Source organism: Amaranthus tricolor, chromosome 16 (genome assembly GCF_026212465.1).
Source record: "Amaranthus tricolor cultivar Red isolate AtriRed21 chromosome 16, ASM2621246v1, whole genome shotgun sequence".
Taxonomy (NCBI): Eukaryota; Viridiplantae; Streptophyta; class Magnoliopsida; order Caryophyllales; family Amaranthaceae; genus Amaranthus; species Amaranthus tricolor.
This window is the reverse complement of record NC_080062.1, coordinates 18,337,445-18,409,533: the sequence shown is the minus strand read 5'-3', so window position 1 is coordinate 18,409,533 and position 72,089 is coordinate 18,337,445. Positions and strand designations below refer to the sequence as shown.

At 34.9% G+C, this 72,089-nt stretch overlaps 2 protein-coding genes across 7 annotated transcripts in view; both read right to left on the bottom strand.

Annotated features, from left to right (window-relative positions):
* The window catches only part of LOC130802923 (auxin response factor 17-like), a 5,530-nt gene extending 2,955 nt beyond the window's left edge, over positions 1-2,575 (bottom strand). For all 3 annotated transcript variants that reach the window (XR_009039820.1, XR_009039819.1, XM_057667042.1), the window contains exon 1: positions 1,310-2,575. Coding sequence is in view for 1 of the 3 variants with exons in the window: in XM_057667042.1 (XP_057523025.1) it covers positions 1,310-2,356 (1,047 nt within the window). In the remaining 2 variants the exon portion in view is untranslated. The remainder of the gene's footprint in view (positions 1-1,309) is intronic.
* A 38,518-nt stretch (positions 2,576-41,093) lies between these two features.
* On the bottom strand, positions 41,094-51,105 carry LOC130802657 (beta-1,3-galactosyltransferase 7-like). 4 transcript variants are annotated; one of them, XM_057666665.1, is made up of 11 exons: positions 50,800-51,105; positions 50,523-50,631; positions 50,352-50,410; positions 50,063-50,265; positions 49,907-49,970; positions 42,676-42,748; positions 42,469-42,589; positions 42,272-42,359; positions 41,891-42,016; positions 41,683-41,792; positions 41,094-41,537 (listed from the first exon to the last, which is right to left on the bottom strand). In XM_057666665.1, exons 1-11 carry the CDS (start codon positions 50,892-50,894, stop codon positions 41,389-41,391), a joined length of 1,197 nt encoding a protein of 398 aa, XP_057522648.1. In that variant the 5' UTR covers positions 50,895-51,105; the 3' UTR covers positions 41,094-41,388. The 4 variants fall into 4 exon arrangements, with proteins under 4 accessions (XP_057522648.1, XP_057522649.1, XP_057522651.1 ...); XM_057666666.1 differs by having other exon boundaries at positions 50,535-50,631; XM_057666668.1 differs by lacking the exon at positions 50,352-50,410 and having other exon boundaries at positions 50,535-50,631.
* Positions 51,106-72,089: the final 20,984 nt, after the last annotated feature.

The window sequence follows — 72,089 nt, the reverse complement described above, 5'->3', positions numbered from 1 at the left end:
GAAACTTGCAAGAAAAAATGTGCCATAAATCTTGCTAACAAGCAACCAAGAGTAGATGACTAGTAAACAAAGTAAAATGGTAATTAATATGATTAATATCATGACAGAGTCTTCTAATTCATAAATTTGTCAACCAAATAAGCTCATCTATTAAGGGTATACATTAAAGGTGCAAACCATGAAACAAACAACCATCCATTTCTTCTTAAACTTCCATAAACATCAAAAATACAAGGGAATTTTTGGAGATAACGTAACATATTTCATCTTAATGTAAATGTCACATTGATCATGCTCCTTAGAACCATAGCAAATCACTTTCTATTTAAAAGAGCACAGGCTGAAGTTTACTTCAATATAAAGTGCAAGTGCAATGGACGCTCTTGTGTAAACAGACGCATTGAGATTTGAGAAATTAGTATTCAAACTAAAAGTGGCGATCCTCAAGTAAAGCAAAAAAAAAAAAAAAAAGAAAAAAAATCGTTGTTAATCTTTATCTCATAACAATTAGACAAGAGTCTAGCTCACTTGTCAAAATACTCATGCCAACACTTCCGAGCCTTATATCCTAAATAAGATCACATTAATAAGAGAAACAATAACACCAAATCACGCATGCTAATGATTAATAAGCTCTAGACCATCAAGCTAAACCAAATAATTTATTCATGAAATGATGGCCAATAACCCTCAACGTCCACAAGATTCTTTACATTCAACGTTTCCTGAAAACAAATTGATGGCACCAAAATAATTTCCTACAAATATATCCAGGGTGATCCCTAGGGCAGAGACAATTTCAAAGCCAAACAGTTAAGTACCCGTGTACGAACACCAAACACTCAAATACCACGCAACTTAAACACTACAAAATAGTAGACCTTAACAGTATGCAAGTCTCTGAAACAACCAAACCAGCTTAGCAAGCGCTCTGAAATGCATTCTGAGCTCATAGCCAGTTGATCTTTAATTCCTCAACTGTTATAAAATTCTTTTACTGGAACAAATTGCACACAACATACACTATCATACGAAAACATAGCAGAAAACCCACATTTTCAAAATAAAATAATATTATAAATAGACCTCATTATCCGAACAAATAAATACCACCAAATCCTAAAAATAGCTCAAGTGATAACAAAATTCCCTTCAAACAACCTTCAATTTCTAGTACTACAAAAAATAGAACATAAACAAACCAACAATTCAACATAAACATATTAATCCACTAAAATACAACAATACCTTGTTAATCACAGATATATTGGGGAAGGACAAGATTTCAACATTAGTAAATGTAGCATACCTGAAGCATTCGCCACCAAGAATCCCGCCAAGGCCCATGATCAAACCCAGTCGCTACAGCAGATACTGTTCCATTATACCAAGATAACCTCGACCCATCCTCTGTCTCTTGAGCAATCTTTACTTTCATTCCCCCTCTCCAATAAACTCCTCTAGCAACCTCAACTCTTTCCGCCTCCACAACAAACTCAGGCAAACCCGGCCTCGGATAATAAGCAACCTCAAATACCATATCACTCTCTGCTCTCTCAATCGCCTCAACTACCGCCTCAGCTGACACCTTCCCTTTATTACTCCTCGATAATCCCCCTCCAATACTCAGCCTTGCTGGTTTCAGAACAATCCCCCAAGGTAACATTGCATCATTTATCAACCTGGACGCCCTACGAATTCCAACAAAGAGCTCTTTAGTTAAGTTTTTCCGCATGAAAACAACAGAGTCTCCTGCAATTAACTTCTTACAATTAACAAATTTACTCCAACCAGTAGTGAACAAATTTCTCTTTGGAGTCCCTCGATAAATGTGCCTAAATTCCCAACTTTCTCCATGAATATCAGTAACCCGAATCTTTTGAACCGGTGGATCAGCAGAAAAATCCAACGGTGGAAAAATCGATTCAGCACAAAACCTCGGGATCGAAAACCCCCCACCATTGTTGGCATCTGAAGGCGTCAAAACCTTGGCAAACGAAACGACATCGTTTCGCTTCTCCTCTCCTCTTTCTCCAAGAAATTCTAAAGCAAACCCAGAAGAGGTACTTTTCAAAGGTTCGAGAAGAAACTTAACAAACACTTCATCAGTATCAGGATCAGCAAGAAACGAGACGCGAACAACACGGCAAAGCACAGAACTCTTATACACAGAAGAAAGAGGAACAGGAGATGAAGCTTGTTCCATATGTCCTTGCGGAAAGTAATAAACCCTAGAATTGGGTTTTGGAACATGAATCAAACTTCCAGCACAAGCTTTCCATATTACAGCATCTACTTCTCTCTCCTGTTGTTGCTGTTGATAGTAGCACTGTCGTTGACGGTGATCCGACGCCATTGTGGGAATGCTTCAACAAAAAAATCGAGAAAATTAAGAGAGAAAAATACAAAACTGAAGGTTTTTTTCTAGGATTGTTTTGAAGGAGATAAAAAGATACACTCTATATCTTGAAAAACTAGAGGAGAAAAAAGACAAAGGGAAACAGACTAGGAGAGTAGGACTGTACTAGGAGTACATAAAAAAGGAGAGGGAAAATGGAGGAGTGAAAATAGGCAGGAAATGGAAAATGGGAGACTGAAAGACTAATTTGCCCTTGGAAAGCTCAAGTCTAGGGAGTTTGTTCGTTTTGAGTTGGATAGACGTGAGTTTTTAGCGCGTACATGCTCTCTGAAATGATGAATATGATAAAGCCCGTGTGTTATGGGACCCGTCAAATATTGATCATACAAACCCGACCAATTTGTTCTCTCCCCTCAATTTTTTTTTATTGTATTTTTTTTAAAATGAACCTGAAAAATTTTGAATAAATCAACTTAGTAGAGGTGTTCATTCGGTTGATCGGGTCGGTTTCGGACGGGTGTTATTCGGTTCGGTTGCATTTCAAATCGGTTATTTTTCGGCTGTGTGTTACAACGGGTCACACGCGGGTCGAGTCGGTTAGTCACGGTTCGGTTGGAGATCGGTTATTCAAGCTATCGGGTTAGCATCAGTTCGGTGTCGGTTGAAGTTCGTGTCGAGTGTCAATCGGTCTCGGGTTGTCATCGATTACTAATTGGTTCGGTTTTTTCGGGTACAGATCGGGTTCGAGCTTTATTTTTCGAGTAGTTATCGGTTACGGACAACTATCGATCGGGTCAATATCGAAATAAGTTAATAGTCGGGTTTTTAATTGATGTATACTCATTTTATGGCAAATCAATTTATTTCAATTAGTTTATATATATATATATATATATATATATATATATATATATATATATATATATATATATATATATATATATATATATATATATATATATATATATATATATATATATATGAGACTTTTATTTAATAATGCATCATGTTGCTACTTTTGATAATTGGTTGAATATTAAAACTCAATAATCGAAACTCGATTTGTTTGAATGAATAATAATAATCTAAACTATCTCGTAGGCTATTAGTTACGTACTTAGACTTATTAGCGTTATTGACTTATTGTCTTATTGAGTACTCTAAAGTATAAACTAATAGTCTCTTCAATTCAGAGTAATTATCTCGATTTCTTTTTAGGCTTGTAATTAACCTATTAGAAATTTAGAATATATTACTAGAGGAGAATTTATGCAAATTCCAAATGAGACATTTGTTTTTTAATTAGAGGGAGTATAAGCTATTAGAATATACATTACTCTATTACACTAATAATCGATTGTATTTCTAAGTTTGATAATTGAAACTTATTATATATAATAAAGTGAATTAGATTAATAGTAATCATAACCATTTTATATGATATTATGTATTTATACTTATTAGTGACCATGAATACTTTAAAATAATAAATCTATTACACTAATAATTGATCGTATATTTGTATGTAATTTAAAGCTTAATAATGTTTGGAACTATATCTATTGGAGTGAATAAAACTAATACAAACTATCTTATAGAGTTATACTTATAGAGTTATAGTTATAGACTTATAGACTATCATTGACATTTGACTGTTAACTCAATGTTATTACTTATTACTATTAGTTATTAGTTATTATTGATCTTAAATACTCTAAACTCTAAAGTAATTTATAGGCTATTATTAATAATCGATCGTAGATTCGTAATTCAAAGTTCACTTATCATAATTCGTTCTATTATAGATTATAGTAAATGAAACTAGTGTAGTACTCCACCTTTTTTGTTACTTTGAATTAAATAGCCTAAATTATGTAATTTGACCAAATTCAATAATAAAAATATTTAATATTTGATATAAAATATTTATATTACTCAAATAAATTATTTTAGATATAATCATATAATTGTCCAATTTGATGATAAAATGTTATTGGTTATATTGATAGCACACGGATAACGGGTTTAAGCCGTTGGATTTATAATGGTAATATCTTATCAGTGGTCAAGATTGTGCCACGTCGCCGGATAAAGAAGGGATTTGGTTCTTTTCCTCATCCTGAAAGTGAATCCTGAATTCCTGATACAATACTTCATTTCCCAAATCCCGCTCGACTAAACCCTAACCCAACTCTCTCTTCTTCATCCTCTCACTGAAACCGGCGGCCCTCTTTCAATCCCATCCGTTCTCCTCCAATCCGGCTGGTAGAACACGTTCATCTCCGGCAGTTTACACTTCACACTCTCACGGCCCAAATACCCAACAATCTTAAGGCAGTCGAAGAAACCCTAATTTCTTCACCTTCACCGTCATAGCCGCACACACTGATTGAGTTTTGCTTTGAGTAAATTTCTTTGAGTAAATTGATGAGGAGGCTGTGAACTTGATTAAATTTGGTGAAGGAAGGTAAGGGCTTATGATATTGTCTTTGAAAGTTATATTCATTGGGGTCATTTTTTACTTTCTTGGCATGCTTGAAGTCTGTATTTATGAAGATTTAGTTCAATTGTCTTCTGTATGCAATCTTATCTGCTTTGGAAGGAGCCCCATCATGTAATTGAAGTCTGTATTTATGAAAGTTTAATTTCTGTATGCAATTCTCTTCTGTATGCAATTTAATCTGTATTGAACTTGTGTTCTTTCTTTTATTTTCTCCATAGAAGTGCCTTTTTGTTTTGCAGTGTGAATTGTAGTTGTTATTCTTAATGGTAAGTACACACTTAGACATAGTTGATAGTTATGTATATCTTTATTCAGAATCATTTGTGTATAATGATGATGATGTCTGAGATTGGTTTTAGTTGGTTAGGTTCACATAAGGATATAAACACTCAAATAAAATCTTAGATAGTAATGGATACTTCTAATAAGGATAACTGTGAATCTGTGATATAAATTCATAGAAAGGGGATTTGATATTATACTCTTAAAATGTATCTGACGTATATCTTGTGGCTTATTTCTAAAACTGACCTAAGGACTTGAAATTTACCCAACCAAATATGTTGCTAATTATGAATAACATTGCAAGCTTCTTCCATGTACATGAACTTACTTTTTCCATATTATTACTTTTTAGGTTTTAGTCTGAATGTTTGATTATGCTTATGGGTTTTGAATTTCTTCTGGGTTTCATCTTGATGGGTTGAATTGCTTGTGAAAATATGCAAAACAATGGATGCTGAGGGAATGATCAATGTTTAGGATTGTACCTACGATTAGTTCGTATTTTCTTGGCTTTTTTGTGTTGCAATTCTTTAGATTCACCTACGATTGTACCTTTGTATATTACTTGTTTGATATATGGAGTATGAATGTAATTTGAGTGAGTACAACAACGCATTACAAAGGGCAGTTGCAATCATAATTTATTATGTGGCATGGGTATGAGTTAAGATTATTTGTAAACTTACAGTGTTAAACTTACTTTTTCCATATTATTATAGCTTGGTTGAACAAACATTGTTTGTTGTTGCTGCACAGACCTGCTGAGCTGCTGCTGACTCTTGCTCTTTCGAGGTTGCTCATTCAGCCCACATCTACTAATACTAGTTAATAGCTGCAATTTTTTGTTCATGTAATTTTTTCATGTAATTTTTTTTCGTTCTTTATGTAAATTGTTTTTGAATATTATTGACTAAATTTTTTCTTTGTCACTCATTTTTAATAGCTTATTTATATATTTAAATTTTTGGTGGATGTATAAGTGATGGATGTAAATTTTTGGGGTTAAAAACTTAATATTTATATATTTAAATTTGGTGGATGTATAAGTGATGAATGTAAATTTTTGGGGCTTAAAGCTTGAAGAATTGGTGGAATCTTATTGGTTTATAGTTGATTTGCTAAAATATTTATATATAAACTTGTTTACAATCTTTCAATATTAGAAATTAGTTTTCAAATATTAAAAAATCATAATTAGAAAACTAAAATTGGATTCGGATTTATAACAGTTCGATTAAGAATCGGTTCGGGTTGGTATCAGTTCGGGTTAAAAACAGTTCGATTAATAATCGATTTGGGTTTGTACCAGTTCGAGTTAAAAACAGTTCGATCTTAATCGGTTTTAGTCAGGTTGCATTCGGTTACGTGCATACTTCGGGTCGGATTTGAATCGGGTCGATCATTGTTCAGTTCGGGTAACATCGGTTAAGGTTTATATGTCGGTTATAAAATTCGGTTGCAGTTCGAGTTCGATTTTGGCCTTTTTGGTTATTAAACGGTTCGAGTGAAGTATCGGTTCGGGTAATTGCGGTTCGGTAAACCTAAAAAACTTACATTTTTTCGGGTCGGGTAATTATCGGTTCCGAGTCGGATTTTCGGGTCGGGTTTGTTTTGAACAGCTCTACAACTTAGTCAAAGTTTAAAAATCTTAGGGTTTCATTAGTGATACTTGTAGGCTGTATCTTATCTAACAATGGATCGGACGAATGTGTTGTCAACTATCTTAATAAAACTACAAAAAAAAAAAATCCAGAAAAATTATAGCTCAAAAGCAAAATCTATATCTATTTATATTAGAGAAAATTACTAAAAACTACCTATTCTATAGTGCCCACTACAAAAAACTACCTATTTTAATTTTTTATGCAAAAGACTACCTTAAATGACATAAACGTTTGCAAAAGACTACCTGATGACGGAATCAGTTAGTTGACCGTTAGTTGACCAACACGTGTCTCACGTGATTCACTTAAGCCATTGATTGTTCTGTTTAAAAACATGATTTTCCCTAATTATTTCTTCTTTCCCCTTAAAATCATAAGAACCCTAATTCTTCCCCCTTCCCTTTCAATCCCTAAGAACCCTAATTATTCCCCAAATTAAATTATCGCTTCTCACACCAAAAACTCGAAGTTCGACAGATGTGCTTGCAGATTTCCTTTTGCACAGAGAATTTCGTGGACTAAGGGAAATCCTGGAAGACGGTTCAACACTTGCAAATTTTTCGATCCTGACATGAATTGGAGGGGATGCAACAAGTTCAAGTGGATTGATGAACCTGAAATGGTTGATTGGCAAAGACAAGTGACGAACACACTTGTTGAGGAGAAGCAACATGTATCAACAGAAATCAAGATATTGACTTCAAGGGCTTTTTGCCTGGAACATGAGAAGGAACAAGCAATTTTAGAACTTAAAAAGATAAAGAAGAAATTGATGAACAAGAGAAAGCATGGAAAAGAGATATCAAGCTTTGTATTAGGGTTTGTATTTGGTTTTTTTGTTGGTTTTGATTGTACTAATGAAGGTTATGTAACCTTCAAACAATATACCAACATCAGTGTTATGTAATAGCGAGTAGGGATTGTAATTGTTGTTTGAAAGCTTTTGTAAACATGATTATGATAAATAAAGAGGCTGATTTTCTTCATTAGTTTGTTGCTAATTATCTAATATCAACAGATGTTCATTACATACAATGCATAAAGTAACTGTAGTACTTCAATAACCTAACATAAACAAACTAAAGTAGTCAAAAAAAAGTTGTTCCATAACCTAACCATAGTACTTCCAACATAAAAAGTTACAAATTCTTCATTACATACATCGCAACTACATTTTTCTACTTTGCTTTTGAGAACTTGAAGATGCTTGGGTTGAAATCACCCTTGGGGCTGCACCTTTTGCTCCTTTCTTGTTGCATCCATACGCCCAAGATTTCTTTCTACCTCCCTTTGATTGAAATGAGGTGGCAGTAGTGTTTGCAGGGGCAATAGAGCTTGCAGTTGCTGTTGGTGTTGAGCTTTGAGTTGCAGGAGGGGCTGTGCTTATTGTTGCAGGAGGGGCTGTTGTTGTAGTTGCTGTTGGCACCATTGGTGTGGTTGATGATGAGGACACTGAAACGTTCTTAGGCCTTCCTCCCTTTGATTTATCAATGGTGGAAGGGGGTTTGGGAGTTGCACTTTGTTTTGTTATGTCCTATTGTACCACAATTGCCACACCTCCTTTGCTTATACTCCCTCACCATAGAGCCTTTTTTTTTTCCCACCTTTAGCTTCATCAACCTCCAACCTCCTCTTCCTCTTATTAGGCCTACCAAGCATTTTTCTAAAGGGAGATAGTAATGGCTTAGGGTTTGTAGAGGTAGGCCACATTTTATGCCCTGGCATTCCATGGAACCTAGGTCCGTATGTCTTGGCATATGTCTTGACATGGTAAGCCTCATGGACAAACTCTGTATAGTCCAATTTTCTATGCACAATGCAAGCAATGGCATGCTTGCAAGGAATTCCAATTAGGGTCCACCTACCACAATGACAAGTCTTATTTGTCAAGTTCACAACATAAGACTCCTCTCCATCATCAACCTCAAACTCAAAAACATCAACATGGATAACCCTAACACCATGACATGACTTCTCATTGTTTTCTATTACTTTCACCACAGATGGCATAACAACCCCCTAAAACTTACTCAACCCCTCCCTCTTAACTGCACTCCTCTGCATTACATACCTCCTAATCCATTCATCAATGAAATTATTGGTTTTCCCCTTACTTCCCTAAGCACATTGTTGAACGACTCACAACAATTATTCAATAGCTGAACAAATTTGCTCCTATTTGGGAAGGCATGTCTAGACCAATGCTTTTGGGGAATTGTATTTAGGTATTTAAATGCATCTACAGAAATCTTTTTTATTGCATTCATTTCTTGATCAAAAGATGATTGTCAAAGAAAACTAATAGTTATCAAAAAGTATGTGAAATTCAGTGAATGCTTGTTAAAAGCTTTGGCTGCACTCCAAAAGTGTTGCCTAAATAATTCTCCCGCAAAATTTATTTTGAAATTTTTCCAAATATGTCTACAACAAAATCTGATCTCAGCATGTGGAACTACTGAATTGAAGGCCTCCAACAGTCCTTGCCAATTAAATCATAAAAGACAAATGATTAAATGCCAGCCCTTTTAGGAGTAATATAGCAAGATTAAACATAAGGATACAACTGTACCTTTTGCCTATCACTGATGAAAGTAATAGACTCTCCCCTTTCTTCAACCCAGCTAGTGGATGATGCAACAGAATTTAAGTCATCATTTAGTAGTTGCAAAAACCATGTCCATGTTTCCTCATTCTCTGTCTCAACAACAGCATAAGCAATAGGAAAGATGTTGTTGTTTCCATCTTTCCCAATAGTTGTCAACAAGATGCCAGGAAATTCACCCTTCAAATGAGCTCCATCAACTCCTAGAATTGGCATGCAAACTGCCATACAACCCTTTTTACATGCTTGTAGACACACATACATTCTATGGAAGAGTGAAGGTGGGTTCTTAATACCTATGCACTTTACTATGGTTATACTACATGAGCTGTAGTTCCTAATAGCCTCTGCATAATCCCACACTCTACCATACTCCTCATTTGCATCTCCAAATATTAACTTCCTTGCAATCCTCTTTGCCGTATAACACTTTGAATATTCAACCTCACAACCTAACTCCCTATTCACCCTTTTCTGAAAGGCCCTCACATCCCAACAAGGATTCTCCCTCCAATCCTCTAAGTACTTCTCAGCTAAGTACAATGTAGTAACCTTATTATTGTGATGTTGGTAACCACAACTGTGATCAGGAATATATGTCCTAATCTGAAAAGTCTCTTCCTCCTTTAACTTAATTGCATGAACCTTAAAGCTGCACTTCTTCTCTTCCCCACAAACACAGTTAACTATCCTAGCTCTTTCTTTCTTGCAATCACATCTATTTTAGCAATACACAATCACCCTAGTACTACCATTGTGCAAGTAATAATAGTTATATCCACTTTCAATGGCATGATACCTTAAAGCTTTTCTAAAAACAGAATTGGAAGGGAATTTTAAGCCAACAGACAGATTAATTTTACCTTTGAAGTCAACCTTAACATTGAAGGTTGGATATGATGTTTTCCCCTCCTCACAGTCCTTCAAAGTCTCTCCATCATCACTGCATACTTCATCATCACCTTCATTGTAGTTCCTTATTGATGTTTTCCCTATTGCGTTCCTTATTCACCTCCTTATCCACAGTCCGCCTAACTTCTTCATCACCTAACCCTACATCATCCAAACCAAAATCAACATTCTCTGCAAACAAATCAGTATCATCATCATCCTCTGACTCACTCCCAGAACCAGCTCTGTAGTCACTGTTTTGTGAAGTTTGTGCACTTGTTTTTTTGGGTATTTGGTGTTTATGGAAGGTGTTCAGAGCATCGAAGTAGGGTTTGGGTAGTTGTCTGCGTTTTCGATCTAGGGTTTGAGTGTAATGACACATTTACAACCTTGTCCTTCAGTGGTGGTCCCCTTTTCAAATTACCACTTGAACTCTCCACATCACCACCAATCTTGTCTCCCACTTCACCCTTATCTATGCCTAAGTCATCACCCAATATGCACACATCATCATCAATGTCCATGTCATCTGCCACATCTTCTTTAGGAATTTTTTTTTGAGCTTTTCTTACTGATTTCTTCACCTCTGTCATCACCTTCATGAACAACATAAAGATGGCACCAACTATTTGGTTCAGGGCTTTGAAGGAAATCTGGGATGCTCTTGTCATCCTTGATTTCTGCCCTACCTGCAAACATAGTGTAGTAATGCCTCTTATACCAAATTCTACCAACATCAGCATAGCCTAGCTCATTTCTAATCCAATAAGCCATTTCAAAATAACAAACCTCTTTTACATTTGGGTGCAAGCTAAGTGCTTAATGTCTATATTCAGTTTTGCAGTTTTTGGTAACAAAAAACCCACCAAAATATAACCGAATATTCACTGGCTTCATCATTTCGTATGTAGTATAATAATGTGCAAAATATCTACAGTTATAAAATTGCAGCACAACACATAAAGATATTAGATCACAGCACATATACAACAATCAACAAGCATCATTAAATTCAAGCAAATAAAATGCAATCAGAAACCCTAGAAAATAAATTCAATTTTTAAAAGATTTTGGAAAAGAGGAATTTACCCTTGCTTAGTTACCCACTTGAAATTAACCCTTTTTTCCTTTGATAATCTCCTTTTTTTCCCATAAAGAACAAATTGATTCAATGGAACAAGAAGGAATGCTTCAAAATCTCAAAAAAAAAGGATGAACAAGAGAAGAGAAAAGAGGATCGAGATTAGGGAGTAGATTAATGAAATAAACCCACGCATTCAACTACTGATTCAGAGCATATATGAGAGAAATTCGAATTTGGGGGTAGATTAATGAAATAAATAGCAATTACAGAACTTACCAGTTGATTGGATGGGATAATTAATGCTGCATTCAAGTTTTGATTGAGTGTTGATTAGTGAGAGCAATCATCAACTGAGAGTGGAGGGAAAGGAAAAGATGACGTCAATTAAACATTTCATAGCTTTAAATGAAGTCATATGCAATTCACGTGTAAAGTCAACCATAGAACTAACGGTTAATTTCGTTATCAGGTAGTCTTTTGCAAACCTATATGTCATTTAAGGTAGTTTTTTGCAAAAAAAATTAGAATAGGTAGTTTTTTGCAGAGGGTGCTATAGAATAGGTAGTTTTTAGTAATTTTTTATTTATATTATTATACTAAAGCAAAATGCGGATGATATAAGCAAATTTAAAAACTGATGAGTTGTCAACCTCTCAAGATATTTTTCCTTCCATTTATCAAAATTGATGTCATTATTTGCTAATAAAGTGTCTAAGTAGAAAATGTGACTGATTATTTTGTTAGCTTTCATTAAATTCTCTGAGTGAAATGCATGTGACATTTTATTGTTCACTACACAATAATAATTTGCTAGCTTTCATTTTGGAAACCAAAAATATTATTATGTCACTTTAATCTTATAGTGATTAATAAGATAATTAAGCTAATTACATGGATCCGTCTCAACCTTGAGATACTCTCATACTAGACAAGCTGTTTTTTTATTTTGTATTTGTATTATTATTTAAATTATTTTTAATATATAGTGTTATCATCATTTAAAATATATCATTTGAATTAATATTGTAATATGTGTTCAAAACAATTTATTAAAATAAGAATTTATTTTTAACATAGTTTTTTATGCTTACTTAGTAAATATTAAAATAATATTAAAATGACATTGTTTAACATTATACAAAACTTATAAATTTTTTTTAAATCAACGATAAAACAAATATTAGCTAGTATATGCCATTAATAATTTATTGAAAATCAACAACCAAAAATTTACAATTTATTTCCTTTGCTTTTTAAAATAATACGCCCTTCAATTCAATTTACTTGTTCCATTTATGTTGGGCACGCATATTAAGGATAATGGAGGAATCACTTAATACGTAGCAGTTGGGGTATTTTAAGAGATTAGATTAAATACTAATATTTCCTCCTTTTTTCTAATTAAAGTATCTATTTTCAATTCTCAAATTTGGAGGGAATATTGAAGACTTATTTTCATTTCATTAAAATTACAAAATTACATTCTCCAATTTTAAATAAACTACTACAATGATTCTTCATTAAAATTACAAACATTACATTATGTAAATTAGACATTCAAAAAATTAAATAAACTAATTCTTCAATTCTTTCTTGATTTCTTCAACATTTTTTGGATGACTATTGATAATGGAAATCCTTTTCGCCTCATGTACATACGGATATTAAATATTTCATTGACTTCAGATTTAAAAAGCAAAGAGAATATGCATTTAACATTTAAATTTGATTAATTAGCTACAAAGAAAACAACAATTCTATGTTAAAAGAAAGTCATCAAAATCTGAATACTTTACTCAATACAGAAGCAAAAAATTTCAGAATGAACCAAATTGAACCAAAATTTCATAATCAATAAAACAAAACATGAATAAAAATTTTACAACGAGCCAAAATTTCAGAATGAACTAAACTAAACATGAACAAAAATTTCTGAATGAATCAAAATTTCACAATGAACAAAACAAAACACGAACAAAAATTTCACAATGAACAAAACAAAACATAAGCAAAAAATCAGTTTGACGTATACTCAAAAGCAAAACAAAACAGAAGCAAAAAATTTCACATTGAACCAACAGTTGAACCAACAAAAGAAGCAACAAATGAACCAACAACTGAATCAACAACCGAAGCAAAGTATTAACAGTAAATTGATGGCTTAATTATAAAATCAATTGCATGTCTCTCAGAGAACAAATTGTTCTCATCATAGAGAACCTAGAAAACAAATCAGTTGCCCCCTAAATCCGAAAAAGAATATACCCTCCTAAACTTTAAGTTTGGTGGCCTTATGAACTCATAATCTTAGATTCGTGGCAAAAGATTCAATTTTAGGGTTTTTTAGTAGCTAAGAATAAAAAATTTGCCCTCACAAATAAAAAATCATAGGGCAAAAAAGAGGTCTCAAGATCATTATAGACCACAAAAATGCATAAAATCAAGCAACAAAAACCGAAATCATCATAAGTCAAGAGGAAAGATAGATCCAAATGAACAAACCCAAATCAGAGGTGAGAGATTGAAAATCGTACAAACCCAGATGAAGAAGATGAAGAATTAGATGAACAAACCCAGATCAGAGGAGAGAGTATGAAAATCATACAAAACCAAATGAGGAAGATGAAGATAACCAAGAAAGACATAAACTTGGTGAATACATTGTCGTGAAAACCCAGATCTACAAAGAAAGATCAAAACAACTTTAGAGAGGAAAACCAAATCTACAGAGAAGTAGATCTAAAATCGAACCAAAAAGAACCCAAGTGAGAAAAAAGAGAGAGGGGAAATAATGATAAGGATTAAAGAACCCACAAAGAGGATGAAGGAAAATCCACATGAAGATGAAGGGAACAAAGAAGGAAGATGATGATGTTCATCTTCAAGGATGAAGATGAAGAGAACACAAGGAACGAAATATTAGGGTTTATGGTAAGATCTAGGAGAAAGGGAGGGAGAGGGTTAGATTTAAAAGGGAGGGAAATATTAGTACGGTAATTAGGGTTAGTGAAGGTTAATTTGGTTAGATTAGTTAGGTTAATGAGGGTAGTTTCGTAATTACACATGGAAAATGAGGACAATTTAATAAAAAAAAAAAGAATGCCAAAAAAGGAAATGGGATAGTTAAGGTGAACTTACCCAATAAGGAAATGTGACAAGTAAATTGAATTGGAGTGAGTATAAAATAATAAAATGAAAAGGGATATTCTATATGGTAAGCACCAACTATGGCAAAAGGCGAGTGGTAACAATTCTTAAAATTTTTTCCAAAAAATAGCACTCAACTCATGGAAAATTAACTACAGTAACATTATTGAGTTAAAAACATTTAATTTCCGTTAAGTATGGAAATGACCGTTTTACCCTTGTTTCATTTCATTAAAAGTCAACACCTCATTCCTCTTCCATTCGACGTGTTCTTACTTCTCCATTACTGTTCTTCTTCCTCTTCTACCTTAAACCATGTGCTCAAATTCCATGCACTCAAGAATTTCTTCAAGACCTCCAATAATGGCGACAGACATGGACATCAAAGAGATTAATACTATTAGATGCAGGTGTAGCAATGGCCAACCAGGATAGAGTTTGAAAGATAGGGTTTCGGATTCGAGTGCTAACTCTTCTTTAGTTGGGTGAAGGAAGAAGATTTGACCAGATATGAAAGACAAAGGTTGATGTGTGAAGCATATGGAGGAGAAATGTCTACTCAAATCCAAACAGAGTTGATGGTGCAAAGGAAGCAAATAAGGGAATTACAAAAGATGATGAAAAATATGATTATTATTGGTCTTTTAATTCTTGTCATTTTCATTAAGAATTAGGTTATGAATGAATGTGTATTATTTTAGGGTTTATTGGGTTTTTTTTTATGCTATTTAGTTGATGAATGAATGTGTATTATGAACTTTAGGGTTTAATGGGTATTTTTTGCTATTTAGTATTGGAAGTAACAACAATTATAATGTACTTTCTTGAAATGGAATTACTATTATGAAATCAGTTTCTGTATATAGAAGTTCTTCATCTGCATTTTCATTGAAGTTCACATAATGTTTTCCATAGCTTACTAATTACTATATAGTAGTTCATACCAACTACATCTAAAATAGAAGTTCACATAATGTTTTCCAAAGCTTACTAACTACAACAACATCCAAAATATGATAATCATACTAACCTACTGCATTTGACAGTTGCTTACATCATACAAAACATGATTATCCAAAAACAAACTACTACTTCATACTAAACAAAAGAATGGTAGCATTCAAAGCAATATGATTATGCCCTTGTAACTGGTTGTGATGAGTATGCCCTTGAAACTGGTCTAGTCCTTCGCATAGGTTCAGTTCGCTGTGATGAAGTAGTGGTAGTGGATTTCTTCTTATTCTTTTCCTTATCTGTTAAGCCTCCCTTACATGTTTTGACTTTATACCCATACTCCTTGCACCTACTGCATTTTACAATTGCTGACCTCTTTCCCTTTCTTTCCTCATCAGCAGCCCTCTTCCTATTCTTAGTAGGTCTTCGAAGGTTTATACGAATTCATGATAAGCTGGGTCAAGGGAAATCGCATAACAATCAATCAAGACACTCTAGATGATGAGAGGAAGTTTGTGACCCTATAAGTCACACGAACAGCCTATGATCGCCCTATATCTCCTAAAGAGTGGCAGGACAAGATTCACATCGAATATCAATCAACCAATCATCAACAATCTCAAATCCTAACCCAACATATGAAGAACAAAACCAATCCTAGGGTTTCACCAAACCAAAACCCCTAAGAACACTACTCACACATGGTGATAATAACTACAGCAAAGGAAATGAACTAAGACATGATTGAAAGCATAAAGAACTAAAGAGAAACCAACAAAAAGAATTAATGAAAGCAATAAATGAAAACAATAACAATATTGAAGAACAAGCAAAGAAATAAATGTAAACCAAAACAATAACTACTCTACCAAGTGCAATGAAAGCAAGGTAAGCATTAAATGAAGATATTAAAAGACATAAAAGCAATAAAGAGGAATGAAAGTTATAAAAACCAAATGCTTGAATGAAAGACTTAAATTCAAAATAAAAGGCTTGAAATGTAAAAATCCAAAATACAAAGCTTGAAATGTAAATGAAAGTAATAAAGGAAAGCATAAAATCTACACTAGGGCATAAATGAAAGGAAAGCAAGTAAAGATTGATGTTCTAAGTTGAGATGGAGTCTCTTAAAGTAGGCATAGGGATATGTACAGAAATAAGGTTATATATAGCCCTAAACAATAAGAATTTTATCATGCAAATTCTAAAGGCCATTCGCCTAAATGGTCCTTGATTCGATAAAAAACAGTGAGCCTTGATCTTTGCTTTGAGTTCTTGAAAACATTTGCCCGAATTTGCTAACCATTCGCTCTAATGGATTGTGCTTCGCTCGAATTCATGTCATTCACCCTTTCTAGAGAGTAGTGAGGCAAAGGAATTGATGTTCAATGGTCAATTCGACCGAATCATTAGTGCAGTTGCTCGAGCTGACCTTCATTCGACCAAATGGTTCAGCATTCGACCATTTCAACGCTTAGTATTTGCTTTACCGATTCTTGAATGCATCTAATGGCTTTTGGACTTTGATAATAGTGTCTAAGCCTCGAACTCATGCAATTTGACTTTGAAATCTCTGAAAACACGTGAAATGACCTTTAAACACGTGGGAGACAAGAACAATGTAAAATCATGTGTAATGTGTATAAAATCAATGTAAAACCGGGATACTTGACTTTATAATGGTGTTGTAAACGTGCTCTAAAAGAGTACATCAACTTCTCCTAAGCCAAACCTTTGCTAGTCCCTAGCAAATGAACTAGCAGGGCAACGCGAAAACATAGTGTAAAACAAAGATAAAGCAATAGAATAAAGCAAGCTAAACGGAAAACAAAACAATGTAAGTTGTGCACGCGCAAGACTCTTCTCTAGTCATGGGTGTGCAAGGACAATGGGCTCAAGAGAATGTAATACCAATAATAACAACACTTTCCACTAACTCAGGATCACTAGGCAAGCTACAACACAGGCCATGCCACCCACTACCTAAAGAGGTCAAAAGTCTATTCTCCTATAGTTATTTCCTTAAAGATGTGGGAAATGTCTAATGACACTCATGTGTTTTATTTGGTATGTGTTTTGCTCATAATCATTTGACTAAAGATGAGTCGAAAATAAAATACCTAATAGGGGCAAGTCTTGGGAATACTATCTTATCTACTCTCCAGCACTTAACATACTAATCAGGCCAAGTCGAACAAGTTTGTGAAGGGTTGTAATGTAGGCTAGGGTTACGATGGGATACATTTGGGAATGTGGCACTAAAGTAGAGGATAACAAGCGATCCAAGACAATAAAACCAACAAATAGCACTTCCAACAATGATACCAACCCAAAAGCTTCAAATCAAGCATAAATTAACTCTACCATACAACACTAAAAATTTATTTATTGTATCATATTTTCTCCTTTTTGTGTTTTTCATGCTGATATCCTTTTTGTTTATTGATTTCCTCACTCAATGAATATATATGTCTCTTTGTTAAAACACAAGAGCAAGGTTTCCTCACTCAATGAATGTGTATATATAATAATCTCTTTGGAGTGCACAAGAGGAAATAGAGAGAAATAACTGAGCAACATATAAATATATAGAGTCATGTCAAACCAACTACCACTATGTCAACTAAAAGCCCACACCATAATGCAACACACACAAACATTATTATAATCGATTAACTATCCTCTAAGTCAAGAGAGGGAACATTTAGCTTATGTGAAGTTAAATAGTGTGGCTACAAAAGAAAACATAAGGCAAAAACTTGGCTTAACCTAAAGTCAATCAATGTCCATGGTAGGAAATATGGCTATGTAGCTTATAACAAACAAATGTGCTATCATCCTTGGTCTTTGGAAAAGCAGACTCTGCTTGAGGAGAACATACACAATACTTAGACTCCTTAACTAGCACTCAAAAGTATGGGACTTATAATAGAGTCCAAGAAGGCTTAATCCTAACGGGCTAGTCGAAATGTTCCTCAATAGGCACTAGTGGAAAAAAACGTATCTGTTGCTAATCATTTTCTGCGGTTTTTTATATACGCAGCAATAAATAGGAAAAAGAATTAGAATAAAAAATAAACAATCAAATGCTGCGGTTTTCAGCTTGCCCATAGCAGATAATCACTTGGACAATTTAAATGCTACGGTTTTTCGTATGCCCGCAGCATTTAACACTTTCAAAAACGCGCCTTATAACGTTAAAATGCAAAACCCTCTTTTGTTCTTTAAACATACGCTCTCATCCTCTTTAAAAAACCTAGCTCTTAAAAAACCGACGATAATTTCTTGCTCTTCAAACCCTTTTCTTCATCATCTTAGTTCTTTCTCTTCTTCATCATTCTTGCTCTTCTTGCTCTTCTTCATCATCTGCTGCTTTAAATGCACTCTCTACATTGTTGTTGTTCTTCTTAAACCCATGAAAAACCCACGAAATTTTGGCTTAGTTCTTGCTCTTCTTCAAGGTATAATTTTTCAAAGCTTAGTTCTTAAACCCGTTGTTGTTCAAGCTTCATTAATTGTTAGGGCTTAGTTTTTTAATACTAATTTTTTTTCATTGTATAGGTTATACACGTACAACCCAAAACCCACGAAAATTCAAGGTATAATTTTCATTTTGATTTTGTAAATTAGGTTTAAATTTATCATAATTTATGAATGTGTATATAGTTGTTGTTTTTAAATTTCAAATTTATCATACATTTCATGTTTTGTTATATTTTTAAGTAATTTCTTCATTTTATTTATGAATGTGTATGTAGTTGTGGTTTTTATGTTTTAAATTTAATAATATTTTTATAGTGTGTAAATTAGGTTTAATTAGGGTTGTTTATGGTTAAATTTATTATTATTAGGGTTAAAACAATATTCTTATTAGAATATACATATTTTTTGAATAATTTATAGATTATGATGGTTTATTATTAATATTGTAAATTAGGGTTAAATGAATGATTATTACTTAATTTTGTGGTTAATTGGAGTTCGTTAAGTATATATGTTAAAAGTTATTAATTTTGTTTTGAATTAATTAATTACACTAATTAGGATGACAAAAGATCGTTCTTGGATGTATGGAAGCATTGAATCGTCAGAATTTATTAATGGCGTATTAGAATTTTGTAGTATTGCAGTTGAACATCAAGTTAGGACGGGGGGAGTTTGTTTTTATTGCCCATGTGTCAGTTGTGGCAATGTATCAAAGGTAGATAGTGTTCGTATCCTTAGGAAGCATATACTTCGACGTGGGTTTAGGCCTCAATATCATGTTTGGGTTTGGCATGGTGAGGAAGGAGTGAATAAACAGAAAAGTGTTGTTGAGGATGTCAATAATGTGGCCGATGTCAATGAGGATGTAGTAGATCGTGTTGATGGTATGAGACAGATGAAGAGAATGTCGATGAGGATGTGGATCGTGTTGATGAGATGATGGAGGGGGTCGAGGATGAGTAAAACTAACTCGTGTTTTTGACTTATTGATAGAGGCTTCTCAAAGGCCTTTGTACCCTAGATGTACAAAGTTCACCAAACTAACAGCAGTGTTGACAATTTTCAACATTAAGTCAAAGTTCAATTGGAGTGACGCTAGTTTCACAATGTTATTAGAAACGTTAGGTGAGATGCTTCCTGAGGGAAATGAACTTCCAAAGTCGACATATTGTGCCAAAAAGCTCATGTGTCCTTTCGGCTTAGAGTATCAGAAGATTCATGGGTGTCCGAATAATTGTGTATTGTATCGGAATGAAAACGAGAACTTAGAAAAGTGTCGTAGGTGTAGGTTATCTCGCTACAAGCGTAAAGGGGCTCGGGATGCTAAAGAGCCCCCGGCTAAGGTATTGTAGTATCTTCTAATAATACCTAGATTCAAGCGCTTGTTTTCTATAAAGAATGATGCGTCAAATTTGAGGTAGCATGTAGATAGGGTGAAAAAAGGTCACTAGCTCACACATCTAGCTGATTCTCTGGAGTGGAAGAGTATTGATAGGTTGCATAATACTTTTGGGGATGAGGTTCGTAATTTAAGGCTCGGACTGTGTACGGGAACCCATTCGGAAATCTTAGTTCTCAACATACTACTTGGTCGGTACTGTTAGTGTCTATAATTTGCCACCTTGGTTGTGTATGAAGCGTAAGTACATTATGCTTTCGCTTCTTATCTCGAGTCGTAAATAACCTAGCAATGACATAGATGTATATCTTGCACCTCTCGTTGAGGATTTGAGAAAGATGTGGGATGAAGGCGTTTCCGTGTTTGATGCATATGTTAATGAGGAGTTCACCTTGAGTGCAATGCTTTTATGCACCATTAATGATTTTTCGGCATATGATAACTTATCGGGGTATAAGAACAAAGGGAAGAAAGCATGCCCAATATGTATCGATGACATGGAATCCACATGTATTCCTAAGTGCAAACACGTATTCATGCACCATCGAAAGTTCCTCCCACGAGATCACCAATATCGTAAGAAGAAGAAGATGTTCAATGGGGAGGTTGAGGACTGTGTAGCTCGTCGATCGTTGATCGGTTATGAGGTTTATGAACAGGTTACGGGAGTTGAGACTGTATTTGGTAAAATAGGGCAAGTGTAAGGGGGTGAAGACCGATTATGGGAAAAAGAATAAATCTTTTGGAAGCTTCCATATTGGAGAGATCTACAGGTTAAGCATTGTCTTAACGTTATGCATATAGAGAAAAATATATGCGATGCTATACTCGGGACTCTCATGAACATTCCAGGTAAGACAAAGGATCTTAAGGCCGTGCGAGATTGGTTTGAATGTAAGGGTCTTCGTCCGGAGTTGTGGGCACACGTTAAGGTGAGTAAGAAAAGAAATAAAGTTGATGAAGTTGGTGGCAGTAACAAGGGAAAGGGCGGTAAGAAGAAGATGAGTAATGACAAAGTTTATTTGCCTCCACCTTGCTACACATTTTCTAAAGTAGAGAAGCGGGCATTTTGTGAGTCTTTGTATGGCATTAAGGTTCCGTCTGGGTACTCATCCAACATGAAGAGATTTGTGACCCTAAATGGTGAGTTGAAGTTGGGAAGCATGAAATCTCACGATTGCCATGTAATGATGCAAGTGTTCTTACCAATTGCAATCCGTGGAATACTGCCAAAACATGTGAGATATGCTATTACCGAGCTATGTTCGTTCTTCAACACAATTTGTAGTAATGTTCTTGATCCATTTAAACTTGATACTCTTCAAGTCGACGTGATTGTAACTTTATGCAAGTTTGAGATGTATTTTCCACCTTCTTTCTTTGACATAATGGTTCATCTTATTGTTCATCTCATTCGTGAGATCAAGCTTTTAGGTCCATTTTTTAAGGTGATGTTATCCTTTTGAAAGACACATGGGTGTTTTAAGAAACAAGGTGAGGAATCCAGCACAACCCGAGGGGAGTATGATTCAAGGCACTGTGAGCGATGGGATTAGTAACTTTATAGCCGAGTATTTGGCAATGGCAAAGCCTATTGGATTTCCTACCTCTCGACATGAAGGAAGGCTTGAGGGAAAAGGAAGAATTGGCTCCAAATTGATCACAACTCCTCGAGACAGTCTTCTACAAGCACACTTGTATGTGTTGCATCATATTCCGGAAGTCCATCCTTTTTTGAGTGAGCATTTAGATATATTGCGCGCAAAATATCCTTGTAAAAGGGATAGGGGATTGATGCAGTTGCAAAACAAGACGGTTATTGATTAGTTTCATAATCGAGTAACAAGTGAAGAACTCAAGGGTGTATTTGAAATTGTTAAGTGGTTAGCTTTCGGTCCTCGTGATGATGTCAACAAATATGAGGGTTACAATGTCAATGGCTTCACATTTTGGACTGAGGGTCAAGATAAGAAGTCATCTTATCTATAGAATAGTGGGGTTTCTATTTCGGCGTTATCTTCATTTTATGCAAGTGCCAAAGATCAATCGCCAGTTGATGCTAAATTGGTATACTACGCGTGGGTACATGAAATATAGGAGCTTGACTACTCTACTTTCACTATTGGTCTTTTCAAATGTAAGTGGGTAGATAATAATCGACGATGCATAAAAACCCACACAAGCCAAGCAAGTATTCTACATTGTAGACCCGTCTGATAAAAAATGGTCTATTGTTGTACCGGGAAAAAGAAGTATCCTTGGTATAGGTAATGTTGAGGATGAGGAAGAATATGAAGCTTTTGAAGAATCCCCGCCCTTTATCAATCCAAAATATGTGGGTCAAGATGATGTAGATGTTGGTTATATGCGTGTAGATCACACGGAAGGAATATATTTGAATTAAGTGATTCACAAGGTATGAATTTTAAGGTTTTTTAAGCTTTTTTGGCACTTTTGCATATAAAGTAACTCAAACTTGGTTTGTTTTGTACGAAACTTCGCACGCAACACTAATTGGTATATGTTATTGTGTTGAATTGGTTAGAATTGAAAATCATAGTCATATTCTTAAAATTACTTGCTAAGTTGCGATTTTAAGGTTTTTTAATCTTTTTTGACACTTTCGCGTATAAAGTAGCTCAAACATGGTTTGTTTTGCAAGAAACTTGGCACACAACACTATTTGGTATATATTACTGTGTTGAAGTGGTTAGAATTAAAAATCATAGTCATATTCTTAAAATTACATGCTAAGTTGCGATTTTAAGGTTTTTAAAGCTTTTTTGGCACTTTCGCGCATAAAGTAGCTCAAACATAGTTTGTTTTGCACGAAACTTGGCACACAACACTATTTGGTATATGTTATTGTGTTGAAGTGGTTAGAATTGAAAATCATAGTCATATTCTTAAAATTACGTGCTAAGTTGCGATTTATGTTCCTATGTTCCTATGTTAGAATTGAATTTATGTTCCTATGTTCTAATATAATTCTAATCTTACTCATTCAGGTACTCATCTACAACGCATCTTTTCAGAGACGAAATTGTCCTCGAGATTGAGACCTCGGATAATGAGCATCATACTTATGACACTGAAGAGGACCAAATTGTTAGATACGAGCGTATAGCTGAAGACGCTCCACCACTTAGCAATGATTATGACACTGAAGACGCCCCACCAATGGATCCTCCCACCACCACTAAGAAAAGAAAAGGGCGAGGTCCTACGAAAAACCTCAAAGTCACAGAACCCATGCATTTGGAATGCAATGCATTGGTTCAACCCTGTGGAAAATGGCATAAGTAATATGGAAAACAAGTGGGCCTATGTATCCGCAAGATTTCCATATTGTACACATGGAACGAGGTTCCAGAGGGTTTGAAAAACTCTATGGAATGATACTATGGTAAGCAACTTTACTATTTTTATTCATTTAATTTCATTTTAAAATTAATTTAATTGACACTAATAAATATAAATTTTTTTGGTAGAATCTTTTTCACATCGAGAACGATGAGGAGAAGAAGAATGTGCTTCTTTCAGCTGTTGCTAAAAGATTCAGAGATTTCAAATCCAAGCTAGTAACTGGCTGGATCATGAAGAAGCGTGCCCGTACGACCAAAAAGGTCAAAACGGGAAACAATGGTGAAGTGCAAGCACCTTCGAAGATGCGCTATGAAATATGGGGTCACATATCGAAGAATGAATGGGAGGCTTTTGTTGCCAAAAGAACAACTCCCATTGAAGTTGTAAGTATTCCATATTATATTATAACTTTTGATTTAAATTTAATTCTTTTGATTCAATCATTAAACTAATATATGATATTTGATTTCAATTGATTAATTAGGAAAAGCGTTGCAAAGCTTCTAAATCAACAAGCAAAAGGAAGTTTTACCATCACTTGGGGCCAAAAACGTACGATGAGGTCCAAAAAGAGTGCGTGGATGCGGGTTTATACCCCAATCAAAGTCCAGCCACACCCTCATCTACGACTACCTCCGCATCTGTGAATACTCTTGCTGGAGATCGGGTGCGAGATTAGTATTGCGGACTTCATTCTCGAGATGTAAGTGGTAAATTTACCATTACTGATCCGGGAACGAAGAAGGTTGTTGATGTTGTGGTGAGTTTTGAAATTATTAAGTATATTCTTGATTTGTTTTGTATTTTTTGGCTTTGATTTACTTATACTAATTGTTATATATTTCACTTTTTATTTGAATAGATGGGCTTGAAAGAAAAAGAAGCTACGGGGGAGTTCACCCCAAGAGGCAATGTTGATGCATTGCATATGGTCTTAGGGAAAGACCATAGAGGGCGGGTAGTCGGAAAAAGAGGCGTCCGCGTGGGGTTAAAGAAGGCATTCGGCAAAGAGTGTGTTGCTACTCAATCCCAAACGATGTCATCTGATGAAGTAGCAACCCTCAGAGTAGAAATTACAAAGGACGTTCTCGCCAAAGTGACACTCGTGTTGCAGAAGATGGGAGCACCCACTGTTGACTTGGCAAATCTGATTGTCGAGGATCAGCAAAGTCAACATGGGGATCCTAATACTTCAGTTAAGCCAACACCCGAGCCCATTACCCCCGTAGCACCCCAGCCCATTACTACCCCCGATGGGCAAAATCCTACACCGGAGACCATGAACTCCGTTTCTCAAAATCCGGAGCTAACTCTCGAGCCAGTGGTAAAGGTACATAGTTTTAAAATGTATAAGCACTTATTAATTTAAATTGCAACGTGTTTTAATATTTTATTATGATGCTTATTGTTGAAATACACGAAGATGGTCGAATGCATTAAGAGGGGGGGGGGGGGGGTGGATTGTTGTGTATCTAGCTTTACTTAGTTTTTCTTCTAATTTGCGGAATTTTTAACAAAAAAAATAAAGCTTAAACTTAAAAAGCAAAAGATAAAAAGGAGACAAAGATTTTACTTGGAAACCTTCTTGGCCTAATAAGAAGGAAAACCACGACCCCCCGGGATTTCAAAAATTCTCACTATGTTTAGGCAATCAATTACAATTACATAAAACAAATATGCTTCACTTGAAGCTTCTCTACTCTAGGCCTAATTCTCTTCTCTTCTTTTCTCCTTCTCTTTCTCTTCTCATGCTTCTCTATTCCCTTAGACTTCCCTTAAGTCTAATTACAATAAAAACACTCAATTACCCTTACAAGGCCAATTCTTAAGAAGATTAAAATTAAGTAGTTGCTCAAGAAAAATATAATGAATTAATTGGCAAATTCATGAACAAAATATTTTTCTTATTTTGATCTCACCTTAAGGACACTCTTAGATGGATATCAATTTGAGCAAAGTTCCTCCTATTTATAGTGGGAACAGACAGCAGTTACCTCAGGCACACCTCCCACTATCATCCACGTTCTCAAAACAAGGATAGTGGAATTGCTAAAAGAATAAATAACCGGCTGTCATTTGCTCAAAGATAAAATCAATTTCCTTAAGCTAAAAATAGCATAGGCGTTAAAAAGAACAAGATCCTAAAAAATAGGATATCTTAATCTTAAAATGAAAAAGTCTTAGGCTATTTTTAGATAGCCTAAAAATAGTTTTGCCAATCAATTTATTAAATAATTAAGCAACTAATTAAACTTTTAACCTTTTACATCAACTAAAAACAGAAAATGTAATTTTCGTAACTTTCAGTCAATGTCTTCTCCAGACCTGTATCGTGGGGAACAGCGCACTGTCTCCATCTACAACTTTCGTCAGGACTTTAACTCTAGGAACAGTAAACTGACTTCTAAAGCAATTGTCCAACTTCTTGGATATTTGAGACTTGTACAACTTCCACGAACAAAGTCATAGGCTTCATCAACGATTAACACAATCGGATTTTTACCTACATAACAATCTCTAAAATATGTTTGTTTATTTAAAAGTGAAGTCATCATCAAAACCTAAAAGGCCAACAAATTCCCCCTTTTTGATAATGAAAAACTTTGTAAACAAACTTAAGTATACTAGAGTAAAGCAAATTTTGAAGAGCATGTTAGAGATTAAAACAACTCTTCTTAACTTAGTAAATATAATTTATCAAGCATATCATAAACCAACTTACTCTATAAAACATAATATCAAATATGTTTTAAAAATTTCAAAAATAATTAAACTAAAATAAACTAATATAAAATAGACTAACAAAAAGTATTAAGTATTTTCAAGAGAAACAACTTTAAAACAGTTAAACCAAAACAAACAATTAACCAAAATATCCATAATGTTAAAAACAACACAGATGATAAATTTAGCATAAACATAATTAGCAGCATGATAATTAGCACACAACACATTATCTTCCATTGAATCAATATGAATCAATTGAGATATGTAACTTTCAATTCACTCAGCTCCTCTTAAGTTTGTGCATTCTCTTCCCCCTTTTGTCATCAATCCAAAATAAGATAAGGAATACCAATCCTCAGCACAAAACATATAGAATTGTCAGTGATGAAAGCAAGAAACAATAATAAAAGTAAGTGCCATGAACAATAATCAAACCTGCATATAGTTAGTTGTCACAGACCATTAATAAAAGTAAAGAAAAGTAGCAAATGTTCAACGTAACAACAACAATGTACCCCAGATGGTACAAAGTAAAAAGTGAAATTGTTTGTGAAATGCAATAGACATACAAATCTTAAAAAAAATATAGGGAGAGGGTTCAAGGGGCAGTCTCTTCTTCATCCACATATTCGGTCTGCACTTCTACTGTATCCAACTTTGCACCAAGACGATTCTCCATCATGGTAAGTTGATCAACAATTGAAGCGAGTGAGACACGAACTTCATCTTGAAAAGCACTTAATTGAGACTGTAGGTCAATGAGCTTGGAGAGAACAGAATGTGAGGAAGCTGTAGAGATAGGATCAGCACAACCAATACCAGGAGATGATGGAAATGGTGGTGGTGTAAAGTGAATTGGTGATGGAGGTGGTGATGGAGACTGATTTGTTGGTGGAGTGGTTGGCTAGGGAGAGAGAGGTTCATTTGAAGTAGGCTCAGGAATGGTTTCAGTGATATCATCAACCATTGCAGCCTTTCGTTTTGAAGCAAGCCTCCTACTCTTCCTTTGAATAGCTTTACCCTTCCTCCTTAATGCAATCACAACCTCTTCATCACTGGAATCATGACAGAGATCATGAGGCACTTCTTCTCCTAAAGCTTCTTCCTCTCCTTGTTCCCCCTCTTTTCTTGCCCCCTCTTCCTGTTCCCCTTCTTTTCCTTCTTCAGTGGGAACAGGCCCTTGTTCTTCCTCCTCTACTTCCTCTTTCTTTTCTTTTTCATTTTCTTTTTCATCTTCATTTTCTTTTTCTATATTTTCTTCTTTTTTTGTTTCTTCTCCTTTTTCCTTCTTTATTTTTACTTCTTTTTCAATTTCTCCTTCTTCTTCATCCATTTCCTCCTCATCAGACTCTACATCAATTATTTCTTCTGATTCATTTATTAACACCCCTTCATCATTTAATTTGAGATGCAAATTTTTCAGACATCGTGCACCAATTTTCATATTGGGACCCATTGGGAACTCCAGCCCATCCAATGGTACCCCAAACTTGCGAAAAATCCATGTTAACAGCCCCCCATTGCCAACAACATTCTTTTTCTCAATGCAGTCAGATAAATGTGATATCATCAAAGATGGAAATTTATTTTTATTTGATTATCCATGCAATAAATCAAGGTTGCATCACGTAGACTCACTTCACTCCTCTTGGAGTTTCGGGGCAAAATGAATCTTCGTGCAACATTGTAAAGTAATTTATGCATTGGAGACAAGACATTGTGACTGATTTTACCCTTCTTTTGTGCAACCCCTAAAAACTTAAAAATCGTTTTTTCATTTATTCCTGAAAAAACTATCTTTGCACCAACACAATATGTATCAAACCCAATATTTGGAACATTGAACCATTCCCCCAACAATGCGCTATTAAACTCTAATTTTATGTTCCTAACCATACTAGAACACATTCCACAGTCATTGGAAAAGTTTGAAATAAACTCTCGCATAATGTTTGGGAAAATGGGATTACAACTAAACTCAGTCATCAAAACCTCCCATTCTTGAAATTTTAAAATAGTATGAAGTTGAGGAAAGTGTGTAGAGTCATACCAGTACTTATCTACCCCAAATCCGACGGACATTTCCTTTGCAATCTCTTCAGCACTGTTAGGATCAACTTGCTTCAAACGCTTGACCGCTTTGGAGGATGATTCACTTTTTGGTAAGAATATTTTTCGTTTTGTTCCAACATTTTCAGTAGTTTCTTGGGATGGTGATGGTGCAACGTTCAGTAATGGGGGTGGATGAACAATTTTTAAGGGTTTTGGCTGGATGTTTTGGTGGGATGTAGAGGCTTTCTTTCCTGATTTAGAAGTTTTCTTGCTTGATTTTGGTGTTTTCATGTTTGAATTTTGAAAGATTGAGAGAAGAGGAAGAACGGTTTCTTGAGACGGTTTTGAGAAGGGAAGATGATAGTTTGAGTGATTTGATGTATTAGGGCCTTTTTAAAGATGGCTGACGGTTACCTCACGTCCCATCTCATCAATGCCATTCATCATGGCTTTTGATATGGAAGGATTGAGTGGATTTGGAATTGAATTTTGGATTAAATCGTTTCCCCTTAAAATTTTTATTTATTTAAGTTTAAAATGGCTAAACATTTTTCAAACAATATGATAATATAATTTATGATATCAAAATAAAATACGAAATTAAAATAAAGTAATTAAAAAAATGAATTATGATATTATAAAATATTATAAAGAAAATAACGAACATATTGCTTTGGTCTGATCAAATTAACAACATGCAAACAAGAGAATATTCATAGTACAAACTTTATTACATGTTTACCTGATCCATGCAATAATTGATTTTCAATCAAAATATTGAGGTTGATTCCTGACCCTCTTTTTTTCATGATGCTTCGTTGGGAATTTTATGCAACCAACTTTAGTGGAGCTTGATCATACCAAGTTCCAATCTCATATTTTCATATTGTTCCCTTGGAAGTGGTTTGGTCAGAATATCTGCAACTTGTTCATTAGTATTGACATGCTTTAATACAATATTTTTATGTTCTACGTTATCCTTAAGAAAATGATGTCTAATATGTATATGTTTAGCTCGTGAATGATGCACTGGATCTTTAGATATACATATGGCACTGGTATTATCACAATAAATAGGAATACATTCAACTTTAATACCAAAATCTCTTAGTTGCTGTTTTATCCAAAGCATTTGGGAACAGCAAGCTGCTGCTGCTACGTATTCAGCTTCGGCTGTGGATAATGCAATTGTGTTTTGTTTCTTAGAGCTCCATGAAACTAAACATGAGCCAAGAAATTGTACCATACCTGACGTGCTATTTCTATTGACTACATCACCTGCATAATCTGCATCACTAAAGCCTTTTAAATCATAAACATCACTTTTAGGATAAAATAGGGACAAGTCGTCTGTTCCCTTCAAATATCTTAAAATCCGTTTTACTGCTGTGAGATGTGATTCTTTGGGGTTGGACTGAAATCTAGCACATAAACCAACACTAAAAGCAATATCAGGTCTACTAGCAGTTAGATATAGTAAGGAACCTATCATGCCTCGATACATTGTTTGATCTACGTTAGTTCCTTTTAGGTCTTCATCTAATCTAACATTTGTAGCCATGGGTGTATGGTTGGTTTTAGCGTTGTTTAACCCATACTTCTTAAGAAGTTCTTTTATGTATTTTTGTTGGTGAATAAAGATACCATTTTCAGTTTGTTTAATTTGCAAACCAAGAAAGAAATTTAATTCTCCCATCATGCTCATTTCAAATTCTGTGCCCATAAGGTTGGCAAATTCTTTACATAACAAATCATTGGTCACACCGAAAATAATATCATCAACATAAATTTGAACAACTAAAATATCATAACCTTTGTTCTTAAAGAATAAGGTCTTATCAATTTTCCCTCTTACAAAGTCATTTTGAATCAAAAACTTTGATAGTCTTTCATACCATTGCCTAGGAGCTTGTTTCAAGCCATAAAGTGCTTTATCAAGCTTGTAGACATGATCAGGACAAGAGGTGTTCTCAAAACCAGGGGGTTGTTCAAAAAAAACTTCTTCATTGAGAAAACCATTTAAGAAAGCACATTTCACATCCATTTGATATAACTTAAAGTTCATAAAAGCAGCAAAAGAAATTAAAATTCTAATAGCCTCTAACCTTGCTACTGGTGCAAATGTCTCAGTGTAATCAATATCTTCTTGTTGATTGTACCCTTTGACCACGAGTCTTGCCTTGTTTCTTACAATTATTCCATGCTCATCTAGCTTATTCCGAAATACCCATTTCAAACCAATTACCTTCTTGCCTTTTGGTTTGGGTTCTAAGTGCCACACGTTATTTCTTTCAAATTCATTTAATTCATCTTGCATGGCTACTATCCATTCGGAATCCTTTAGAGCTTCTTCGTGATTTTTGGGTTCAAGTGATGATAGGAACGCAAAGTGTGCACAAAAGTTTCTCAGTTGAGATCTGGTTTGTGTTCCCTTATTCATATCACTTATAATCAGATCAAGAGGATGATAACTTTGGTATTTCCAAGGTTTAGGCACAAATTCTCTGGAGGGAACAGTAGCATGTTCTGATTCAGCATCTTGATTTGCATTTTGTTCAGCTACTGGATCATCTTGGTCATCTGTGGGAACAGCTGCATTGGGAACAGTCCGCTGGTCCTGTTGTGCTGGCAGTTCCTGGATTTGGTCAGTTTCTCCTGCCTCTTCTTGTATTGGCTGTTTACCTGCTGTTCCTAGATCTTGCATTTTAACTCCTTCATCATCATCTTCTAAATTTGCAAGACCTATTTTAATATTATTTGTTTCCTGTTCACTTGTTGAAAAGTTAGTTTCATCAAAAATTATGTGAATAGATTCCTCTACGCACATTGTTCTTTTATTGTAAACTCTGTAAGCTTTGCTATGTGATGAATAACCAAGAAACACTGCTTCATCACTTCTTTCATCAAATTTACTTATATTTCGTTTTCCATTCACATGAACAAAACATTTGCATCCAAACACACGAAAATAGGAAATATTGGGTTTGACACCTTTGAGCAATTCATAGGGTGTCTTAGAAGTGATTGGTCTTATTAACACACGATTCAAAATATAGCATGCAGTATTAACGGCTTCGGCCCAAAATTTTCTAGGTAGACCACTAGCAATCAACATAGTTCTAGCCATTTCTTCTAGGGTTCTATTTTTCCTTTCTACCACTCCATTTTGTTGTGGTGTTCTAGGAGCGGAAAAATTGTGATTTATACCATGTTCATTGCAATAATTCATAAAGTTTGAATTTTCAAATTCTTTGCCATGATCTGATCTTATGTGAACAATTAGATTGTTGGTAGATTTTTGAGTTTTGTTAGCAAAAGAAACAAACTCATCAAAAGCTTCATCTTTGCTTGCTAAAAATATAGTCCAGGTAAATCTACTATAGTCATCAACTATGACAAACACATATCTTTTGCCACTGCGGCTTTGTGTTCTCATAGGTCCACATAGATCCATATGAATTAATTCTAATGGTCTAGAGGTAGTCACCAGATACTTTGATTTAAAGGATGACCACACATGTTTTCCTTTAGCACAAGGATCACAAACTTCATTTTTGAGGAATTTTATTGCTGGTAATCCTCTTACTAGGTCTTTTGATCTTAAGGTGTTAATCAATGAATAGCTAGCATGACCTAGACGCTTGTGCCAAAGCAGTGGGTCTTCTTCTATAACACTTAGACACGTTAGACTGGTTTTGGGAACAGTGTCCAGGTCCACTACATAAGTGTTCCCTTTTCTGATTCCCTCAAGCACAGGGTCTCTTGTGTTGTTCCAAGAAATTATGCATCGTTCAGAAATAAACTTAACAGAGTTACCTTTGTCACAAAATTGAGAAATACTTAAAAGATTTTGTTTTAAATTCTCGACTAAAAATACATTGTCAATGGCATGGGAACTTGACCTCCAACCTTTCCTTTGGCGATTATCTCACCCTTCATATTGTCACCGAAGGTTACAGTTCCCCCATCATATGCTTCAAGTGAGAGAAATTTAGATTTGTCACCCGTCATGTGCTTGGAACACCCACTGTCGAGATACCATGAGTTGTTCCCCCTCACTTGAACCTGCAAAGCAACTTAATGGTTAGGTACAGGAACCCAGTCATCCTTGGGTTCCCTGTCGATAATACTTGAATCACATTTCTTAATCCATATGCGTTCGACATAATTTTTATTTGCTTTGATGTGCTGTTCCCTTTTTACACATTGATTTTTCAGGTGTCCAGTTTTGCCACAAAAGGAACAGATTTTAGTACTTGGGAGATCAACATAGACCTTTTTCTTTTATTTTTATCATAACCTAGACCTTCTTTACCTTTTGGTTTAGCATTTAGAATCCATTTGGGAACTTCATTGATTTTCCCTTTTCCTCTTGAATTTATTTTATTTTTCAAATGTTCATTTTCTATTTCATAGGATTCTAATTTTGATTTCAACTGTTGAAATTCAGTGCTAACCATGTGAGTAGATATATTGTTTACACCTTTACTTAATCCTAACAATTTATTTTGATTTATTTCAATATTAAGAAAAATAAATTCCTGTTTCAATTTTTCAATTGTCTCTTTCAAAACAAAATTCTGATCTAGCAAATTAAAAAATCTGCTTTGTACATCTATTCTAAATGAATTTAGGTAAGACACATGATCTTTGTTTGAGTTGAGGTCTTTCTCGATTTGGAGACACTTGATATTCTGTTTATCTAATTTCTCTTGTGTCTCCAAGAGCAACTTAATTAATTTATTCTTGCTGAGTTTAGATGGATGTTTAGGAAGTGAGTTATAAGACATTACCTCTTTTTCTTTGGACTCTTCATCCTTGCTGTGATGAGATGCCATGAGGCATAGGTTTGCTGTTTCTTCTTCCACTGGAGCTTCTGTCTCAGCCTCGCTCTCCGTATCACCCCAAGCTGCGATCATTGCCTTTCTAAAATCAGTTTTGAAGTTTTCCTTCTTATATTGTTTTCCAACTTCTCTTGCTTTTCCCTTGCCCTTCTCATTTTTCCATTGAGGGCAATCCTTGATGAAGTGATCAGTGCTCCCACACTTGTGGCATTCAAAATTTGTCTTCAAGTTAGCAGTTCTCTTTTCTTTGTTGTTTCTTTGGTTTCTATATCTGCTGTTCCTGAAGAATTTTTGAATTTACGTGCCAACATAGCAACTTCCTCTTCACCAGCGTCTGACTCTTCACTATCATCCGCTGCCAGAGCCAGTCCTTTATTACGGGAACTGTCAGCTGTTCCCAAATGCAATTCATGAGTCATGAGGGAACCAGCCAACTCTTCTAAATTAAACTTGGTGAAATCTTTCGATTCCTGAATGGCTGTGACCTTAGCTCTCCAGTGTTCGTCTTGAGGAAGACTCCTAAGTATTTTCCTAACTTGTTCATCAACGGGAATGATCTTACCAAGAGAGACCAATTCATTCGTGATATTTGTGAACCTGGTGAACATCTCTTGAATGTTCTCTCTAGGTTCCATAACAAACCTTTCATATTTGGACATTAGGAGATCAATCTTGGAGCGCTTCACTTCGCTGGTACCTTCATGGGTAACTTCTAGCAGGTCCCAAATCTGCTTGGCAGTTTTGCAACCCATAATACGATTGTGCTCATTAGGACCAAGTCCACAGTGAAGTAATTTAATAGCAAGAGCGTTCATCTCCATCTTTTGAAAATCTTCCTTTTCATATTCAGTGATTGGTTTTGGAACAGCTTCATTGCTGGACTTGATGGTCGTCACCTCAAAATCTCCAATTTCAATGACTCTCCATACCTGGTAATTTTCGGCCTTTATAAAAATTTTCATCCTATTTTTCCAGTAGGTATAGAATTTCCCATCGAACATAGGTGGCCTTTGCGTAGAGTACCCTTCTTCCATGCGTTCGTTCATCTTCAACATCTTGCCAGGGAACAGGATACTGCTCACAGGGTTTCCTGATTAAACGAGGAACAAAGCTCTAATACCAATTGTTGAAATACACGAAGATGGTCGAATGCAACAAGAGGGGGGGGTGAATTGTTGTGTATCTAGCTTTACTTAGTTTTTCTTCTAATTTGCGGAATTTTTAACAAACAAAATAAAGCTTAAACTTAAAAAGCAAAAGATAAAAAGGAGACAAAGATTTTACGTGGAATCCTTCTTGGCCTAATAAGAAGGAAAACCACGACCCCCCGGGATTTCAAAAATTCTCACTATGTTTTAGGCAATCAATTACAATTACATAAAACAAATATGCTTCACTTGAAGTTTCTCTACTCTAGGCCTAATTCTCTTCTCTTCTTTTCTCCTTCTCTTTCTCTTCTCACGCTTCTCTATTCCCTTAGACTTCCCTTAAGTCTAATTACAATAAAAACACTCAATTACCCTTACAAGGCCAATTCTTAAGAAGATTAAAATTAAGTAGTTGCTCAAGAAAAATATAATGAATTAATTGGCAAATTCATGAACAAAATATTTTTCTTATTTTGATCTCACCTTAAGGACACTCTTAGATGGATATCGATTTGAGCAAAGTTCCTCCTATTTATAGTGGGAACAGACAGCAGTTACCTCAGGCACACCTCCTACTATCATCCACGTTCTCAAAACAAGGATAGTGGAATTGCCAAAAGAATAAATAACCGGCTGTCATTTGCTCAAAGATAAAATCAGTTTCCTTAAGCTAAAAATAGCATAGGAGTTAAAAAGAACAAGATCCTAAAAAATAGGAGATCTTAATCTTAAAATGAAAAAGTCTTAGGCTATTTTTAGATAGCCTAAAAATAGTTTTGCCAATCAATTTACTAAATAATTAAGCAACTAATTAAACTTTTAACCTTTTACATTAACTAAAAACAGAAAATGTAATTTTTGTAACTTTCAGTCAATGTCTTCTCCAGACCTGTATCGTGGGGAACAGCGCACTGTCTCCATCTACAACTTTCGTCAGGACTTTAACTCTAGGAACAGTAAACTGACTTCTAAAGCAATTGTCCAACTTCTTGGATATTTGAGACATGTACAACTTCCACGAACAAAGTCATAGACTTCTTCAACGATTAACACAATCGGATTTTTACCTACAAAACAATCTCTAAAATATGTTTGTTTATTTAAAAGTGAAGTCATCATCAAAACCTAAGAGGCCAACACTTATTATACTAAACGACACAATTTTCAGGAGGCGACTCCTTGTTCTCTTTTGCTACCTCAGTTAGCTGTTGTTAGTGATGGCGACTTAACTGAGGTTGCATATGGTGTGGCACAGCCAACCAAAGAGGGCCAAACAGTGCATTCCATGCCTGTTACAGGTGGCCACATATATGTGACCGTAGTATCTATTGTAAAGGGGTTTGAAGATTTCTCACTTCTGGTTCCAATGCTAGAATGGACCCTTGAGAAACTATTAGACGCCCAAGGTAGTTTCGTCACATGGCCATATGCTTGAGTCTGATTCACTACCAAGGTAATAATCATTTTTATCTTATTTATTTTTATTATTTTAATTGAATGCTTACACTAATTAAATTGTATAAACTTAAATTAATATCCTAAGAGTCCAAAGGGCTCTAAGAGAGGGATCGTTTCCTCATCGAAGGGGTTTGCTGATACAAAAAAGCTTAAAGTCAATGGGAGCGAATCCAATTTTGACTGAGGAGGAGCTAAAGGATCTCTCTCCGGATTGCAAGTGGCCGCACACATGTGCATCACGTATGATTGAGGAGGACCCAATAATACTCCACCTTAATAAGGACCAATTCATTTTTGATGAGGCCCCCTTTGTAGTTATTGGTCGGAGTGATATTGGAGAATTTTTGAGAGGAGTTATGATGAACATCGCACTCATCCATGTTCACATGAGGTGATGTTTGTATCATACATTTTGGTCTTTATTGTTTAATAGTTTTAATAACCGAACGATTGACAAAATTTCTTATGCGGGAGTTTAGTGTGGCTTTTGATGAGCTGAATTGTTGCGAACCTCCAATAAAAATTGGATGGTTTTGTCCTGAATTGATTGCGGGTGTTAGATGCGACCAAAAGCCAGATTAAGTCAAAACATATTTTGAGGATGCTTTGAAACAATCGCTTGCATCCAAACATACATTCATTTTGGCTCCATATGTTGAAGAGTAGGTTTTATTTTTCAAATTGATCTTATTTTTATCTAAGTTCACATGTTCTCAAATTTGTTGATCTTAAATTTGCGTTTGTAGTGTTCATTGGAAGCTCCTGGTCATATATCCTTTGACTAACACCGTGCACGTCTTCGATTCTTTACATAAACCTCAAAGCCCATCTCGCAAGACAAGATTCAAAGCCTTGTTGGATGCGTAATTTTATTTTACCAATGCAATTTCATTTAATTGTTATATATAGTTACATTAATGAGTAATTTTAAATTTTCCCATATGTTATAATTGCAACACATAGAAGAAGAAAGTGCGTGGACAAATAGGATCTAGTTAAACAGCCACATAATTGAAATGAAAAACAGTAAACGTAAAGTACACTATTTGCATAGGTAAATTATTGTATTGAAAGAGTTAGAATTGAATACAGTAGTCAAATGCTTGAAATTACGTGTTAATTTGCATTTTAAGGTTTTTTAAGCGTTTTTAGCACTTTTTCGCATAAAGTAGCTCAAACATGGTTTGTTTTGCATGAAACTTGGCACACAACACTATTTGGTATACATTATTGTGTTGAAATAGTTAGAATTGAAGAAAATACTCATATGCTTGAAATTACGTGCTAAGATGTGTTTTTAAGGTTTCTTAAGCGTTTTTGGCACTATCTTGCATAAAGTAGCTCAAACTTGGTTTGTTTTGCATGAAACTTGACACACAACACTATTTGGTATATATTATTGCGTTGAAATGGTTAGAATTGAAAGCAATAGTCATATGCTTGAAATTACGTGCTAAGTTGCGTTTTTAAGGTTTTTAAAGCGTTTTTGGCACTTTCTCGCATAAAGTAGCTCAAACTTGGTTTGTTTTGAATGAAACTTGGCACACAACACTGTTTGGTATATATTATTGTGTTGAAATGGTTAGAATCAAAAACAATAGTTATATGCTTGAAATTACGTGCTAAGTTACATTTTAAAGGTTTTTTAAGCGTTTTTGGCACTTTCTCGCATAAAGTAGCTCAATCATAGTTTGTTTTGCATGAAACTTAGCACACAACACTGTTTGGTATATATTATTGTGTTGAAATGGTTAGAATTAAAATCATAGTCATATGCTTGAAATTACGTGCTAAGTTGCGTTTTAAAGGTTTTTTAAGCGTTCTTGCCACATTCTCGAATAAAGTAGCTCAAACTCGGTTTGTTTTGCATGAACCTTGGCACACAACACTTTTTGGTGTATATTATTGTGTTGAATTGGTTTGAATTGAAAACAATAGTCATATGCTTGAAACGTGCGAAGTTGCGTTTTGTAAGGTTTTTTAAGCGTTTTTGGCACTTTCTCGCATAAAGTAGCTCAAACATGGTTTGTTTTGCATGAAATTGGCACACAACACTGTTTGGTATGTATTATTGTGTTGAAATGGTTATAATCAAAAACAATAGTCATATGCTTGAAATTGCGTGCGAAATTGTGTTTTTAAGGTTTTTAAAGCGTTTTTGGCACTTTTCCGCATAAAGTAGCTCAAACTTGGTTTGTTTTGCATGAAAGTCGGCACACAACACTATTTGGTATATATCATTGTGTTGAAATGGTTTGAATTGAAAACAATAGTTATATGCTTGAAATTACTGGCAAAGTTGAGTTTTTAAGTTTTTTTAACCGTTTTTGGCACTTTCTCGCACAAAGTAGGTCAAACATGGTTTGTTTAGCATGAAACTAGGCACACAACATTGTTTAGTATATATTATTTTGTTGAAATGGTTATTATCAAAAATAATAGTCATACGCTTGAAATTGCGTGCGAAATTGTGTTTTTAAGGTTTTTAAGCATTTTTGGCACTTTCTTGCATAAAGTAACTTGGTTTGTTTTGTATGAAACTTGGCACACAACACTGTTTGGTATATATAGAGGTGTTCATTCGGGTGATCGGGTTGGTTTCTAACGAGTGTTATTCGGTTCTGTTGCATTTCGGATCAGTTATTTTTCGGGTGTGTGTTACAACGAGTCACACTCGTGTCGAGTCAGTTAGTCACGGTTCGGTTGGAGATCGGTTATTCAATCTATCGGGTTAGCATCAGTTCGGTGTCGGTTGAAGTTCGTGTCGAGTGTCAATCGGTCTCGGATTGTCATTAATTACTAATTGGTTCGGTTTTGTCGGGTACAGATCGAGTTTGAGTTTTTTTTTTAAAAGCAAAATTTAGCTACGTATTACTAATTACTATCGATCGAATCAATATCAAATTAAGTTGTTAGTCAATTTTTAATTGATGACAAGATTCTCTTTATTTAAATCAAAATAGTTAAAATGCAAATCAATTAGTAATCATTATTACTTTGTTACTTTTACTTGTTTGACCGGAAATTAAAATTATAAAGTTCTATCAATATTCATCTAATTCGATTAAAAATAGTTAAATAAACATTGACCATTGATTATTAACTCAAAATATAGGAAACCATGTATTTATAAAATTTAATTTATTAAAATATCTAACACTTTATTAGATTAACAAATAAGATGATTGAATATGAGTCTATCATACTTCTATGTTAAAAATTGGTTCAGGTTTACAGTAGTTCGATCTAAAATTTGTTCGGGTTAAGTTAGTTTTAGCCGGATAAAATTCGGTTTTGAGCATGATTCGGGTCGGATATGACTCGGGTCGATCCTTATTAGGTTCGGGTAATCTCGGGTAACGGTTATACGTCGGTTACAAAAATTGGTTACAGCTCGGGTTCAACTTTCCCATTTTCGGTTGTCAACCGGTTCGGGTACTGTCGGTTCGATAAACCAAAAAAAGGAACACATTTTCGGGTCGGTTTACTTTAGTTTTTCGTTCGAATTTTCGAGTCGGGTCACTTTTGAACAGCTCTAGGTATATATTATTGTGTTGAAATGGTTAGAATAAAAAAAAATAGTCATATGCTTGAAATTACGTGCGAAGTTGTGTTTTTAAGGTTTTTAAGCATTTTTGGTACTTTCTCGCATAAAGTAACTTGGTTTATTTTGCATGAAACTTGGCACACAACACTGTTTGGTATATATTCTTGTGTTGAAATGGTTAAAATAAAAAAACAATAGTCATATGCTTGAAATTGCATGCTAAGTTGCATTTTAAAGGTTTTTTTAAGCGTTTTTGGCACTTTCTCGCATAAAGTAGCTCGAACATGGTTTGTTTCGCATGAAGCTTGGTGCACAACACTATTTGGTATATATTATTGTGTTCAAATGGTTAGAATTGAAAACAATAGTCATATGTTGGAAATTACGTGCTAAGTTGCGTTTTATGGTTTTTTAAGCGTTTTTGGCTCTTTCTCGCATAAAGTAACTCAAACTTGGTTTGTTTGCATGAAACTTGGCACACAACACTATTTGGTATATATTATTGTGTTGAAATGTTTAGAATTGAAAAGAATAGTCATATGCTTGAAATTACGTGCTAAGTTGCGTTTTTAAGGTTTTTTAAGCGTTTTTGGCACTTTCTTGCATAAAGTAGCTCAAACATGGTTTGTTTGACATGATACATGGCACACACCACTATTTGGTATATATTATTGTTTTGAAATGGTTAGACTTGAATACAATAGTAATATTCTTGAAATTACATTTTAAATATATTTATATACTTGAATGACTTGAAGTTCAAAACTCCTAAAACCTTTAACATATAATTTTTGGAAGATCTGAATGTTGTAGTTCAAATTCATGTAAAGCGTATAAATAAAGAGTTCGTCTTTAGAGAACGTAAGACATCAATTGTATATATCGAACACTCTAAAAGCTTTATTCAAACAAGTGTTTTTACATATGTTTTTATTTAAGTCTTCTTGTACTCTCAAAGTTGGAGTTACATTTTATCTTGTGTGAGGTTATTTGTAAAAGTGAGACACTAACCTTATAAAGTGTTGGCTTGAGAGTCTAATAATGTAAGATTATCTCTTTTATATTTGTGAAGTATTGTAAAGTTGATAATGTTAGTGTTTAAGTTAGTATTTGACCAATTGTGTTATTCGTTTTAGTAACTTGGTGAGTTCATAGGTAGTAAGACACATTACTAGGGTTTTTACCGTGAAGGATCTAACTAGTACATAATGTACAAGAAAGCCAAAGGGTAACAAAAGAGTGCATAAGAAATCCTAACGGTTAGAGAGGAACTCGAAAGTGGAGACGTAGATTCTTTTGATGATTGATCTCCTTACATATTTTGCTTTATCCCTATTTATTTTTATCTTTTTTTTCGCATTCATTTTTTAGAGATGAACAAAATAAATCTCAAAAATAGTTCTTAGGTGTCTACTCAAAATACCTGACCAATTTCATCATGACCCCCAAAGCACATTTTAGAAATTAACTATACTTTATTCATCCCCCATACTACTAACTAGTAAAATACAACATGTATAAAATGTTTAAAAAAACGGTTGCCTGAATTAAAATTTCAGCAAGGTACAATAAACCAATAAAAAATAAAATTTAATTAGATTAGAAAATTTCATCAATAAATTCAATTACAAAGTTACAACACAAGTATTTCACCTATCTACTATATGGGGTGTTTCAAAAGAGGAACACCGAAACAAAAAAGTGTATCCTAAAGCACACCCCAATCTCTTCTCTATATATGGCATATGCTCAACAAATCCCTCACTCAAGCACCATGCTTGTAAACCAACTCTTCCCTGATCCCTCGTAACTCATGCTATGCTATGCTATCCAAATCTCAAAACACTTATTTGAATATAAGTTGGTATTAAATCATAACAAAACACCCCATATTCCATCATCGCCCTCACCACATTTTTCATGGACAGTTTTTATCTTCTCTACCGACTGACAAATTCCGCTGCAGCTCCAATCAAATGATGCCACACACAAATTACCGGCCTGTGCCTTCCATTCACAGTCTGCAAATCCACAGAAATATACGGATTTTTCAAGAAGATGCGGTTTTGACCATAGGATATCCTACATTGAAGCTTCCATGTCTTAGGATATCCCTGGTAACTCATGCTATGCAATGCTATGACATAAAATAGTCAAAGGAAATACCTGGAGGAGTTCCACAACACATGCTATGTTCATCGACGTGCTCCACATCAAGCCCAATAAACCATGAACCAAGGGATACATCTTCGTTTGCGTACTTGTGAAGTATAGGTCTGCATTTGCAACATACAATTAATACTTAATTATATTTTCAAGCAGCATCTCAAGAAATTATAATAACAATACTCAAGGAAGTAAAATAGGATCTCACTGATTTATAGAAATATATGTTGCTAAATCCTTGGAGATGGCATAGATCTGCCCAGTAGCATGGCGAAAATATTTGTTTCCATCTTCCCCAAACTTCCAGAATTCTGGTTCATGGTATTTAACATTTCTATAGAAAAAAACCAAAAGCATGTAAGAAACATATATAGGAAATTCTTTCATTCTTAGGAAGAACAAAAGAAAAGCATATAGAAAGAACACATTAAATCATGTGCACTACTTTTTAATGTGAAAGTGCGGATGATGTTATTGTTTGTTATCAAGGGCTGTTGTATACATCCGACCCCCTTTACGGTGGAAGCCATTTAATGGCATACGGGTGATGAATGGTGATGATCGATAATGAGCAAAAGTTGAAGCTTACTTTTGAGCCAGAACAGGTCCAGATTTCATACACCCAATGTATACTCTTGGCTTTGATCGATAATGAGCAAGAGTTGAAGCCAAAATACCTGAAAATTATGAAAAAGATTAGAGACTAAACAATAAACAAATATTAAGTATATTATGGTGGAGGGTATGAAATGGGTACAAGGAGAAAGAATGGTTTAAAATATGTACCTAGATTGACATGAACATCGTCATCCACCTTGACATAAAAATCAGCATCCCACTTTGCAACAGCAGTTGAAAAGTATATCTTGGTTTTTGCGGATAATTCATGATATCCTTCAATATGCTCCTGAAGTTGTTTTGAATTCATTATTGATGTGATCACTAATTTAATTTTTACAGTGGCATACTGAAACTACGGGATTGCAATATTACCAGCCTTAGAAAGTCATGATGCTGAGCCTCCTCCGCATCAATAGCTCGATCGAGAATGCTATTTGATGTGGCACTATTCCAAAAATGTATAGTTTAGACGGTGCACATTTCAAAATCATTAGATATTATTTGCTACCATTCTTATACAACAAAATCTGCAAGGCTACAACATTGATGAGATTGACTAACATATTCAATGTCCTTTTCAGTCTCGCTGCAATTACTGGAAGCCCAATACAAAGTTTTAGGATTCAAAGTTCTGATCTTTGATATAAATTTCAAGTTGCACCAGCAAAACCAATACGAACTATAACAGTACTTTGACAGATCAAGTGTTCCAAACAATTTACTCATATAATCCAATCTTGCTTCTCTATTAGCTTCTATGCATAAAATGCTCTAATTAATAAGGAAAAAAATTTATTGATAAAATCGTAAAAGCTAAGGGCTCAAAATTTTCAAATAAACTAGTTGCTCTGTTTCTGCATATAATTGCTTTACATTTATAATGGCAATAGAAAACACACTATAGTATTATGAAACAACATTAGATTTCTGAGTATCAAAGAGAGCAGAAACTTGCTATAATTAGTGTCTAAAAGAGATAGCCTCCCGGCTATGGCTAAGCAAAACTATATGATGATCTGAAAATCTGTTGATTCCATCCTGTTAGGATTATTGGTAACTTATATTCACCAAGTAATCAAGAACAAGATTAAGAAAATTAATCAAATGCATTAGTGAACTTAGAAGAGGACACATCACATATTTGTGATTGGTTGTGTGGGAATCAATAGTACATTGTACTATTGGTAGTGATATCTTGACATGTGAATGGTGGAAGTGCAAGAAATCAGTCCTAGGATTAAGGTAAGAGGACACATCGCATATTTGTGATTGGTTGTGTAGGAATCAATAGTCGGATATTAAATACTCCCTCCTATTCACCTTAGGTGTCCCATTTACTTTTGAGACACTATTCCTCTATCACTCTTAAATTGCATTTTATTATTAATCTATAAGTTAAAACATAGTCATGTGGGATCTTATTTGATTCGTTTTGATGTAAAAATTATTAATATCAACTTTTTATAATTTTTAATTGTATATAACTTGATATATTAAGGATTGAATAAGTGCATTGGATAGAGTGCATAAAGTAAATGGGACACTTAAGATGAATAGGAGGGAGTATTTGATATTATTTCGGATAAAGGATAACTATGTAAGAATACAAGCAGAATATTTCTAAGTTTGGTAACATGTATATTTAGGCATAAAATTACTCTGTAATTATTTTGTTTCCAAAAAATATGCTTTAGCTTCTTTTATTTAAATAGTCCAGGGATTATCATATATATACATATAGAAATTTAAACCCTAATTCTCTTCTACTATCTTTAATTCATTATTTACCATGGTATCAGAGCCATAAGGTGTTTTCCGGGACCGACAACTCTTTTTCGGCATCATCATTTACCTTTAAACCTTTAAACCTTTAAATCTTACCTGAAATGGCTGAATCAGAACAAAAACCAAACACAGACCAACAGCTTGTGAACAAGGCTCAATTGGAGCAAATGTTTGCAAAAAACAAAATCAAACCACTGAACCTTCAACACCAAAATTAAAGGTGGCTGAAAAACTTAACTATCAAAACTACACAAAATGGTGTAGGCTAATGCACATCGCAATCGAAGGGAAAGAGCGGCTCAATCACATCACCACCGCCCCTCCACAACCAACAGATCCAACTTATTCGCAGTGTAAACAACGAGACTCAGTTGTTTTATCATGGAATATTTCCAATATCGAGACCAATCTCATAAATCAGTTCCCAGACTATACAACTTCATGGGATTTACGGAAGGGTATAGCAACCCTGTTAAGCAGTGGACGAGACGAACTGCAGATATTTGATCTGAGTTCCAAAGCAAGTGCAGTCAAACAAAATCATGACACCATTGAAGTGTATTTCGGCAACCTCAATAACTTATGGAAAGAGATAGATCAAAGGATGCCCAACCCTATGAAATGTGCGGATGATATAACCTTGTTCAATGGGTTCATTCAAAAACAAAGGTTATACCAATTTCTGGCAGGGATAAATGACACATTTGACAAAGAAATGAGAGATTTGTTAAACCAAGATACATTACCTACCCTCGATGTAGCCTATGCTATGATCCGTCAGGATATTGCTCGACGTGGGATCATGTCCCATACTTCATCATCGGGACTAAGACCCTCAGAAATAGGTAGTGCGGTGGTGGCAAGAAACCGGTTGGAAAATTCCTCTTTCCGGCGAGATATGGAGGACAAAAGTCACCTAAAGTGCAGTCACCGTGGTGGATCTCGCCACACAAAGGAGGGTTGTCTTAAGCTCATCGACTTCCCAGAGTGGTGGGAGGAACACCGGCAATGAAGAACCACCACCAAGGCTTCGATCAACAGAGCCGGCGGCAAGGTTCATGTGGTCACCGGTACCATCACCATCGCAAATCAGTCACAAGAACCACCAACCCACAATGAGAAAGGTGAACAGAGAAAACCAAACCATGAACCAGAAACCCACAAAACAAAAGGGAGAGAGACAGAAGAGAAAGAAATGGGGACGGGGAAATGGGAAAACTTTCCTAAACAAACTATTTATACCCAAAACAAAATAAAAAACCCTAAAAATTCCCCACCATGTTTACCCGGATCCCACAAAACCCAAAACCCAAATGTTATCCAAATGGGCCGTCCAAATCAAATAATTGAACAACCTATTCTTTCCACAAATTTTAATTCCCAAACCACACCTAGTCTTGGCCGGTTATGCAAACCTTCGTGTGAGTGGATTTTTGACTGTGGAGCCACCGATACTATGGCATACGATCCATGTTATCTCTGGTCCCTTGAGCCTAAAACATACGATCCATGTGATCTCTTGTCCCTTGAACCTAAAACTCGAACCCATATACAGACAGCCAATGGGGAATGTGTGGAAGTGGAACAAACTGGGCCTATTAATATCTCTCCTTCCTTGCACTTAAAAAATTGTCTCTTGATACCTAGCTTGTCTCACAAACTGTTATCTATTAGTCAATTAACCAAAGAGCTTGATTGTACTATTCTTATGTCTTCGTCTCATTGTGTTGTGCAGGATGCTCGGACAGGGAAGATCCTTAGGCGTGGTATCGAGAGAGGAGGACTGTACTTTGTGGACGAGGCAACCAAAAAGGGTCACACTTTGCTTGCTCGTAGGTCTCTAGATCAACAGTTGTGGATGTGGCACAGACGTCTAGGCCACCATTCACTGGGGTACTTAAAATGTCTTATTCCATCACTTAGTAGTTGTATTGAAAATTTGCATTGTGAAGCGTGTACGCTAGCTAAAAGTCATAAACATACCTATTCCCCGAGTTAGTAGTAAACTGTTTGTTTTGGTACATTTTGATGTTTGGGGCCCTGTTCTTGGATTTAATCATCATGGTTCATCTTATTTTGCTTCTTTTGTGGATGATTGTACTCGCATGTGTTGGGTATATTTTCTTAAACATAAATCCGATGTTTTAGATGTCTTGGTTAAGTTCTATAATATGCTTTTAACCCAATTCCAACCAAACTCCAAATTCTTCGATCTGATAATGGGGGAGAGTACATAAATATTAAAATGAAAGACTCCATGTCTACTCATGGCCTAATCCAACAAACTAGTTGCCCTCATACCTCACAACAAAATGGAGTTGCTGAACACAAAAATCAGACCCTCCTTGAAATTACCCGTGCTCTCATGTTCGAAGCCCAAGTCCCTGCTCACTATTGGCGTGAAGCCATTGCCACTACTACATAACAACCAATCGTCTTCCCACCAAAACCCTCAAATTTCAAACTCCACCAGCCACCCTTCAAACTTATATCTCTATCCCTTCATCACATTCCCTACCTTCTCGGGTGTTTGGATATGTTGTATATGTTCATCTCCCACAATACACTCGGCATAAACTTGAGCCTTGAGCAGTTAAATGTCTCTTCCTTGGGTATGGAGTAAATCAGAAAGGATATCGGTGTTTCGATCCTCTCCAAAATAAACTATACACTACTATGGATTGTGAGTTCTTTGAGGACACATATTACTATACCTAGCTTAGTCCTCAAGGGGAGACCGTAAGTGATGACTTATGCTGGCTAAAACACCTAATTGTTATGGATCTTGACCCAAAAGAGCAAGTAGGTACACCCACCGATGTTGCCACAGAAGATATGGTACTTTCCTCTCCCCAGACTACACCTATCCTGTCTGACGCATCCAGAGAAAGTCCAGGAACAAAGGAACATCTAGAGGTACACCCAGAGCCAGATCTTGAGATTACTAATAATATACCTGTTGTTGATGAACCTTGCAAATATGAACTTCCTCCAAGGAGTACAAGGGGCGTTCCTCCCAAGAGATATGACCCAGAGTACGAGGCATAAAGATCCTGATATCCCATTACTCAGGATAGGAATACAAACCTATCCGAAACTGCTATTGCCTTCAATGCCTCTTCATACTCGAGTTCCATTCCCCGAAGCACTGAAGAAGCTCTTGAGAATCCAAAATGGCGAAGTGCCATGGAGGATGAGATCACTGCTCTTATGAAAAATGATACATGGGAGAAATGTGTGATTCCTGAAGGAAAGAAAGCAGTTGGGTGCAAATGGTTGTTCTCAATCAAGTATCATGCCGATGGGTTCATTGAAAGATATAAAGCTCGTCTTGTAGCTAAAGGATACACTCAGACTTATGGAGTAGACTATTCAGAGACCTTTTCTCCAGTTGCCATGATCGACACCATTAGAGTGCTATTCTCAGTAGCTGCAAACAAGGAGAGGCCATTGTACCAGTTTGATGTCAAAAATGATTTCCTCCATGGTGAAATCGAAGAAGTTTTTATGAAAGCTCCCCTCGGTTTCTCAGATGAATTTGCACCAGGAGAAGGATGCAGGCTAAACAAAGCTTTGTATGGGGTTAAGCAATCTCCTCGAACATGGTTTGGCAGATTTACCACAACAATGAAGAAGCTTGATATGAGCAGAGCAATTCTGATCATACATTGTTCTTGAAGAAGAAAGGAGACCAGATTACTTGCTTAATAATATATGTTGACGACATGGTCATCACAGGGAATGATGAAAGGGAAATTAGTGATCTCAAGAAGAAACTATTTCTGGAGTTTGAAATGAAGGATCTAGGAAACTTGAAATATTTCTTGGGAATTGAAGTTTTGAGGTCAAAACAAGGGATCTTCATAAATCAGAAGAAGTATGTTCTCGATGTCTTGGCAGAAACTGGAATGCTCGATTGTGAACCAGCTGGAATACCTATTGTAACCAATCATGGGCTTCAGACCACAGAAGATGGGGAACCAGCAGATAAAGATCAATATCAGAAACTCGTGGGAAAACTCATTTATCGATCTCATATGAGACCAAATATCTCCTATGCAGTCGGAATTGTTAGTAGGTTTGTGCACCTCCCACAAGTACCTCACATGAATGCAATTATAAGGATTCTAAGATACTTAAAAGGCACAAGTGACATGGGTGTTTTCTACCGGAATAATGGGCACCTTGATCTGGTGGCTTATACAGATTTAGATTGGGCAGGTGACAAAGATAGCAGGAAGTCCACTTCAGGGTATTTTACCTTAATCGGGGGTAACCTTGTCACATGGAGAAGTAAGAAGCAGAAAGTTGTAGCTCTGTCCAGTGCTGAGGCAGAATTTAGAGGAATGCGAAAGGAGTAACAGAGATATTATGGCTCAAGAAGCTTTTAGGAGAGTTGACTTTTCATCAGAAAGAAGCATGTAAACTGTTTTGTGATAATGAGGCAGCCATTAGCATCTCGAGTAATCCGGTTCAACATGATCGAACGAAATATGTAGAGATTGATAAACACTTCATAAGGAGAACTCGAGAAACAAATGATCAGTCTTCCCTCTGTACGGTCCAAAGATGAACTGGCAGATATACTCACAAAGGAAATTACAGCTGAAGCGTTTGAAGATGCATTGTGCAAATTAGGCATTGGAAACCCCATGACCTAACTTGAGGGGGAGTGTAAGAATATAGGCAGAATATTTCTAAGTTTGGTAACATGTATATCTAGGCATAAAATTAGTCTGTAATTATTTTGTTTCTGTAATTATTCTTTAGCTTCTTGTATTTAAACAGTCCATGGATTATAATATATATACATACAGAAATTTAAACCCTAATTCTCTTCTACTATCTTTAATTCATTACTTATCAAACTACACATTTTAAGTAAAAATGACATTAGGGTTATAGAATGTTCTTGTCAAGTAAATTTGGATATCCGATATTAATAAGCATGAAATTATATTATTTAACAGAATTAATTTTGACCAAATCGGATATTGGATATCGGATTTGGATTTTTTAACTTATCCTCAAGGGCATCGGATATTGGATATTTCGGACATCCAATGCATTGGGTATTCAACTTTGATCACCCCTTCTCCTTGCTAGTAAGATCATCTCACATATCACCCTTCCCCATACACAAATGTTAAAAACTAGCTTAGAGCAGCATTAGATGCAAGGTGCAATTATAGAAATTCCGCTAGTGACTAGCTAACTTCAAAGGGCTACCTTAGTTTAACAATGCCTCAGTTTCCGATCTCTGATGATAAATGTACAATGAGCTTAGATGCATATAAATGTTCCAAACACTGGCCAACATGGATATTTTGTACACATAGGTGTACATCCAATTTCCAAAGGATCACCCTCGTTTAATATCAAGAAAAACCTATGGTGAATTTGATAGTCTTATCAATGAGTCATGAGAGGGCAATAGCCAGACGGCCTCTTTACAAGCATACTTACTGTTAATCTATATGGCATCAAACATTCATTTTCCACCCCGTATTCAAATGCATGTATAACAATTGAACCAAAGTAATAGGCTTATTTCACAAATACATTATTTTACAACTTGCTAAGATGTGACCAGTGTCAAATGATTCGCTATATCCCTGCGAATCGTTAATCAATAAAAGCGAGTTATGGTCGGTTTTGGGCTTTTTTCAACAATTATGAACAAATTCCAAATTCAAAAGGCGAATTAGCTTAAGAATTATGTTACACTGGATGTGAGTATCATATTTTGCGCACTACCGATAAAACTAATGGAAAAAGATACAGAGTGATAATGAAGTATGAATAACAATCAACAAACCTGTGACCAATCGTAAATCGAATCACAACTCCCTTCTCTTGTTCCAACTTTTTCAATTTTTCTCCTGAAAAGAACAATCATCTAGATGAGCATAGACAACAAAGCAACCAAGCCTAATGCAACAGTGACAAAGTAGCAATGAAACAAACCCATTACCTTGGGGCATCCATGTCGCCCTCACTGAATCACGGCGTTTCCTACTACTAAAAGCGGTGTTAATTCCAATTACCACAAAAACCTTTTTCTTTGGTTCATTTTGAGTAATGGTTCCAGTTGATTCTTTAGGGTGAACATGTTTATCAAAACTTCTTGAAGCAGCCAATTCCATTTGAAGCATTGAAACTGACTTATCCAATGACCTAAAGAAATAAACACACTCTTGTGAAATTCCCTTCAAGATTAACCAAAACACCCATTTTATGAATCATGACCAATCAAATCTTACTTGATTACTTCATGGGTTTTCTTTACTTCATCTATTACATCTTTATCTTTACCAGGTTTCTGCTTCAAATTACAAACTCTTAATAAGTCTACTATTACCTCAGATTCAGATTTCTATGTCCAAATCAGAATTTTCTAAAATAAATAAAAATAAAATCATATTAGTACTTACAAATTTTGATACCTTTTTAGTTTTACAATCTTCACAAATAACTTTAAGTTCTTCATTCTGTTTATGACTTAAAATCAATTTGCTCCCAGATTTTGGTGCTTCCCACAACCTTTAATAGAACAAAAAAAAATTGATCTTTACAATCAAAACCCACATCTTATAAGCTAGCATAACTTCAATTTAACAACAGATAATTTTTATAAGATCAAATCAAATGGGTAAAACTTTAACTTCAATCCAAAAAAAAAAAAAAAGATATGAAATGAATGATTCAAACCTGTTAGTAAACAACATGCCAATGAAGAAGAAAGAGAGACAGAAAATAGGAATCCATTTTATGGAAATTTTTGCACTGCTTCTATTCTTCATCATTTGGAATTAAAATCGGTACAAACAATAAAAAATTGTTTTGAAATACTTGAATAGTCAAATAAGATTTAGTAAATGGGGTTTATAAATTTTTAGTGTCAAAAATCTTAGGCGTGGAAGTTGACAAAATGATTCAATGGAGTATTTCTGAATATAGGATGATGGGGTATATTTTCCAGAGAATTTCTGGGTAGATGTATTTAGAAGCTGGTCAATTTAGAGTTTAAGACAGTAGACACATTTATTGGTCAACTAAGCTAAATAGACAGCATATAGTCTTTGTCAAATAGCGACGGTGTTTGGCAAATGGCCGGTAGCTGGTAAATAATAGCTCATTATAGTAGTTGATTTGACCAGTTGATTTTATTAACTGGTTTGACCAACTGATTTTGAACCTGCTGCTATAAGCAGCTTGTTCAAAAACAGCTTATTCGTATCAATAAGTTGTTTCAACCAGCTAATTCACCAAACACTAGTATTAGTTGGTTTGACTTCCAAACTCTCTATTTATATCAAAATAAACTAAAATTGCTCAATAAGCTAATTTGCCAAACACCCTCAGTGTCTCTGTAGCTCATTTTCTATGTCTCTTCTTCTTGAGTTCTCTCTCGTTACTCGTAGAATACTTTTGATTTCTGCCAATTATACTTTATGTTATACATCAAATTATAGAGCCCTAATATGAAGCACAAAAACTGAAACGAGTCCGTCGCAAGTTAAGACGAAATTATGGGCCGGCCCATTTTACGCGCGTGTACAGCACTACTCCAACTTTCCTCCATTTTCCTCTTTTACTATTTTTTTAATCAAATTTTCAAATTTAATTGATATGACTATTCAGTTCACTCTTCCTTTTTCTTCCTTATGTGTGTCAGTTTCTTTCCCTCTTTATAACTTCCCTTCTTAAAACTTTTCGTATTCTCTCCTTCTTCCATTTTCGTTTTCTTCATCTCTCTCATTTGCTTCCATTACTGGTAAATTAGTAATCTTCTTGTTGATTTTCTTTTTTTTTTTCGATGTTTTGCATGTTAAAGAGAAACAAGGACGTAATAGATTGAAAGAACAAGTAGCTGTGATTTGCGCTCCAGAAGGACTGTATGCATTCCGTTCATATTTTTAAGGTTTTAGCATGAAATAGATATATGTTTAGTTCTATAATTGATACTCATAAGTTTAATATTTACATGCATAGTAATTATGTTTTGTTACATAACTGACAGTGATAAGTTAGAAACTTACTAACATAAGGATTGATTTGTATTTTGTCATTCGTTTATTTTTTAGTTTGATAATTGATACTCTTAATAGCAAAATTAAAATGAATAAGCTCAATATTTTTTTTACATGCATGATAGTTTTGTTTTGTTTCACAATTGTTATATTTAAGTCAATATATGATACAAATATGTTTGATGTTTGTTCTTCATTTTGTTTATATTTAGGTTCGATAATTGATGTATATTAGTTTAAAATTAAAGTCGTATCCTTTTAGTTAATATTTGACAGCGATAAGTTTGAAACTTACAGCCATAAGTATTATTTTCTATTGTGTTATTAGTTTTCTTTTTTAGTTTAATAATTGATGCTCTTAACATTTAAACTGAAATGTATAAGCTCAAACAATTTCATTGGTAATTCTTTGTTTTATTTAGCTTTATTTTATGTAAAAGATGATGCATATACATTATTTTTCGTTTGATTTTTTGTTCAAAGTGGAAAAGGAAATAAAAACAAATTATAAGGTTTGGGGTTTTTTGGAACTGAATGGTTCTAAAGTTCATCTATCTAAAGTTCAGATATATTTGTGAGAGAGATTGGTTTGATGGTATGTTAGATATTAAGATGACAAAATATTATCCATGGATTTTAGCATATCTTGTTTCAAATGTTGATCCTAATAGTTGGGTTCAATGTATTACTAATGGTAGAATTGAGAGGGAGTATAATATCACTGTCGCTGATGTTAGTGCTATTTTTAGTTTGAATATTAATCCTTGCAAATTAATAAGGACGTCATTCAACAACAAGGAATTAGTAATGTAGTGGAGGAAAATTTTGGGGGTTGGTGCCGATGATGAGTTGAAAACACATATGGTATTGGATAGGTTTAAGGACTATCCTGATGGGGGGAGTGTTTAAGCAGTTGTTTGTGCTTTACGCAGGTTCCACAATCTTGGCTCCACTGCCTGAGCATAAGATTAGATATAATTTACTTCCTGTTCAAGAGGATGTAAATTCTATTCCTTCATTTGATTGGTGTTAGTACACATTGTCAATTCTTACTTCTTCCATTGCACGGATTCTAAAACCTGGCTCAATGCATTCTACTGTGAATGGTTGTTGATGTAGGATCACCTACATCTAATTCTCATGAGCTAGCTAAGATCAATACAATGATACATCAAACGGAAGACGCTCAAATTCAAAGTCCAAATGTCAAGCCCTTTAATTTCGTAGTCATGAACTAAGTCTTCATTAATTTGAGTCTTTTATTTCATTTCAAATATTTGAGCCCTTTAGAAATGATTAAGCCAGGTTTAGGATCAAGCTTAATCATGTCTCATGTTTAGTTAGTTGAGTTGTAATTTTCTCTTAAGTCTAGTATTTATTTTTGGCTCAAATGGGTTCGAAATTTACAAAGCGTGCAAAGCAAGAATCAAAGCAAAACATTCAGCCATAAAATCAACAAAATTGTTGAAAATCATCAAGGATATATGAAGATTATTGAAGGACATTTGCATATCAATTCAAATCAAGCCAATCACTTTATTTTCAAAATATCCTCTAGATTTAAAAATATAGCTATTGGAGACTTGCTTTCATCCACTAGATTTAAAAATATAGCTGTTGGGAGCTTGCTTTTGTGTAATATTCAGAATTTTCTTGCAAGTTGTAATCTTTGGTAGCTGAATTCTTTAGTATAAATAGGCTACTTGCTCTCTTGTAATTCATTCACTTCCATTACATCTTTAATACAAACAACCTTTGAGCATTTCTTGTTCTATCTTTGCAATTTAATTTTAACTTGGAGTAGTTAGAAGTAAGTTGAAGTTCCTTTGCTTTTCAGTCTTTTGGCTAAAGATTGAATGTGTTCTTAGGAGCCCATAGCTTTAATTTCGTGGTGAATTCTGTATCGAAATTAAACCTTTGGTTCAAAAAATTTTAAGTTGTTCAATCAACATATCTTTCTTAATTTTCCTTGTTTCAAACCACGAAATCACAAAACAATTCCATTACAATAGAAACTAATCAGCCTTATTTATTGAATTCGAAACTTCAAAATACAAACGTGTGTTCATAGTTTGGTTCTTATTTAATACAAAGCCAACCTATATCAGTTGTGCTATTGTACTTCTGGTGGCATATTGTTATCGATTAGTGTTTAAGGGGCAGAGGTTGTCGAAGACACTTCCATTGATTAAGAATATTTCTAATCAAATGCTTAAATTAAGTTCAATGAGTAGAGTTAGGCTGGTTTTGGGAGTGGAATGATTCAGTTAGATGGATTCCTTATTTATGACGTACAGATGGAATTTGTGCCTTAGGAAAAGTCTTATAGTGCTGCTGACGAGGGTGATTGTGAAACTGTTGGTGAAGATTTTCATGGGGAAGTAGGTGAGGGTTGTATGAATGTAGAAAACAATGAGTTTTTGAAATTAAAAATTCCAGATGGTGTCAAGAAGGATGCTGACATTAAAATAATGGCAGAAGATGTGAGTAAATTTTTTTTTGGTTTTTCCTTTTGATAACTTTAAGCCTCTAACTGTTGGGTTTAAAATCAAAATTGAAATTGATATTTATTCAAATGCATTCCAATTTAACAACAGACTTTGTTAAGTTGTTAATTATTGGATTTTAATGTATAACTGATGATTTTATGTTAAAAATTTGTGTGTAGCTTTTATTTATTGAATCAACTTTTACTTTCACAAATTGTATGTCTTAAGATCTGAAATGTTTCATATAAGATATTAATTGTTTTCTTTTTTGTAAAAATCTTAAACGTTGATGTATTTGTTTTAATTTTAACAGTCAGTTCAAGAGGCTTGTTTGTTATTGAAAAGAGACATTGATGTTGTGGTGCACACATATATGGAGAGGTTGGGCAAACCTTCAAAAAAGACTGTTGAAGATGAGGGTGTTGTGTCTGTTACACGACAAATAATTCAAGATAATGATTGGTTGTCTTTAGTTGATGCACTTGTTGAACAATTAATTCAAAAAACAAATGGGGACAAAAAAAGCGGTTATTGATGCTTCTGGGCAGTCTACTCCTATCCAAACACAAGCAAAGCCTGATATAACAAACATTCCATCGACTTTGAAAGAATGTTGTTCTATCAACCTGGGGCCATGTGGTGTTGACGTCCCGTATGTGTCCTAGTTGATGATCACAAACAAAGAAATATTTAAAGACTTGCATTCGTTAAAGAAGGACGTGATGGATTATTGTTTTCTAGAAGAAACAATGGAAAAATTGTAAGTTCTTACACTATAATTTATTTTTGTGTTTTTCTCGTTTCCTTACGTTCTTTATTTTTTGTTTGTTTTTTTGCTTTCAATGAAGATATATTTGCATTTGGAGATTTCTATGCTTTATCACGCGATGAAGCATTCACTTTGAAAAATAATGAGAAGATTTCTTCGGTAGTGTTCGATTGTTGGGTAGTTTATCTGAATATGATTGAAAGAAATCAGGAGTTGCCTGTGCCTAATAAAGAATTAAACGCATTTTTATTCACATCCCAACACTGTGTAAGTGTGTACTAACTTTACAAGCATTGTTTATATTTATTAATTGTACATAATATTCATTCTTTTGTTTTGTTTCATGTTAGAGCGTGCTTTGGAATGTTGATGTCTGAAAAGGGCGATGTGAAAGCGAATGACTTGAAGGTCGAGGTTGTTCATGCCTGGGAAAATCATGGTAATTTGATTGGGGCCAATACTGAAATAAAAAAGATAAACATGGTAAGATACATCTGATTTTATTTGATATTGTTGGAATTAACCTTTTTATTTTTTAGTATGTTTTCCTTCTGATTGATATAATTGTATAATTGTTAGATATAAGAGAATATTTGATATTGTTGATATTTACCTTTTTTCTTGTTTACTTAGTATATTAAATTGTTTTACTTAGAATTGAGAGATATAACTTGATAATTGAGGTACATTAATGAATAATTGTATTGGTATTCTTTTTTCATTTCATATACACTTGTTTTTAGAATTGATTGATTTAAATGTGGTATTGAAGTGTATAATAGCATTAATGTTCTCACTTTCTGACATTGCTTTTTTATTTTCTAGTTTTTTGTTCCGACCACTCTTGTTGAACAACAACATTATGTGTTGTTTGTTGTTGATACTTAACGCAAAATTATTCACTATCTAGACAATATAAAGAGGAGAAAGGATTACAAATAGGCTGTAATGCTCCATAAATTTATTGTGGGATGTTTTTCAAATTTTCTTGATGCATTTGAGCATTCATGCACTGAAAAAGTACTGAATTACAATCTTAACATTTTTAAATTGCCTTGGACTGTAAATGAATCTAATGACTGTGGTGTTTATGTTTCCTTTTTTATGGAGCAATTTATGGGCGATAATAACTTTGGACCTCTTCATGCTTTCGAGTATAGATTAAAGTATAAGAGATTGATTTGTAGCAAATTGATTTTATCTAATGTTAACAAGAATAGGGAAGAAGTATTGAAAAAACTTGATGCTTTTAACAAAGACAAAGAATCTAAATTTCCACTCATTATAGCTCAAAGGGAGTTGAAAGCGGCTGACAAAACAAAAGAAAGATGAAGAAGAAAATATCAGGCGATTGGCTGAGCTGAAGAAGAAGTTAGATGAGGAAGATAAAACAAATAAGAAAAGTAGGAACTAACTGGTTCCTGTGAAGAAGATAACATAAAAGAAACAATGAATGATATTTGTTAATGTATGGTTTGACTTAGTATAGTTTTTGGTTCCACAAACAATTTATTTTTCTTTGAATCAGGTGGTTTGATGTTGTCTTATGTGTAGTTTGATGCTCTTTTTGGATTGTATATAAGTTACCATCATTCTATGACTTATTTTGAACAAAAACATCTCATTATGGGGAATGTTTTTATTGTATTGTATATGAAATGTATTCCAACTGATATATATAACCTACAAAGGTTGACACTTTATGTCTAAATTGATTTGGTTTTATTATGCTGTTGATTGAAATTTATATATTTAAGGTTAAAATGTTGTGTGTTAAAATGATAAATAAGATCATTTTGTTAATATATTGGCTATTTGAAATTGACATACCTTAGGTAAATACTGATGTTTTCAAACGATAAACAGTTTTGATGATGTTTATAATTTTCTGTTATTCCGTAATTGACATACCTTAGTTAAAAATTGTTGTGTTTTAAAGAGAAACAAATTGATGGTGTTATGGTCATGTTTATTTCAAACTGACATACATCAAGTAAAATTTATGTGTTTAAATGATAAATCGAATGGGTTTTTGTTATGATATTGCTAGTATGAAAACTGACATACCTTAGTGAAAAATTGATGTGTTTAAATCATCATCATCATACTCAGTGTATCCCGTTCATAGTAAAAACTATGATCAGGGTATAGGGAGGGAAGAAAGACAACAACTCATACCCATAAAGGAGAGTGCAGTCAAAGGAATGATTTTTCTAAGTATTAGTTCAAAGAATACGATATACAAATTATATATGATTCACGAAGCATAAACTGTATCAAATTATATATTTGTTTCTTGTCTTTGTTGTTGAGTCTTTTTAAGTTTAAGTTTTAGATCCTTTCTTCTATGATGTCTCAAAATGTCCTTTCAATCTCTTCTTTCTTCCCTTGTGACTTTTCAATCTGAGTTTCTTACCTGTGTTGTTACTTGTAATGTATGTTGTGTTGTTGCTTTTATTGTTTCTGTTGCAGCTTCAATTTCATTTTGAGCCTTCTCAATTAGTTTACCTAAGTCATCACTTGATGTATTGTAGCACGCTTCTACCACTTTTCTTGTTTCTTCATTGCCTTGTGACTTTGAGACAAGATTGTAAAACTTACGCCCCATGCTTTGTCTCCACGTAAGTGTAGATATTCTTGGGGATTCCAAGCTTGTAGGTGGACATTGATTACCATAAAGTGTATCCCAAATATTCTTTTTAGCATTATTTGTCCATCTTAGAAGAATGTAGATAACCGGTATTTTTTGCACAATATGCAAATGTAGTACACGTAAACAATGGCAACACAGCCATTCATTTGATTCAAAGTTCTTACAAGTACAGTCAACATGTAGCATCATTGTATATGGTGTATTGAACATCATTCATGTTCATATCAGTATATCCATCAAACCAGACTCTGCAATCAAAATTAAAACATCGTTTTAGATTAAAATTGAAGTTTTTAATATTGAAATTAATATATGAATTGAATAAGTTAACATTAATACATTTATAAAAACATAATTGTGCATCTTTTTATCTCCCATGTTGACAACTTGAAAATTTGAAGATGGGATAGCCATCTTGAACTCTTATTCAAAGTCTCTGAATAATGTTTACACCTTTGACGCATGTCGCAGTAAACCATTAAGTCTAAATGCAGACGTTGGGGTTGTTGTTGCACAGTAGAACTCTAATGCTATCTCCCTTTATCTCCATCTTTCAATAGTTTTTTGAAATATTTTGAAGAATTGATATAAACTTGTGCTTTTTGTTGCTTCAAATTCAATTGCATTGTTGTGGATTCACTTTATTGCAAAGATAATATTCCAGCTGAAAAGAAATCTTTGCTTAATGCAGTGCACCATTTATCCCTTAGATTGTACAGTCTATCAAACCATCTGTACTAAGCTTGATTCATTTTTAGTTTCAATTTATCAACCATGTTTTCCCAACAATCATGGAATTCAGTTGGATTTCACACCCCATTAAACATTTTTTAAAAGAATCTTTGAAGTTTGCATTTGACTTCAATACTCCATAGTGCGAAACTGCATTTTTCAATATGTGCCATAAGCATAGCGTATGCCTTGAGAAAGGATAGAACTACAAGTGATATTGAACTGTAGTGTTAAAAGGTAAACTGCAATTGTTAACGTTATAATTGGCACTCGATAATAAATTGAATTTTATTGATTGTTTTTAAGACTAAATTGGATATTATTAGACAATAATTAAATTTAAAAATACCTCTTCTACTACTCTTGCAATTGCTGAGTCTTGGTTTGTAAAAATTTATACATGACTTTTTCCTTCCTTTGCCTCTTTAAACTGCTCAAGGACCCAAACAAATGATTCAACTTTCTCATCTACTATGAACGCACATCCAAATATTGTAGTGTTCCAATGGTTATTTATTCAAACTAGTGGTGCACATATCAATTTCTATTTGTTTGTACAATAAGTTGTATAAAAAATGACAACATATCCATAAATTCTAAAATCTTTCTTCATTAATGAATCACACAAAAATAGTGCCATAAGCTTAGCATCATCATCAAGTTTCATATTCCAAAAGAAACCATTGTCTTTCTGTGCACACATTATCAATTGCCCAATGACAGTTTGAGCATCCCCACCTTTAATTTCTTTCATTCTCAACTTGTGCACATATTTTAGATGGTCTCTTAAAGTAAGTCCTGCACACTCAGCTCCTCCAGCAGGCTTCGCCAAATATTTGTACGCTGTAGTAGGCCTTACTTGTGCATCTTCAAAACATTCAGTTGTCTCCATTGTTTCTTTTAAAGTTGTTGTTCTCACAGATCTTTGCAAGTATTATCATTCCACTCTCGTTAACGTATGGTTATGTGATACAACATATTGTTTGACAAAGATGTCTCCACTGCATACATCCAGTTTATTCCTAATATGTGCATCACATGATCTACATCTTTTAGTTGGAACTAGCTTTCTCTTGGCATTTCATCGTTCATTTTCTTTGATTTATGTCTCTATAGTTCTTGTTTAGAACAAACGAAGTATCGTTCATGTATAACACCATCTATTTTCCTTATAGTCGAATTCATTCATTGAATCTTCCATTACGGACATGTCTGTTGTTTTTGAAGTTAAAATGTTGATTTTCCTGATAATTTTTGAAGAATTTCGGAGATTTTGAAAAGAATTGATGAGAAAATATACTTGGTTTTGTTTCCTAAATGGCGACTGAATTTAGGCGGTTTTCAAAAAGAGTTTTCATGTTTATTGTTGTTTGAAAATGGCAGTTATTATATTTTTTTTTCCTTTTTTAATTGATAATTAAATATGGGCTGCAATTATTTGGGCCTGTCTCAGACTGAGACGGTCTCGGCCAAGACTGGCTGAATATGAAGTCTTTATTCTTGGTTAATAGTCTTGGGCTCTTAGCCTTGGTAACAACACGAATACACAATAGAAATTAAACTTTTTAATTATCGCCACCTTTTTCATTGTATCCAAACCTTTTTTAAATGAATTAGAACCCGCTTTTTAAATGTCGTCACCTTGTTAATTGGGCTTTGAGGCTTGGTTAATAGTCTTGGGCTTTGGAGCCTTGGTATCAACAATTGATTTTGTTTTTTTTTTTTGGTTTAATTAATAATAAATTTATTTTTTTGAATAAAATAGTTAGTAATTATTCATATTAGTTACGAAATTTTATGTAATAATTAGTTAATTATGTTGTTAATGTATTATGAAACAATAATAAAACTCGTGCAATTCATGAAATTGTTAGTATAAAGAAATAAATAGAACCCGTACAATTTTTAAGGTTTTAGTGACTTTTTTAAAAATTAATAACATGATAAGCAAATTTTAAAAGGTAATGTAAAGGTTTTTAATTACTCTAATTAACACAGTTTGTTAAAAAAATATTGCTATAATAAATTAGAAAATTCTTTTCCAACCAAGGATATTGTTAGTTAGGCATATAGCTTGCAATATTTTTTTATATAAGTACAAATCATAATAGTGATAGTATCATTCTAATTAGATTTACTTAATTTAAAAGATACTTAAATTACAAATTATGTCATTTATCAAGTCTATTATGGTAACATTTATTTGTTTATTTATTTATTTGTTATTGTGAAACTACTTTAATACCCGTTGACTTTCATACCCTGTTGACATTGACTCTTCGTTGATGCTGACTTATTATCAAGGGGATTAAATGACTTCTTTGCCCATGCTTGTCCATCAAGTAATACCAACAACAACCATAACTACTAGTCAAACCCATTCCTCACCACTATCCTCCACACTACCTATGTTCTCACCAATTAAAGTACTATCGTATTCTTGAATCAGCTACTATAAATACTTGCTACAGAAATCATTTACATCTAAGTTTACATATCGCCTACTGTTACTTTGCCAAAATACTCAGCCATGATACTTCCAAGCGATTTATCAAACTACAAACCTATAATCATGTAAACATCTTGATATTCGTTAATCTTGCACTCATTAAAGTACATATCTTGATTTCTATCTCCCAATTTGACTTGAGCATCTGAGGGGCTTTCCGGAAGATCACCCCCGTACAAGGCTAACGTGTTGTGGTGCAGAAATTAGAGTCACTTTCGTGGAAGGATCATATCACACATCCAACTCACCTACAGTTGACTTTGATAACACTTCTTCTTCAAGTATTTTAAGTGTCTCTTGTACTTCTTAGTTTCGTTACCAAAACACTTTAGCGCCGTATGTGGGGACAGTGTTATAAATATTTAACTCGAAAAGAAATCCATGGCTCCCAAAAAGAACCCTACTCAAACCACTACCATGCATAGTAAAGACACAGATACTTTTGCGGGTCAGGCAAACATCAAGTCGTGACCCACCATGTAGGGTCGGAAATTCTGGGGTGTTACACACCAGATTAGGACATACTTGCACAAAACCTCACTAATGCTTTCTCTGAAAAAATCCACGCTATCATTAGTGTCAATAATTTTTTCCCTCAGCAGTAGATGTTGGCCTACATGGCAAATCAAATCAAGAATCTTAAGGAAAGAATAAAACCTAGTGAGGATGACGTTACTCCTCATTAATCTAATGATGGTAAGACCAAGATTTCCTATTCAAGTAAGAGGAACAAAAGGAGAAGGGAAAGACTAAAGATACGAAAATGTCAGAGTAAGAGCAAGTGGGAGGAACATGGCGAGTCTATGTCCATTGCTCAAGACGATAAAAAACATCTAAAAGAAAAGAAAATAAAACATCGGAGAGTGTCCAATCTTTTATGGACAAGAAGCAGAATGAGAGGCGGATGACGCGGCTTACCGGGTCTAGTCATCTAGTAAGCCCCATCAAAATATGCGAGGTGATCTTAGTCGAGGAGGCCCATGTGTAGCCCCTATGTTTTTGAATACCCCGTTATCCGTAGAGATCCTAGCAACTCCAAATCTTGCAAAGATCAAAATACCTAATATGACTGCCTTCAATAGAACTTGATGCCCGGAAGAACATGTTGTGGCATACAAGAACCCGATGTTGCTGTACACCACTAATCCTGCTTTGTTATGTAAGTTCTTTCCACAAGCCAGATTGGTCTTATGTTAATTTGGTATACATCACTTCTGATTGGAAGCATCAATAGCTCTGCCCAGTTAGAGGCTAACTTCTTAACCCATTTTGTTGTATTAAAAAGGCTAGAGAAGTCCAACTTCCACTTGCTTAGTATCACACAACCTGAACGAGAGTCTGTTTCTACATACTTACAAAAGTTTCATGGCGCTGTCCTTGAAGTGACATACTTGGGAAGAGTCTGTTGCCCTGTCAGCCTTGATTAACCGGTTAAGGACTCCCAAACTGAAATTCCAGCTGATTGAGAGTCAAGTGAGTACTTATGTCGAGACAATGAAGCAATGTCAAAGCTTGGTTACCGCCTCTTATATATGCCGGACACATGATTCCAAGAAGCAAAAGCATGATGAACGAGACCGGGGTAGCATCAATCAGAAGCCCACAAAGACCACGAATATTCATCACGGAGGGAAAAAGGTTATCTACCGCATCATTAGTGTCCTACTTCCGAGATGGGGTAACCTAGATCCAGACAAGTCTACACCACGGAAAAAAGACCCCGTACGAGGAACTTACAGGATTAGGATAATGATTCCTGGTTCAATAGAAACAAAAGACATATTCTATGCTATCAGAGTTGAAATTGTAATATCACCGCCTACTACAACTTCTTATGATCGTCGTAACTACAACTTTTGATGTGATTATCACAAGGAACATGGCCATACTTTGTCACAGTACAGGGAAGTTAAACGTATCTAGCACCAACTTTCTGAAGAGGGGAAACTAGGGAGGTTCTTGAAAAATCGAAAGGGGTATGATTCCTGAAATGACAATGAGAGATGTTCAAACCGTCCGACGCATAAATCTCCTAGAGATAATGAAAAGAAAGACAATTCTAATGATACCCGTGGAATCATCAACATGATAGTAGGTAATTTCTCTGAGGATTACTCAACCATTAGAGTTGAGAAAGATAGTGTCCATACTTTACTCAAGAAGCCCATCTAAATCAAATGTGGGAGGCCTCGTGATGAAGTTTTGATGCTACTCCCAGAGTTTACAGCAACCTCCTACTGACCCGTTAGTAGTAACAATCAACATAGAACAAAAGAAAGTTCGGTGGGTGGTCGTTGATACTAGAAGCACTGTCGATCTCATCACCACGGATTGTCTAAAACAAATAAAATTTGAGGAGAAGCGTTTACAACATATTGACAAACCCCTTATTGGCTTTGCACAAATAATCATATACAACCGCCGCATACATACAACTTATATTTATTGGGCTTTTATCTAGTCCAACATTGGTTCACATATATGCGGCCTACATCACAAATAACCAACTAGAGTAGAGAATCAATACCTTAATTAATTATAATGTACTTTATATATACTGTAAACAATCAAGACCTTTGTAAGATATTTTAGTGTTATGTATAAATCCATTTGTATATATAAATTTTTATTTCGCTAACTTGTGTATTTTTACTTATTGTAATATTGATCTTTATGGACTAGAAATAAGCTATCAAATTGGCTAATACAATTTAGCCTTAGATGAGGTATTTTATTACTTAGAATAGAACCTTTAAGCCTTGAAGTGTGAATTTTATGTGTTAAATTTTCAAGTGCACTCTTCAACTTAAGCATTAGAGGAGGTGTTTTAGCTCTTGAAATAGGGCTTTTATGCATTGGAGTTGAGATTATAAATATTAAAAACAATGTCTCATAACCTAATAGTCTTAGGACTACACTAGAATATAATATTTAGCAGTTGAGAACGTTTTTATATTTCTTGAGTAATCATACTAAAAAACTAAACATCTATAAAGCCATATATATACACTTTCAATCGAAATTTAATACTTGAAATAGGGCTTTTATACCTTTGACAAGACTTTTAAAGATCTGAAGTAGTCATACTAAACATTTATTCCTTCCGTATCATTTGTTCTTAACTTCTTACCATTCACTTTTTGTGCAGATCTCAGTGCAAACTTAAAAGTCTAAAAATTGTAGCTTTTAAAAATTCTAAAAAGCTGATATTTAGAAAATATATGTTGAGACAAATCTATCAAGATGACATATGAATATATTTTTTCATATAGATCAATGAGAAATCATAGTAAAAGTTTGATACTAAAATTCGTAAATTCTAGTTGAGAAAAACATATGAAAACGGAGGAAATGTTTTGTTTACATATTCTTCTTTATACATAAAGTAATCCTTTTGATTGAAAAAAAAACTATTAGAACTCAAAGCTTTACATAAGAAACTGTTTACAATAAAATCAAATAATATGGTATTTGAAATGATCATATTCAACATCTATAAAGCAATGTATATACATTTTGAAATTGGAATTTTAATACTTGAACTTGGGCTTTTAAGCTTTTGAGAAGGTATTTTAAGCTCTAAAGTAGTCATACTAACATTTATAAATTCTTGAACTAAATTCATTAGTGGGCTGGATTAAGTCGCATATAAAAGATGACCGCATAGGAGGATTCCCGTTGGCTTTAGAGATCACCGAGTCTTGCCTCTTGGAACTATCTTACTTCTTGTACGAATTGGAGAAAGGGACAATTGCGAAACCAACCGATTTGCTTCACTGTCGTGGATCTTAACTTTTCCATAATGCGATTATGGGGCTTCCCCACATCAATGAAATAAAAATTGTTATCTCTCTACATCAACTCTTGCTGTAGTTTGGGAAAGATTACGAAAGAGTCAGAATCCTAAAAGGGGATCAAACGGTAGTCGATCAGTTACTTATCAATACGTTAAAGCATGATGGTGCTCCTGGAGTATCCCTTAAGAGGAAGAGAAAGAGGAAGAAAATCATCAATTTGTCATGAGTGTGTACTTAGACACTCTGAATGTTCGCGAAAAACCTCAACCCACTAAACAACATGAGGAGGTCGAGGTTTTTTAAGGAAAGAAAATCAAGGGGGATAAAAACCTCACAGACGCCGTGAGACGCGATGTCTGGGCAACCATTGCCGAGTTCTGCAATATCTTTGTATTCTCTTTAGAGGAAATGCCTGGAATTCCACCAAGTATTATGTGTCAAAACTTGACATCAAACCTGGATACAAGCCTGCAAAACAAAAGCTACATCATCAAAGTAAAGAAAGGATCGAGGCAGCCAAAGAAAAGGTTTGGTTGCTGTTGAAAGCCGGATTTATCCGAGGATGCCAATACTTCGAATTGCTTTCCAATGTTGTACTTGTTAAAAAACCCAACGACAAGTGGTCGATGTGTGTCGATTGCCATCCCTACTTAAGATCAACCCCATACGACTTTCATCACAAATGCTGGGGTATATTGTTACCGGGCCATGCCTTTTGGGTTAAAGAATGCGAGTGCCACTTATCAAAGAATGGTAAATAAGGTATTTAACGCACAAATAGGAAAAAACTTAGAAGTTTATGTTGATGACATGTCCACAAAAAGTCGTCAAGCAGCTAACCATGTCGCGGACCTACGAGAATCCTTCATAACCCTTTGTAACCATCAAATGCGCCTTAACCCTGATAAGAGTGTATTTGGAGTCACTTGAGGGAAGTGTCTCAGATTTCTTGTGGATGAAAAGGAAATCAAAGCTAACCCACACAAAAATCAAGCAATTCTTAATATGAGATATTTAAGATCTATAAAGGAGGTTCAAACGCTAATGGGGTGTGTAGCAGCATTGGGAAGATCCATGTCCAAATCTGCAGACAAGTGCCCTACCTTTTTCAAAACACTCAAATAAACCATGTTTGAATGGACTAAAGAAGTAGAAGAATATTTCAACAAATTGAAAAGAGTACCTTGCTTCCTTGGCCAAGTTACTTTCTCCTACTCAAGGAGATACCTTGTTTTTATATGTCCGTGTCTTTGAATACTCACTATCCAGACTATTGGTCGCTGAAAAGGAAACGAAGTAACTTCCTGTTTACTATAAAAGTCATGCATTCCGTGGCTCAGAAGGAAATTGGAGTGGAGTGGGAAAAGTGTTATTTGCTGTTGTTATAGCTAGTAGGAAATTGAAACCCTACTTCCAGTCATACCAAATATGGGTACGGACAAATCAACCTTTGAAGATAATTTTAGAAGGAAGAAACAAGTCCAACCGTATCATGGAATGGGCAAACCAATTGGCGAACTTCGGGATTGAATACGAACATTATACTACCATGAAGGCTCAAGCCTTAACTGATTTCATAACCAAAAGCACGGGGGTAAGTCCTAATCATCTGTGGGGGTTAGAATGGAAAGAGCAGTGCGATTTGAGTTCACGGTATCCAACTATGAAGCAAAATATGAAGCTATAATCTTGGGGCTAAACATTTGTTACGAATTTGAGGCTAAAATCTTATCCGCCTTCTCTGATTCTCAGCTAATAGTTGGGCAAGTAAACGGAGAGTTTGAGGTTAAAGAATGAAAGTATGAAGATTTACCTGCAACGTGTAAAGGAGTCTATCATCAAATTTGACAAATTTACACTTGCGCATATACCAAGATCAAAAAATTCACAAGCTAGCTCACTCACAAGGTTGGTAAGCTCTACTGAGAAATCAAATACTCACAACATAATCTAGGAGGTGCTACCCAGTCCTAACATCAATCTCATGGTTTCAACAATTGATAGATTAGAGACATGAATATGAGGCCCTGCTCCTTTTGATGAAGGGACACTATACAAGAAGTGATACACATCCACTTTTGAAGTGTGTAACTCTAGAAGAGGGAAACTAGATCATTAGGAAATTCATGAATGAGGAAGCGGAATCCCCTAGAGTACTAGAATCGTCATTACCAAAGTTCTTCAGAGTGGGTATTACTGGCCTTCCCTTAGAGATGATCCAAAAAAATTGATACTTCAGTGTTCTAAGTGCCAATTCTTCTCTAAGATTGCCAGGAAGCCAACCAACCACCTCACAACTATACAAGTTGTCTTATCATTCGACAGATGGAGAATCTTCTTGGTCCAATTCCTCCGGCTAAAGGTCAGAGAAAGTTCATCATAGTGGCTACTGCTTATTTCCTTAAGTACGTTGAAGCGGAAACCATCACAATCACTAACAAGCAAGTATGCCAGTTCATATGGTGAAACATAATTGCAAGGTATAGCATACCCCGAGTCATCACACTAATAATGTTAGACAATTCATCAGTAAGAACACCGTGAAATATTATGAAAAGTTCAATGACCAAATCCGATTTAGTTTTGTGTCTCGTCCACAAACCAATGGTCAAGTAGAGTCTACTAACAAAGTGATCCGAAATGGAATGAAAAAGAAGATAAAAGGGGCCAAAGGCGAACATAGGATGAAGAGCTACTAGGTATTCTATGGTCCAGTCGCACCACTATAAAAGAAGCAATAGGTTATACTCCTTTTTCTTTAGTTTATGGTTCTGTGCAGTTCTAATAGTGGAGATTGGAGTACCCTCAACCAAATTCACTTATTACTCACATGAAGAAAACAAAAATGAAAAAAGAATCAACTTAGACTTGCTTCCAAAAACAAGGGGAAATGCCCTCCTACGGTCCATAGTTCAAAAACAAAGAATGACTCGTCAATTTAACTGCAATGTTAAAAAAAGGAATTTACAGTGGCGGACTTAGTACTTCAGAAGGTTGAAGCCACGGGTAAGTTCACAGAAAAGGGTAAACTAGGGGCTAACTGGGACGGTGCATTCAAAATAATCTGCATCATCAAACCTGACACTTTTGAGTTAGAAAATTTAGAAGGGAAAAAGTTACAATGTCCGTGGCATGAAGATCATCTAAAGAAATTTTTCATTCATTTCGGAAAGGGCTATACATCAGAATACATGTCCAAATCATCAAAATCATCTTCATCAGACGGTTTTTTCCAGCAGCATTATCATCAATCTTCCGCATCAATGTGATGGTTAAGTTTTCAATTTTCAATTAGTGTTTTATCTGCATCATTATGATGCTTCAGTTTTTAATCTACAACTAAATCGTTTGTTTAGTTTACAGATTATTTTTAGCTAGTTATTTATTTCAAGTCATTGCATTCAATATTTACGTATTTATTGCAAATGTCGTTAAATTCATATTATCAAAGGAAATTCAAATCCTTGTCACAAATCCTGGGTGATTGACGCCTGGGCAAAATAACATAATTTTAATGGAATCATTTAAAGATGGATTCGTCATAAGTCTCGGGTTATAAGCCACGGAGCAAACTCCTTATAAGATATCTAACAGACAAGATTAATCAAAGCAAAGTCATTCAAACAAAGTTAACCTAACATTTATAACGACACAAAGGCAAAATTACTCTTCAAACATTAAAAAAATACGGCTTAAAAGCCTTGTTTAGACAAAGTTTTAAATTTTCTTTACAAAAATTGAATAAGCTGATAGGCTAGCTTGGAGATAAACCTGTAAAGCATAAAAAAAATCAGTGTCTTTGTCATTCAAGGATATTCGCGGTTAAGGATCAGGCTTGTTTCAGTAATGAAACGAGGAAGTGGAAATCACTTGAATTACCGTAAGTGGAAGCGTTATCAGGAACGGTACTTCGTGGAAGGGAGTGACCTGAATTCCTGCAACACAACGTGTTAGCCTTGTCCGGGGGGTGATCTCCCGGAAAACCCCTCCGACGCTCAACTTAGAACGATGATATGAGATGATTGAATAGACGATTGTAAACTAAATGCAAGAATTAAGATATCGAGGTTGATATTGCTTATATTTTGGTAGACTAAGGAAGTGGGGTGTGAGTAAGGATATTAAGAGGATAATTTTCAGATGATGCCTTCCTTTTTGATGGTAGCCTCTATTTATAGTGGTGAAAAAGGAAGTTATTTCTGAGAAGAGGTGGATGATCATGGGGGTAATGGGCAGTTATCATCCTTGGAAGAAGGAGAACCAAGCAATGAGGGAGAAGGGGGAAGTTGGGTCAATCTGGAGGTTACTTTCCTGGAGGGAGTTAGGGTATTTTGTGGGTCACTTGCTTATGGACCAACTAAGGAGATGGGAGACTTCAGAAAAAGCCCGTTGACGAAAAGTCAAGGTCAATCCAAAAGGTCAAAGGTTATTAAGGTAATATGTCATTAATGATTTAAATAAAAAAATAAAGTAGATAAGGGATACCATGACATTTAGCCCCACGCACGAAGGATGATATGAAAAAGGGAACCCTAATGACTTGAAGTGTCTTTCTTTGTGCGGAAAAGGTAAGCGTCATTTGGTAGATCTTCAGGCGGATCCCAAAAATTGGACTCGTAAGCTTCAAATCGACTGTTCACATGCCGAATTCCGAGTTGTAACGAAAAAGTTGTGGCCTTTTCAAAATAACCGCATGAGATGCTTCAAGAAAAATAAGTAACGTCAGTCAAGCCGCAGCTTGAAGCATGCCGCGGAATATCCCTATCCATCTATATTATTAAGCAGCAGAAATATAGTTCCAGAGGTTGGATCCTGGTTCACGCTTCATTGATGCCGAGGAAGCCCCAATACTTAGAATATTTTGGAACAGGATAGCCCCCAAGGGGGGTCCGACTTCTCTACCGCACAGATGAAATCACCATAATTAATTTTCATTATTTTAATCTGAAGTCGCGGGACTTCAGGGACTTGGAATATTTTTGAACGAGATCACCATCAAAGCGGATCCGACTTGTAGACCTCACGGACAGATGCTGGTTTTGTTCTATCTTCTTTCTGGTTGGCGTGTTATACGCCGTGGAATCTTGGGAAGGTATCATACCGCGGCATGAATGTGCTGACTCGCCGGACAATAAATCACGTGTGTTGAGGACGCGGCTCAGATTTATACTTAGATTTTTTATTCTTCGCTGAGGGACTTAGGGGAGTCCGACTTATCGATGTTGCGGAAAGACATAAAGACTTGGAACCATTTTCTTCGTTCTAACACGCCCCTTGTTCTTCCAGCACGCGGAAAGATCACATAAGTCCGTGTCTTTGATTATACAGAAAAATGGGAGAATTCTTCCACACTTAGAATTTTTACACCATAACTGGGGGCACCTGGGAGTCCGACTTATCGATCATACGGACATCCCTCATAATTAGAATAATTTCTGTTTCTTAGAGTGTGATTCAGGGTCCGACATATCGACCCTACGGCTTCAGGAGAAAATTTAATAACTTAGAGAATTTGTTGACATTTTCTCCCTCCTTGGAGGTCCGACTTATCGAGTCCCCAGTCATAATCAAGATCTGATACTTGGAAAAATTTTTAACATTTCCCCTTCATTGAGGGTCCGACTAGTCGACTTCACGGACATAGATAAGAATCACTTAGACAAATCTTCGACGTTTGCCCCCTCATTGGGGGCCCGACTTATCGACTTCCCGGTTTTAGTTTGGGATTCCACTTTTCGTTCAAGGGATGTTTAGGTTCGATGTTGAGCATTTATTATTGCATTATTATAAAGATAAAACAGAAAAAGAAAAAAAAAAAGAGGTAGTTGCTGCGGTTTTGGCCCATGACCGCAGCAAATAACACTCTTTATTTGCTGCGGTTTTGGCCCATGACCGTAGCAAATAACACTCTTTATTTGCTGCGGTTTTTGCCCATGACCGCAGCAAATAAGTCCCATATTTGCTGCGGTTTTGAACCGCAGCAATTAAAGTACGACATTTGCTGCTATCACAATTGCTGGGGGCCAAAACCGCAGCAAATAATGGCAAAAAAACGCAGCAAATGATGTTTTTTCCACTAGTGTTGGTGGAACTGTTCCCTCTCACCTAACCTTCATTAACTCCGTTATTTCTTCAAATCGCTAGAAAGAGAAAGTAGAGAGAAACGCTCTGACAACCTTCAACCCTTCTTCAAACTTCTGACAAATCTCTCGAAGATCTTCAAGGATTCTGACAAAACTTCATCAAACTTCTGACAAATCTTCAAAATTTCTTCAAGGTATTCAAATCTTCAAATTTTTGAATTTCTTCAAATTATTCTTCAAACTGTTCTTCATGTTCTTGAATGTTTAAAGTTTTGAATTAGTTTTATGAAACTAGTCATTATCCTTTACAAGTTTCGCCTACTATTTTATGACTATCGTTAATATGGATGTCGCGGCTACTCATGAGACAATAGCTAACTTCGACATTAACTCGGCTAACCCGACGGAAATTCCTTTGGTAGCATGTAGACGCTTTAATAAAGAGGGGTTGCTAATGAATGATTCGGACGATAGTAGTTCGGTGAGAATCACCCCTCATTATGAATCAATAAAGGCCGGGGATGAATCATCTATATCCCCTGTATACCCTCCGGAGATAATGAAAACTGCTCCTTGGGAAGTGAGCGTTGCTTTCTTCCCCAATTACTTGCCGCGAATAAATCCTGACCTAGAAGGGTTATTGTACGTAGATATGGAAAACATCGAAGGATCATCTGAATCCTCAGGAAGGGAGAGCGCAGCGCCGGTTCCTCCTCCATTTTACATCCCAAGCGGCGGTCTCCTTAACTACTTCATAGATTTACAAACCAAGAGAGACTTAGACAAGCATCGGGAAGCCATCTCTCAAAAATGGGGTTTGAAAGATGATATCAACATTATTACCCCGGGGAATTATGACACCGTTAGGTTTCCTCCCCCACACTGTATAGCAGTATACTTTCCTTCTTTTGAATTAGGACTTAGGTTTCTTCTTCA

What these genes read in the sequence shown, in the direction of transcription:
- LOC130802657 (XM_057666665.1), bottom strand. Translation starts at nt 50,894, where the DNA reads ATGATGAAGAATAGAAGCAGTGCAAAAATTTCCATAAAATGGATTCCT. An exon ending in GGCGACATGGATGCCCCAAG is followed by an intron (nt 49,971 to 50,062) that starts GTAATGGGTTTG and finishes TGTTCTTTTCAG; the next exon opens with GAGAAAAATTGAAAAAGTTG. An exon ending in CGATTTACGATTGGTCACAG is followed by an intron (nt 42,749 to 49,906) that starts GTTTGTTGATTG and finishes TTTTTGGAATAG; the next exon opens with TGCCACATCAAATAGCATTC.